We start from the raw sequence: 72089 nt of genomic DNA, 5'->3' as shown, positions 1-72089 counted from the left end.
AATGTCAGTTCTTAAAGGGACCACACCTGCATCAATTTCAAAGATTTTTTAAAAAAACATTTGCTTCACCTTTCCCAGAAATTCTGATTGCACTTGTGTCCAAGCTGGGTTTTTCTTTGAGGCTTTGCTTGTAGATGTTTTGTAGTCATTCTCTTCTGGGTTTGTGTTTGGGGTTACTTAGTCACCATGACAGATCTTTGTGATGGAAATCTCTTTTTTTCTTGTCTCCTCATTCTTTTTGTCTGTTCCTTGCCTTTAGATTTTATGTTAGAACTGGGAAAGGCATGTTTCAGCTGTCCTTTTGAGTGCTGTATTGTTTTAGGATCTTAAGGACAGCTTAGATTGGGGAACTGCAATATTTTAATTCTCCTAAATTTACCCGATATGGAGAAAATGATGACTGTCTTCTTAGATTATGAACTCAGCAAGTTCCACATCTGGGTTTGGGTTTGAACAACACTCTTACAGGCTTGCCTCTTTTGAATTACTTCTAAATTCAGCCACTAGCAGCTTTCTAGAAATCTTTACAATTACTGAACAATAGAACTAAGGATTCCCTTTTAATCTGAGATTTCTTTCCTGATTACATAACTGTAGGTTTTAGAATGGTCTGGACTGCTCCCTACCCTGGAACTGCACCTCTGGGTAGTAACAGAATTGTTAGTTGGCACCTATTTCTCTATGGTCATAGTGCTGTTGTGCCTGAGACCTCATCTTGCCCTTGGGAAGAGTTTCCATGCTTTTTTTTTTTTTTTTTTTTTAGTTTATGGGTTCTAGTTTGCCCTATTTAGTATTCTTTTGGACAGATTGCATCCCTAGTGTACTTAGGCCTCAGTTTCCCTATCATGGTCTGAGCTGGAAAAATGATTTACTATGATTTTTTTCTTGGATTTTCTGATCAGGAATTGGTCTAGTATTTTTTTTCAGAAATGTTTGTGGAGGAAGTGAGTTGGAGGAGTTGGGCTACTCTTTCTGCTACTCCATCATCTTGGCTCTGCTTCTATGTTCTAAATCAAATTGGATTATCCATGGTCCCCTAAAGATGTCCAGTGCTTTTGCTAGCATTGTTCTTGATACCTGGTATGTTTTCCCCTCCTCTCTCCTCCTTCCACATTTTATTCTCAATTGGTCCCATGAAACTTACTGATTCTCTCAGTTTAAAGTTCTCTTTTTTTCAATCACATAGCATTCTCCAATATTTTTAGTTGTTTGTCATCTAAGTTGTCTCATATTGATCTGTGTTCAATATCTTATTACCAACATAAGACTTTGGAGACTTTAAGTTAGTTCAGAAGATATTCACTCCTTTTATCTTTTTATAACCCCTTTTTCAGTGGATGACACAAAATAGACCCTTTATAAAGCTTTTTGAATAAATGAATAAATAAATCACTCAATGCAAATATGTTGACTTTTTTTCCCTTCTGTTTTGAGAAAGCCTCAGATCCATGGTAGGAGAGAGAGGTGAAGCTAGGTGTTTTTTTTTTTTTTTTTGTTTTTTTTTTCAATTAGGATCAAGAAGTATGCACAGATCTTGATGTCATGATAAATGTATCTTTAATGACACCTCTTCTTCCAACTCAGTCATCACCTCTATGACCTGTTTTTGGATTCTTTTAGCAAAAAGTGTTATTGGCTTACTTATATTTGGCTAACATCATATCATACTTTGAGGCATACTAATTTGTGTATATGTCCTATTCCCCCTTGACCAAGTAGAATTTAAATTCCTTCAGGACAGTGATTGTCTTTTTTTTTTTTTTTTTTTTTTGTCTTTTATCTTTGTATCCCCTAGCATGATGTCTCATACCTTTTAAAAAAATATTATCAGAGCAGCTGGGAGAACATCAGCAGGGTAGATTGGGTTCAGTGAAAGATGACCAGGGGAATGAGGCTATGGAGTTCTACTTGCCCTTCCTCTCCCTCCTCCCTACCTACCATTGGATAATCAAGTGGATACCTAAAATGACCAGGAGGTACATTGGTTTGATTGTGAGTCAGCTATAAATTTCTATGATGCACTAAGACCAAACCACAAGGTTCAGCCTTGCAGCTTTCTGTGGGCTGTAGTGGTTTGACAATGACTACATACCAATGTTGTGATGGTGAGAGAGAGAGAGGGGAGGGGAGTGGGAGAGCTGTAGGAACGTATTTAAATACATTTTACTAAAACTGACCTTGGGTGAGAGACATAAAATACAAGTTTTCCCACATGCATTCTAATGAGTCTTGGATTTTCATCCCATAAATAATCATATCAACAAGAACACTTAAGTAGAATGTATGCAAAATAAATCGAGCAGGAACATGGAGGGTGTATTTGTTTGGACATCTTTTTCCCCTGCCTCTGAACTATTCTGGTAGCCATAGGAACCATGAAGTTGTAAGCACAAAAGCAGAAATCTAAATAACATCAGGTGTCCCCTTTAAAATGTGAAATGAAAAGGGGAAAAAAAATCAAAGTCTAAAATTCTGTAACTGATTTTCCACTCATTTTTGGGATTTCATGATTTGGATTAGGGTTCATATATTGGGGGTCTTTTATAGTTGAGATAACTTATTTAATTTGGCTTATATGTCCCTAAACAATTAGAAACAGGAAGGGATTTTTTTTTTTTGTATTTAAAAAATATTTCAATAGTATTTTATTTTTCCAATTATATGTAAAGATAGTTTTCAACGTTCATTTTAGTAAGATTTTGAGTTTCAATTTTTTTTTCTTCCTCTCTCTCTTACCACCCTGTTCCCATACGTGTGCAATCCTTTTAAACATGTTTCCATATTAGTCATGTTGATAAAGAAAACTCAGAACAAAAGGCAAAACCATGAGAGAAAAAAAGCAAGCAAACAAAAAACAAAGATGAAAATAGTATGTTTCAATCAGTATTCAGTCTCCAAAATTCTCTCTCTAGATGCAGACCATCCCAATTATATTGGATTTGTGTTGAATCACTATATTGCCAAGAAGAGCTAAATCTGTCACAGTTGATCATCACACATTCTTGCTATTATTGTGTACAATGTCTCCTGATTCTGCTCACTTCTCTCATCATCAGTTCATAGAAGTCTTTCCAGATTTTTCTGAAATCAGCCTTCTCATCATTTCTTATAGAACAACAATATTCCATTACATTCCTATATCATAACTTATTCAGTCATTTCTTAATTGATGAGCAGCCACTCAATTTCCTTCCCTTGATCACTACTATCACCATCTCAAGCTATGAACCATTGTTTTAACCTTCATTTCATGACTCATGTTTATAGCTATTCCCTATAAAAAGAACAGCAACAAATTACTCAGTTACTTTCGCACTTAAGCAAACTCATTCATTTCCCCAAAGATGTGTGTTCCCTGTGAGCTCTTGCCTGGGTGGGATTGCTGGAGTAATAAATGACAAAACATAGAATAAGGCATGTCATATGTAAAGATATTCTTAGGCTTTGAGAGCTGGACAGTGACAAGTCTTCTGTCATGCTCTTCTGAAAACAATAACAACATCCAAAATAAATTATTCATTCTCTGATTTCTCTAATCATTTCTCACACAGCAACAAATTGTAAGAATAAAAAGCATGTCTCAGAGGAGATGAGTTTGTTCAAAACACTAATCTCACTGATTAGTAAGGAGGAGGGACATTGAAAGCTGAACCAAAGACTGTGTTTTGTAGTTCCCTGCAATTTAGCCATCTATTCCTGATATTGTATCCTTTTTTTCTAATACTTGGTTTCTTATACCAATATTTGTTTATCTTTTAGTATGTAGAAGGATATTCAATTACCAATACATCTCTCTTCTTTTTCTCCCATCTACCGAACAATTCCTTAAAACAAAAATGGATAATTGAGAGAAATGATAATAAATAATCAATAATTTGAGGAGATTCAGATTTTGTCCCTTTTCTTTTATTGTCACTTCAAGACTTCAGTCTCTGAAGATTAAGCTAACCTTCTCTATCCAGATTTTACCAAGGTAGGGCAGCCATTGTGTAATAATCAAATTTAGATAGAGATAATGTCTTTGAAAAGATTGCCCAAGTCTGGGTTGATTTAAAAAGTAAATAACCTAATCCATGTTCAGGGCCTCATTGTAATATTCATTTTCTCATTAATTGTTAAACAATCAGAGTTGATTGCCATCTTTAGGAAAAACTACTCTTCCAAAAGCATACATACTATGAGCCATCCTTTTATTATTATTATTATTATTATTTTGCCAAAAAATAGATTTATTTAAAAGAAGAGATAACAGATAAAATGGAGTAAAATAGGTACCAGGACTGGAAAATGTGAAATAGATTTGGGAGAGCAATAGGGTTACCAAGGAAAGGAATTTGGAAAAATCCATTAAAGGAATATGCCATGAGGTGAGAGTATGCCATTGACTGGCCAGTTAGATCCATAAATCCATTTAGCAGACTAACCAGAGTTAGCTATAATGGTAAGGAGAAAGACACCACTATAGAGAAGACACTATGAAGAGGAAGAAGAGGGACAGAGTGGGGTGGGGGGGAAGAAAAAGAGGAAGGAGAAGGAAGGAGAGGGAAAGTAAGAGGAAGAAAAAGGGAGAAGAAGGAGAAGGAGAGGAAAAACAGAGAAAGAGAGAGAGTGGGGGGAGGAGGAGAGAGATAAGGAGAGAGAGGAGGAGAGAACCTCATAAGTCCTGTAAAGGACTTAGCAAAGATCTTCATCACAAGCAGATCTTTTATAAGGGAAATAAACCTTCCCTTCTCAGGGAAGGAAGGGGAAAGGATCAATAAGGTTTGATATCTCAGAGGGAAGGATCAAGGAGGAGCCAGTTGGAATGCACCTGAAAATGCTGGCATTATTGATAACATGATTAAATTATCCAGAACAGAATGAAAAATAAGAAGAGAAAGAAAAAAACAGTTCAGTAAACCAACGAATGGATTGCCTCTTTTGGATAGTATATACACCTCTATCTTTAATTAAAAAAAAAAAAAAATTCAGAACACCAAATAACAAACACCAGGCAAAAAAGAAGGCATGTCCATATATTTAGTAAAGTAGAATGAAACTGCGTATCTATTATGCTTGTTTCCTTCTAAGTGAAACCTGGGATTCAGATCTATTTGCATAATACTCCTCATTGATGTTGTATGCTTCCTGTGGGGCAGAGTTGGCAAGAGTTTGAGAAAGGAGAGATCCAACGCCTTAGAGGAGACATGCGATACCGTATTTCCTTTAGGGAGTACTTCTTTCAGGAAGAGGAGGAATTATGTAGAGGAATTAATACCTTGATCATATCCCTATCTATAACTTATCATGCTACAACCTTTAGGGAATTTCTTCTTATGTGTGTTCTGGGATTGATTCTCTCTGTCTCTGTCTCTTCTCTCTCTTGTGTTTGAGGAATTATTTCCTCCATTTCCTCCACCATTTCCAGGTGGAGAATTTGTTTATCTTTGTACTGTCTTGTATGTTCTAACCTGTATAAGTTTCCTGAGGAACTTTGGTGATGCAGTGGATAGAATGCTGGCCCTGGAATCAGGAAGACAAGAGTTCAAATCTGACTTCAGATTTTTACAGTGAGACTCTAGGCAAGCCACTTTACCTTGTTTGCCTCAGTTTCCTCATCTGTGAAATAAACTGGAAAAGGAAATGGCAAATCATATTTGTATCTTTGTCAAGAAAACACAAAATGGGCTCATAAAAAATTGGACATGCCTGAACAATACAAATCAGGGCATGATTTATTGTTTTGTTGATTATATACACTAAAGAAAGTGATGGAGAAATTATTAATGAAGTAATTTAACTTAAAAGTTTGCCATGCATTTTTTTTTGAGAGACACATTAAACATTTATTAGCATGCCATTGATTGACAAATCTTTAAGCTTGTCCATCAGTGCACATATCTTGGACATATGCCATTGATGGACAATATCTGGATTCAGAATTGAATCAGAGTAAGAAAGCAGCTTGGATTGCTTCTGGAAAATAGCATATAAGTTTTAACATCCCAGAACTTCTCCCTGAAACAACAGACTACCTTCTTCACACCAATATCTTTTCAGTGATATTGTATTTCTACAAAATATAGAATACCACAATCTCTAAAGAATCAAAATTCTAGATTAGGCCAAGGACAATAGAGAAACACATATGGATATAGCATTTTATCAATGATGAATTGCATTGAAAAAGTGATGTAAAATAGATTAAAAAATGTATTATAGGGCTTAGAGAAAAAAGAAAGTGATTTATTTATTTCCTTAGTTAAGAGCAAGAATTAAGAGACTAATGGTTGCATATGACCACATGAAGTCAAGAGACTAAGAAAAAGTCTTCTATCACACTGGGTAAAGTCCTGTAGGGTATTTCTAGGAGGATACAGACAAAACTCTCATAGGATAAGACAATATGTAGCTTGAAGTTTGCCTTATTGTAGGGAATATTCACATTAATTGGATCATGAATACAGTGGAATATATCCATATATATAATGTAGTAAACAGCTTGGTAAAATATATGATGGCAAATAAACTGTTCTGAATTCAGTCACATTTTAAATTGAATGTTTATCTTATCAATTAATATATATGAACTACTACTATCATATTGGGGAGGATATGGATATATTTTTAAAAATAGCTATCATATTTAGCACATATGTCCATTTTATTTATTTATTTTTATTTTTAATTTTTCATATCTTATTTTTCCCAATTACATGTAAAAACAATTTTTAACATTTTTAAAAATGAATTTTATATTCTCTCCTTTCCTTTTTGCTCTCAAGCTCCTCCTTGACAAGGCAAGTGATGGCATTGTGAGGGATGTAGAAGACTCTTACCCAAAATGACTACTCAGAGATAACTCAAAATAAAAAGCAGAAAGGATGTTTATTAAAATAGAAAGAAAAAGTTTGTGGTAGGAAGGCTAAAGAAGTAGTAAAATTACACAGCTTTTATACAAGAGATTACATCACAAGTAAGAGAGCATTGGAAAGGGGAGGTGGAGGCATCTAATTGGTTGTTGCTATTCGGATAGATTGGAATGGAAGGTTTCTGTTTCCCCAAAATTACCTGATTTCTAGGAAACAGAAAATCAGGCCTTCAGGCTTAATCAAGCAGATAGTGGTCAAGCTAATAGACTAAATAACAGTAAATGTCAAATACTGATGAATGTCATCGGCTCAGGTTAAGTAAATATGTTTCTAGCTGGCCAAGGCTCAAGTAAATATGGGCCTACACATATTATACAAGTCATAGGGGAAACATAAAAATAATGGCAATAAAATACAGAAAAAAATTCATACATTCCTGTAAGTTCTTCACCTTATCTCTATCCTACACAGCATGTAAAACATGTTTTCATGTGTGAAAAACACATGATATGAAAAAAAAAAATTAAATCCCAAGAAAAAAGTTTTAAAAGTATGTTTTGATCTGCAGTCAGCTCCATCAATTATTTTTCTAGAGGTGGATAGTATTTTTCATCATAAATACTTTTGCAATTATCTTGGATCATTGTATTACTGAAAATAACAAAGTCATTTACAAGTGATCATTGTACAGTTTTCCTATTATTATGTACAATGTTCTCTTGTTTCTGTTCACTTTGAATCACTTCATATAAGTTTTTCTAGGTTTTTCTAAAAGCATCCTGCTCATCATTTCTTATAGCACAATGATATTCCATCACAATCATATACTATAATTTGTTCAGCCATTCCCCAATTGATGGCATTAAGGAGTAGAATTTTTGATGTTAAAAACAATCATCATACTTGAAAAACTAGTATCACTTCTCTATTCTAATCTCATGCTTCTTCAAATAACTTCAGAAACTTTTCAATTAAATCAGTATGGACAATCCTTTTTAAACCATTAAATCAAAGTCTCTTCCTCAAGAACCTCATCTTTTACTTGATGGAAACATTTTTTATACAGAAAATTAAAAGCAAGACATATACAAAGTGAACACTCAAATTAATTTCTAGAGGCAGTGGAAGATTTCTAGACATGGTCGTAAATTAAATCAGAAGGGGATTGATGGACTAGAAGAATATATTTGATTAAGATTGAAGAGTAAGTTCAATAGTTATGATGGAAGGATAGGAGATTGTCATTAGAGAAAAAATTCAGAATTTGAGGTATTTAATATGAATTCTCACTGAAGAAAAACTTCAAGTATAAATTTTATTTTGGGGGGGTCAATAAACTATAATTGAAGGACATTGAAACTGAGGGATGTTAAGAGCTGAAGGAATTATGAAGACAGTGTTTAGAAAGGCCATTGGTCTCAAGACCAAACAGAGAATAGGAAATTATACTAATATGGTTTTAAGATAGTATTATACATGAATTGCATAAATGGCAACTTAGGATCATATAGAATTAGAGCAGTAAGAACCTCAAAGATCATCTGGTCCTCCCTCTTCATTTTTTAAATGAGGACACAGGGCAAGAGAGGTTAAATGCCTTGCCTAAGGTCACAAGTTATAGTATTAAAGTGAATATTTGAATACTTATATTTGGACCCCAGAGCGAGGACATTATACTACCTTTTTGGGGCTCCCCAAATCCAGCCTAACCTTATAGTAAGCTGACAAATAAGGTGCTGGTTAGGATCAAGGATCAAGGAGTCTAGTCTGTCAGCAAAGTAAAATGAAGAATGAAGTAGACTCAAATAATTAAGAGATAAATAAATAAATGAAACAAACATAAGGCAATAAAGTCACTAACATTAGCACGGTGTTTCCACCAGTCCCTCAATGGAATAATGAAATTTTTGGCTAATGTGAGAGTTGTAGATAGTCACCAACAAAATGTCAGCCTGGACTGAATCTCCCTTATGACCTATGAGGAGATTATGGGCTCCAGGTGCAACTTCATATGGAAATAAATCTTTTGATCTAAGTTTGTCATTAGGGTATTTCTAGAATGGGGGGTAGAATAGGGTATGCCTTCAAGCAATAGTGAGGCATATCACAGAAATTCATAGAGTGTTGGAACCATTTAGTCCATATATACATGAAAAAGAATACTTTCTATAAAATGATAAGGTCTTAAAGACTTACATTTTTTTTTTTTGGGGGGGGAGGGAGGGTCAGATCTGACTACATTACTCCCTTACTCAATAAACTCCAGTATTTAGAATCAAATACAAAATTCTCTGTATGTCACTCAAAACCCTTCATAACCCCTTACTTCTTCAATCTTCTCACACACTTTCCTCCACTACTTTTCAATCCAGTGACTCTAATCTCCTTGCTTTACCTCCTCATCCCCACCTACTGGCTTTCCCAGCTTCCTTCAAATCCTAACTAAAATCCCATCTTTTATAGGAAGATTTTCCATGTCCCTATTAATTCTAGTACCTTCTTTCTAATTTTTTTTCCTATTGTCTTGTATATAACTTGCTTGTACATATTTGTTTGCTTATTATCTCACATATCCCTGTCTCCCCTTCCCTCACAAATGGATTGTCAGCTCCTTAAGGATAGGGACTGTCTTTTGCCTCTTTTAGTAATCCTGACCCTTATCATAGTGCCTAGTACATAGTAGAGACTAAATGTTTATTAATCAACTGATTGACTTTAATGAAGGGGGACATAATCTTTTTTTCCAGGACAGCTCTTTCACTTTTGGATAGTTCTAATTATTAGGAAGTATTTCCTTATATCAAGCTTAACTTTATTTCTTTGCATCTTTTCCCTATTTCTCTTAATTCTGTTCTAGGAGGCAAAAAAGAACACATATTCCTCTTCTACATTGCCTTTAAATCCTTCAAGATAGATTTTATGTCTTTCCCCCCTCCCCTTTCAAATCTTCAGACTAAACTTCCTCACTTTCATCAATAGAACTTGTGTAGGGTAAACTCAAGGTGCTTTGCCATTCTTTTCATTTTCCTCTGGAGACTCTTGTTTATTAACATCCTTTCTAAATATGGCACTCAGAAATAAATATAATATTTCAGATGAATTCTGAAAAGGCCAGTGTTTGGTAGGACTATAATTCTTATTTCTGACTGTTTTTGAGTTTTCCCAACATATTTTAAAATCATTTAGGAAGTTTTTTCTTGAGTAATTTATGCTTTCCAATATTATTGAACAATGAGTTTTTGTGTTCTATTGTTTTTGATTCTTGTCTAGTTGATCTACTTCTATTTTTAAACTATTGCTGGATGCTGATTTAAGATATAATTTAGCATCTGAAAGTGTCATTCCCTCTTTGTCCCTACATTTTTTTCTTAATTTTTTTTTGGTATTTTAGATCTTTTTTTTTCCAAAGAAATTTTGTTATTTTGTCAAGTTTCATGAAGCATCTCTTTGATTATTTCATTGTTATAGAATCAAAAGTATAAATTAACTTTGGTAGTATTGTTATCTTTATTTTATTGGCACAGTGCAGCCATGAGCATTGAATATTCTTCTAACTATTCAAGTTATTCTTTATTTCGTTAAAGACCACTTTATAATTTATAATCTATACAAATATTTTGTATGCTTTAGTTAATTGATCACCAGATACTTTATGTATTTTACATTTATTTAAAGTGGGACTTTCCTTTATATTATTGCCTCTTGAATTTTGTTATTATATAGAAATATTTTGTCGAGTTTATTTTATAGTTTGCAGTTATATTGAAGCTACAAATTATCTAAGTATCTCTGGTAATTCCCTAAAATTTTCTAAATAAAACATTGTCATCTAGGGATTGTTTTATCTACTCTTTACTTGTCTTTAAGCCTTTAATTTCTTCAGGGTGGGAAGTCTTATTGTTATTGCTAGAATTTCAAAATCATATCAAATAATAATGAGGAGAAGGGGCATCCTTACTTTAGTGTTTTATTGTATTCATTGTATTCCTATTTGCATATGTTGTTTGCTTTTGATTTTAAATAGATACTTTTTCAGATATTAAACATGTTTTATATTAGTAGTTTGTAGGATTTTGAAAAAAAGCAACATAAATGGGTGTTGTATTTGGAAAAACAGTGTTTTCATAGCTATTTAGACAATTGTGCAGTTTTGAATGTGGAAGTTTTTAATATGATTAAGTATGTCAATTGTTTTCCTAGTATCGAACCATCCTTGCATTCCTGTATAAGTGAGATTTGGCCATGAGTTCTTGGATGAATCATTCCTTGACAAGATTTCATTTAAAATTTTTGATTTGATATTCACTCATACATTAGTCTTATAGTTATTCCATCCTTTATCATTCCCTGGTTTATGTTTTAGGACTATTTGTCTCATAAGAGAAATTAGGTCATTTTCCCCCCTCAATTTTTGAGAAAATTATTTGTGTTGTATTGGTATTGATCAGTTTTTAAAAATTTAATGGAGTTCTGTGAATTCATCAGAATCAATAGTTTCTTTTCTTTTACATCTAGTACTATTTCTTTCTCTGGGACTAGCTTATTTGATATCTATATTTGATCTTTTGTTAGTATGAGCATTTTATATATTTGAAGGTATTCCTACATTTCTTGATGTGTTCTAAGTTTTAGTACCATATAACTATGTATATTAAGTTCCTATAATTTTTTTAAAATTTCTTCTAATTTTGTTGGGATGTCACATTATTCATTTGCTAATTTGTTGATTTGATTCCATACACTTTTCTTTTCATTCAGATTGGCTAAATGTTTATCAATTTTGTTAGTCTTTTTAAAAAATAAATTTTTAGTTTTATTTATCATTTATATAGTTTTTTTTTTGCTTCCAGTTTATCCACTTTTCCTCTAATTTTTAATTCAGTGGTTTTTTTTTTTAGTGATTCTGTAATTTAAAAAATTGCATATTCAGTTCATTAATACTTGTTTTTTCTATTATAGTAATGTATGTGTGTAGGGTTATGATTTTCTCCTGAGCATTCTATTAGCTGCATACTAGAAAGTTTGGCATGCTTTTCATCAATCTAACATAATAATTATTATAGTTAGTTCTTGATTAGTACAAATAATAAATTCCATGAAGTAGTCATAAGAATTAGAATTTGCAATATTCAAAGATACAATTATGGAGAAATGGTAATTGGTTTCAGTCCAATGGAAACATGCATTGGGAATTTGAATGATATGACTACTTTGTGGGATTTATTATTTGCACTAATCTGGACGTAACTGTAATTGTTTTTAATGCTTTGTTCTTTGACCCACACATTATTTAGGTTTCATTGTTAAGTCTCTACTTGAGTCTGTATTTTTTGTTTGTGGTCTCTGAATTGCTTACTATTTTTATTGTGCTGTTGTCTACAAAAGATATATTGAATGTTGCTGCTTTTTCTATATTTGTTTTTGATATCTCTTTAGTCTAATATGTCAATTTTTCTTCCATGTCACACTAAGAAATATATATATTCTTTAACTAGCAGTCTCTATTTTATTCTTTGTTCATCCTTGTATTAGATTTGTCCAAAAGCAAGAGAGGGACATTAAAATCTCTTGGCAGGGTATGGTAATCAGTGGAGAAGGAGACACTGGGTAAGGACATTACAGGTAGGGATTAGTCTTCTTTGTTCATTGAGTTCACCAGATTTTTAGTTTGTTAGGCTTCTTTTAAAAAATATTTTTGTTTTATTAAACCTTTTTATTTTTCAAAACATATGCAAGGATCATTCTTCAACATTATACCCCTTGCAAAACCTTGTGTTCCAATTTCCCCTGCCTTCCCCAACTCCCTCCTCTAGATGGCAAGTAGTTCAATATATATTAAACATGGTAGAAATATATGTTAAATCCACCGTATGCATACATATTTATACAATTGTCTTCCTGCACAAGAAATTAAATCAAATGGGAAAAAAAATGAGAAAGAAAATAAAATGCAAGCAAACAACAATAAAAAGAATGAGAATGCTACAATCCTCTCTCTGAGTGTAGATGGCTCTCTTTATCACAAGATCATTGGGACTGGTCTGAATTATTTCATTGTTGAGAAGAGCAACATCCATCAGAACTGATCATTGTATAGTCTTGTTGTTGCCATATACAATGATCTCTTGGTTCTGCTCTTTTCACTGAACAGCAGTTCATGTTAGTCTCTCTAGGCCTCTCTGAAATTATTCTGCTGATCATTTCTTATAGAACAGTAATATTCCATAACATTCTAACTTATTCAGCCATTCTCCAACTGATGGGCATCCATTTAATTTCCAGTTTCTAGCCACTACAAAAAGGGCTGCCACAAACATTTTTGCACATATAGGTCCCTTTCCCTTCTTTAAGATCTTCTTTGGAATATAAGCCCAGGAGAAACATTGCTGGATCAAAGGATATGCACAGTTTGATAACTCTCTAATGTTAGGCTTTTTAATGTCTTTGATGGTGAAAACTGATGAAATTACTATATGTTCTTGAGCATAGTTCTTATTTTGGAGAAACCTGATACCTCAGGGAAATTGGAGAAAGTGGTTTCTACATTTATCATATAATCAAGAAGTCTGTGCTGTAAATACACACACACACACACACACACACATGCACACCCACGAGTCCATTCTCCCTTTTCTTTATCTCTCTGTCTATAAAGTCTATAAAGACAGAAATGGTATTGCTGGGTTATGGGATATACAAAGTTGAGTGATTTTTTTGGGTATGGCTCTACATTGCTTTTAAGAATTGTTAGATAACTTCATACCTTAATCAATATAGTACATGAGTGTACACTATGACAACAATTGTCATTTTCCTTTTTTGTCATCTTTGCCATTGTGTAATACAATATCAGAACAGTTTTAGTCTGTATTTCTCTTATTATTAGTTATTTGGAGCAATAAAAAACACTTTTAATTGATATCTTTTGCTTTTTTTCCCCCATCATCAGAATTTCTCCTAATGTTTCTTCTCTGCTTCTCTCAGAGAGCCACCCACATAATAAAAATTATTTTTTAAAAGAAAAATATAAAAAGAGGAAGAAGAGAAAAAGAATCGAGAAAAATTGATCACCATATTGAAAAAAGTCCTTTCTGATACGAACAGACAATTCTCAGATGAAGAAATTGTAACTATTTCTAGTCATATGAAAAGATGCTCCAAGTCATTATTAATCAGAGAAATGCAAATTAAGACAACTCTAAGATACCACTACACACCTGTCAGATTGGCTAAGATGACAGGAAAAAATAATGATGATTGTTGGAGGGGATGCGGGAAAACTGGGACATTGATGCATTGTTGGTGGAGTTGTGAACGAATCCAACCATTTGGAGAGTAGTTTGGAACTATGCTCAAAAAGTTATCAAACTGTGCATACCCTTTGATCCAGCAGTGTTACTACTGGGATTATATCCCAAAGAGATTATAAAGAAGGGAAAGGGACCTGTATGTGCACAAATGTTTGTGGCAGCCCTTTTTGTAGTGGCTAGAAACTGGAAACTGAATGGATGTCCATCAGTTGGAGAATGGCTGAATAAATTGTGGTATATGAATATTATGGAATATTACTGTTCTGTAAGAAATGACCAACAGGATGATTTCAGAAAGGCCTGGAGAGACTTACACGAACTGATGCTGAGTGAAATGAGCAGGACCAGGAGATCATTATACTTCAACAACAATACTATATGATGACCAGTTCTGATGGACCAGGCCATCCTCAGCAACGAGATCAACCAAATCATTTCCAATGGAGCAGTAATGAACTGAACCAGCTATGCCCAGAGAAAGAACTCTGGGAGATGACTAAAAACCATTACATTGAATTCCCAATCCCTATATTTATGCCCACCTGCATTTTTTATTTCCTTCACAAGCTAATTGTACAATATTTCAGAGTCTGATTCTTTTTGTATAGCAAAATAACGGTTTGGTCATGTATACTTATTGTGTATCTAATTTATATTTTAATGTACTTAACATCTACTGGTCATCCTGCCATCTGGGGGAGGGGGTGGGGGGTAAGAGGTGAAAAATTGGAACAAGAGGTTTGGCAATTGTTAATGCTGTAAAGTTACCCATGCATATATCCTGTAAATAAAAGGCTATTAAATTAAAAAAAAAAAAGTCCTATCACTGCAAAAGAGTAAATTGGGAAAATTCTCTCATTCTAGGAGCTATGCTTGTTCCTTATAATTTGGAGCATTTACTTTTGAAGGTGGGTATGTGTGTTTCTTTCTATTCACTTTGTTGTAATCATTCTTGTTTATAATCACTCCACTCTGCATCAATTCATGTAAAACTTTCCAATGCTTTTCCATATTCATCATATTTATCACCACAATAATATTCCATTAAATTTATGTGGCACAATTTGTCCAGCCATTCCTCAACTGATGAATATCTACTTTGTTTTCAATTCTTTGCTACCACAAAAGTGCTGCTTTAAATATTTTGGTTTCTATGGGGATGTTATTATCAATGACTCTGGAGTATTTATAGCTTGCTTTTCTCATGCATTTATAGCTTGTTTTTCTTATGGCTGTCCTTTTCCTTTCCTCTCTCTTCTGTGTAACATTTTTCACTCTTCAACACCCTGAGAAGGATCAAGCCTCTCCTTCTTCACCTCAGATCATTTTAATTCCCATTGAAGACTTGCTTTTATTTCCTTCCCATCCCCAACAATTCATTCTCTCTAACAACTTGGAGTATGGATACATGTCTTAAGTACTGCTACTTTCTCCTCTTGGAAAAATAAGCTAATACTTGGAACACTGATAAAAACAGTCACTCAGCTGTTATCATCTGATGAGGAGGAAGTACAAGATTTTACATTTATCTGTTCATGAAAATTTATTAAATGGCTACTATGTATTAAAAGAGAAAAGATAATCCCATATCTCAAGAAGCTCACAGTTTAATGGGGAAAGCAACATGCAGGCAACTATGTTAAAAACAACAACAAAAACAAAGAAAGCAAAAAGCTGGATAAATGGGAAATGATACACAGAGGGAAGGCATTAGAATTAAAAGTGACTAGGAAAAAGCTTCTTGTAGAAGATGGGATTTTAGCTGGGACATAAAGAAAGCCAGGGGCTGATGGGGGCATAGTAAATAGAATGCTAGAACTAGACTCAGCAAGATTCATTTTCCTGAGTTCAAATCTGGCCTTAGACACTTACTACCTGTGTGACCCTGGGCAAAATATTTTACTCTCTTTGTCATTGTTTCCTCATCTATAAAATGAGTTGGAGAAGGAAATGACAAACCACTCCAATATCTTTGCCAAGAAAACTCCAAATGGGGTCACAAAAAGTTGATTATGACTGAAATGACTGAACAACAACCATAAAAACATATATGTAAGCATACTTGAGAGGCAGTCTGGCAAAAAGTCAACTTCAAAGTCAGAAAGAAATTGATTTGAGTGACATCTTTGACACATGCTGTTTGTGTCACCCTGGATTAGTCCCTTAGTTTCTTTTTCTTTCCATCTCTCAAAGACTCCAAGGTACATAGCAGTTGCTAGTATGTATTGGTTCTCTCACCTACACTTCCCTCTCCCTACTCACCAGCTGTCTTCTCCATAGTTTCAGTAGCTACTCTATATATTGTTCCTTCTTCTGCACCAGAAAACATGTCCTGGATATTTTAATCTTTTTATTGCTAGAGCTTCTGCCCTGAGGCTCAGTTGTCCTAATGGTGGCTGCCTCATCTGGTCCATTCCTTCAGCCAAACTGTCTTCCCTATCCTCCAACTTGACTGCTTCCTAGAAGCTGCACTTAGCTGCTTCTCCTTCCCTGCAATTCTGAAACCATGATCAAATCAATTATGCCTTTGTTTCTGAAAATACCATAATCAAAAGTGTTGTTTACCTTACTAGAATTGAAAGTAGAAATCTTTACTTTTGTATCTGTTTTCCAGATACTTTGTATAAAAGTTGCTACATAGTAAATACTTAATAAAATGCTTTTTAAAATTCATTTGTTCATATCAAATTATTTTGATGAAAAAATATTATGGCATATAGATACAAAGATAGATTATGTAGATTTATTTAATTGCAGGAGGGTTTAGAAGACCCTTATTCATTGCAATTGATAAAATTGCAAAATATAAAGTGAGGCAACAGAGGTGTTAAGGACTTCAGTGAAGTGTTACTGTTTTACAAGTCATTTTCTCTTCAAACTCAAGAGAATTCTTAATTGAATTAGAGGTAGTTTGCCAAAGGTTTAGCCTTGCCCCCTTGATCCTTTAAAAAATACTATGTAATGAGTTAGCCAAGGCAGGAGGCAATTCTGGAGAATCTTACTTTTATAAATCTAAAACAGGAAAGGAATTATTCCATATTTCTTGGGGAGAAGGGAGGGAATTTCTCTCTCTTTCCACTCCATTAGGTGTGTCAACTGGTAGGAGAACTACTGATTCAGTAAGAGACATTAAGCCCATAAAGGATCAATGTTCCAGAGCCTGGCTAAGTGATATGTCCAACAGAGATGCTGTATCCCTGCGGAGGTGGAGGAAGGGAGAGGTCAGTATGAAGAGGGAAAGAACACCAAGATCCTGTAATGTTGGAGATGTGACTTTGGTTGAGCAACATATGTTCCCTATGTACACGCCTCTTTACTAATGTACTCTATATGAATGTCTGCTCTAAGCTATGTGTATTTGTGAGAGAATATATTCTCATTTTCTCAGGGGAATGTTTCATAATTATTGTTCTTGCAATGCTATTCTCTGCAAATGCCTTTGCTTTGAAGTAATTGTGTCCTCCGACTGTGTACTTATGGGGACATGTAAAATAGTTATAGGAATCTAGACCCAGAGTGCCTTGATCCTAGTATAGTGATCCCCTGTGGAACCCAGCCTATAAGTGAGTTGGAGGAGCCTCAGAGGCTATATATGTATGCATATATTATATATATACTGATACAAACATACATTTGGTGATTGGGACCTTGATCCATGATATGGATTATATGTATTATCTCTGGTGAGGGGGACAGGATTAGCAAGGGAGCAATATTGGTTTGAATCCCTCCTGAAAGATATTACCTGTCTATTTGGAAAATTTTTCCCAATTTATTTTGATAAGTCTAGTTGAATTGATTAGTGCTTACTTGTGCCTTTCACATTGTCTTTCTCCATTGAGATTTTGATATATTGTGGGTTGACATAAGAAATTAAATGGAAATTTGGGGGGAGTTTTTTCAGAAGTCCCAGACATGATGACATAGAAAAAGTTTAGAAACTCAGAAATATGTGAAATGTCTTTAGTAGTACATGATATCAATATGTTTTAATACAACAAATATATGTAATTTCTATTTTAAAGTTAAAATATGACCAAATATGTAACCCAAATTTTATAATACAGTAAAAGAAAAGAAAAAATTCCGACTTCTTTTCTGGTGTAAAGAGAGGGCCAAAAATTTTTACAAGTTTTTTTCCAGATTGGATTTTCAAAATCATGGGGGCACTACACTGCTAACTTCCTCTCTACTTCTTCCCTCAGTGACTTTGACTGAAATCTTGTCTAATGCAATTCACAATGTATCTCCAACCTACCTTTCTAAACTTGTTAAATGTTACTCCTCTTCCTGCATTTTTTGGTCTAAACAGACTGGCCTTCTTGCTGTTCTTCACACTTGACACAGACCTCTTATCTCCATGCTTTTGTCCTAGCTTTCCTCTCTCAGTTGGAATATTCTCTCATCTCCATCTCTGTCTCTTAGAATTCAGTTTTCTCCTAAACTTTATTTCATTTCTGGGCAATAATTATTAATTTATCAATTAAGGTAATAAATAATCAATAATTTGATGGTCAGTAATCTTTCCTGATAACCAAAGACAATGACCATGGAGCTCATTGAATGCTTAAATATCTCTGGAATAATGCATGCCCAGACAGGCAGAAATCAACTCTGATTGATGAATAAATGAAGAGGTGGATTGAAAGCCTTCATCTTTTCCTGTTGAGAAAATAATTTGATCATGAGACTGAGCTATCTTCAGCTATCTGGATAAAAGAATCAATCTCATCTAGATCACTAAAGTTGAACAATTGAAGGAGGGATGGAGATTTCAAAGGACAGAGCCTAGTGCTTTTGGGGCTGGAATTCACCTAGATTAGATTTTGTTTACAATTTAATTAGAAGTAAGCTCTTCTAGTTGGTTATTAATAAAATAGAAAAATAATCATTCCCATATACCTTGGAAAAGACTCATCACATCATGCCTAAACTATTTCAATAACCTGCTGCTTGGTCTGCTTGCTGTAAGCCTCTCCCCATTCTAGTTCATCTTCCATTCAATTGTCAAATTAATCTTCTCAAAACACAGATTTGTCCATATCACTCTTTTATCCAATAAATTCCCATGGCTCTCTATCACCTTCAGGATCAAAGATAAAATTCTGTTTGGCATTCAAGGTCCTTTACAACCTGGTTCTCTCCTATTTTTCCAGTCTTCTTTCACTTTGTTTTTTTTTTGTTTTTGTTTTTTTTACCATATAGTCTGCAATCCAGTGACACTGGCCTTCTTATTATTTATTGCATAGTTTTTCCATTTTCATACTGAGCATTTTCACTGACTGTTCTCCATGCCTGGAATTCTCTTTCTCTCCCACCTCTGTCTTTTGAATTCTCTGATTTCATTCATGTCCCATCAGAAATCCCACTTTTTGTGTCATTTATAAAAAATTTAGAGAACTGAGTCAAATTTATAAGAAATATAAGATATTCCCCAACTGATAAATGGTCAAAGTATATAATAAGACAGTTTTCAGAAAAGAAATTCAAGCTATCTCCAGTCACATGAAAAATGCTCTAAATCACTACTGATTAGAGAAATGCAAATTAAAACCTCATATCCATAAGATTGGCTAATATGACAGGAAAGGAAAATGATAAATGTTAGAGAAGATGTGGGAAAATCAGAACATTAAGGTATTGTTGATGGAACTGTGAATTGATCCAATCATTCTGGAGAGCAATTTGGAAGTATGCCCAAAGAACTACAAATGTGCATACTCCATGATCCAGCAATATCACTTCTAGGTCTATATTCCAAAGAGATAATAAAAAAGGGGCAAGAACTCAGATGTATAAAAATATTTATAGCAGCAAGAAATTGCAAATTGAGGGAATGCATATCAATTGGGGAATGGCCAAACAAATTGTGGTACAAGAATATAATGGATTACTTTGTGCTATAAGAAATGGTGAGCAAGATGCCTTCAGAAAAATCTAGAAAGACTTAGAAGAACCAGCCCTTCCCCCAGATGGCAGGTTGACCAATACAAGTTAAATATGTTAAAGTATAAGCTAAATACAATATATGTAGTATTTTATTTTTTCCAAGATAATTCCAATAGAATTGTGATAGAAAAGGCCATCCACATCCAGAGGAAGAACTATGGAGATTATGCAAATTGAAGCACACCATTTCGCTTTTTTTTTTTTTGTTTGTTTTTTCCGTTTGTTCTGATTTTTCTTTCACGACATGACTGATATAGAAATATGTTTACCATGATTGTACATCTATAATCCATATAAGATTGCTTACTGTTTGGGGGAGGGGGAAGGAAAAAAATTTGGAACTCAAAAATCTTATAAAAATTAATGTTGAAAACTATCTTTATATATTATTGGGGAAAGAATACAATAAAGTGAAAAAACTCCCAAAAACCTTTTTTACAAGAAGCTTTTCCTGATCCATCTTAATGCTAGTGCCTTTACTCAATAGACAATTTTCCATTTATCCCATACTTTCTGTATAGTTTGTTTGTTTGTTTGTTTGTTTGTTTGTTTTTTTGAAACACAGTTGCATGGAGTCTTTCCCATTAGACCATGAAGTCCTTGAGAGCAGGGATTGTCTTTTCTCTTTCTTTATATCCTTAGCATTTAACATATTACTTGCACACAGTGGGCAGTTGATAAATGCTTATTGACTGAATGACTGGCTTTACCTCTCAGTATTTTAGGTACTCTTATAGATTGTAAATTGCCAGAAAGGTACTGTCTGTATCAGTTAGAAAGACTTTCCTCACTTAGTAATTCTCTAGAACACTGGTTCTCAAAGTATGATCTAAGAGATTTGTGAAGATCGCATATTTTAAAATCAGCAGGAGTCCGGAGTTCAGGTTAGGGGAAAATCGTCAGTCTTTATTCTCAGTGAAGAAGGATCGGAGGTGGAAGAGAATCGGCGATAGCAATGTGTGCAGCTGAGTCAAGAAGCTAGCTAGCCACACGACCAGCAGCCAGGAGAATGGACCCAGGCCCAATCTCTCCCAGCTTCTCTTCCTGTTCCTCTCTCTGCCTCCACCCACCAAAATCGTCATTTCCTGTACAACACATCAGGACTTGCACAGAGAGTGGGCAGGGACCATTCTTTTTCCAATCATGTATATTAATAGAGTATAGCCCAATTACTATTTAGCCTCATGTACTGGGACCTAAGTGCATCAACTCAAACTTCAGCCCATTACAGAGATTCTCTAGGGGATCTAAGAATTAAAAATTATTTTCATAATAATCCCATTAAAATTCATTTAAATTTTATTATGGTGAAAATTGGTATATCTAACTCACATAAACAAAAACTTTTTGGGTGGGGTCCTCAGTAATTTTTAAGGGTTTACCTAAGTCCAAAAAGTTTGAGAATTTGTGAATTGCTTTCCTCTACTAAAGAATACACAGATCCAGTTCTTGATCTTTATTTAATATATACAACACAGGGTTGTCTCCCCTGACAGAAAGTGAGCTCCTTGAAGACAGAGACTGTTTCATTTTTGTCTCTGTATCACCAGCATCACATAAATTGCTTAATGAATAATAAGTGCTTAATAAATAATTGTTAATGAATGGACAGCACATTCTAAGTCTACTATTTTGTCTGCTATTTCATCTTCTCCTCTTTGACTTCACCATATGCTGTACTTGATTCACCAGTTATCTTCCTTAAATGCTCTTTCCTTAAGTAAAAATGTAATTATTGAATTATTCAATATTTCCTAAGAGATCTTAGAGGCAGCCCCAGGGCTCTCCATTTGAGGTTGCCGTAATTTTTTTTTCTTTTTTTAAATTATAGCTTTTTATTTACAAGTTATATGCATGGGTAATTTTTCAGCATTGACAATTGCAAAACCTTTTGTTCCAACTTTTCCCCTACTTTTCCCCACCCCTTCCCCCAGATGGCAGGTTGACCAATACATGTTAAATATATTAAAGTCTAAGTTAAATACAATATATGTAGTATTTTCTTTTTTCAATATTTACATTCATTTAAACAGAAATCTACCAAGTGGTTTCAACACATTTCTTTGCTGATGTATATGTATCTCATCATTCCCTTTGAAACAAAACAGGAAGAAGCAAAGTATCATCATTAGGGATTTCATTTCCGCTCCCCCCCCCCTCCAAACTAAGGCATGCGTTACTGACAATAACACAGGCTTGTAAGGGTTGCAAGGGAAGGAAGGGAAGGAACGGTAGTTACTCAGATTCTGACAGTACTATTGTATGTTTTGAAAAATGCTAAGGTTCCTAGGGCATGATGGGGAAGTCAAAAGAATGTGGCTGCCCAGAGTTACATATAGTATGGCTAAGGTTAGCCATCACACTGGCTCCCAAGCATTGATGATACAGAGAGAAAAATAAAAACAATCCCTTCTCTTAGGAATTTACCTTCTACTGGGGATTTTTGAGAACAAAATGCCTTATGGAAAGATTATATCCCACATGATGTAATTTTGGGTATCATCCTAAATAAGCCCCTTTCTTTAGATTGTGCTGTTGTTACATAAGGATTCTGTATCCTCTTGTTATATATGACTGAAATTCCTTTATTTGAAGATAAAACATTTCATTCCACAATTAGGATAAGGTTTAAAAACAAAACCTTGGAGGAGAGGGAATATAGTGACATATTAATGTGGTGGAAATAAGGAATCTGAATCTTTCCTTACAACAGGGTTAGCTGGGAAGGAGGCTGAAGTGCTAATGACCAGGAGACATGATCAGGGTGGGGATTTTGTAGGGAGTGAGGGAATATTGAAAAAAAAGGGAAACTGAAAATATCTTTGCTGGGGACAAACTTGAGAATCTTAATTAAATAAAAAATATCAACTTCTGACTTTTCTTTTAGTGATTTCCTTGTCATTCTTGCTCTAAAAATGAATAAGTAAAGTATTAAGGTACTTATTATGTACAAAACATTCAACTAAGTGTTTTTGTTAAAAGAGAAAAGTAAGAGAGGAATCACGAAGGGGTTCATAGTCTAATGGGGAGATAACATATAAGGAAGGTTTCAGCTACAAGTCAAATGGAAAGATTCCATGGTTTTTAGTATAAAGAAGTAATATTTTTTCTTTAATGTTATTTCCAATGATAAGTCATTTCCATTTCTAATGTTGAACAATTGACACTGTCTAAGACTTTGAGGACAAGAACTCTTTTTTTGTCTGGAATAGGTATGGTAGGAGCAGATGCCAAATTTCATCTCCACAAGAGTTGTTTCCCAGTGTGATGGCAGAGATCCCTAAGCTGAAAGCATTGCAGTTCCAAAAGTTCTTGGCGTATGGGTCCTAAGTTGTACCATCAGGATCTGAGGAGAGAATTGTGGTCAAGGTAATAGTGTTAGTCTCACCTTTGGGGCACAAGATCCTTCTTTTTTCTCCCTTGGTGTTCCTTATTGCTTCAGGTAGAATCACTTGCCTGCTTTGTGGGTGGCAGTTTGTTGGCAATAGATGGAGATGATTGATTCTTTCTCCATAAAAATTGTCTCATGGAGAAAGATTTTGAGGACTATTTTACTTGCAAGACCATTAATTTGAGGGATGCTTCTACAGTCTCCCAGGGAATGCTTATTGCCTATTGATGGCAGTCAGTTTGCAATTGGTGGTGGTAGTGGTGATGAAGAAGATGGGTTTTTTTCTCCATTTAATAAGGGAGAGCATTTAAGGGAGGTGAATTTTTTTTAAATAACTTTTTATTGACAGAACCCATGCCAGGGTAATTTTTTTTTTTTTTTACAACATTATCCCTTGCACTCACTTCTGTTCCAATTTTTCCCCTCCCTCCCTCCACCCCCTCCCCCAGATGGCAAGCAGTCCTATACATGTTAAATAGGTTACAGTATATCCTAGATACATATATGTGTGCAGAATCAAACAATTCTCTTGTTGCACAGGAAGAATTGGATTCAGAAGGTATAAATAACCTGGGAAGGAAAACAAAAATGCAAGCAGTTTACATTCATTTCCTGTTCTTTCTTTGGGTGTAGCTGCTTCTGTCTATTCTTGATCACTTGAAACTGAGTTAGATCTTCTCTTTGTTGAAGAAATCCACTTCCATCAGAATACATCCTCATACAGTATCATTGTTGAGGTATATATAATGATCTCCTGGTTCTGCTCATTTCACTTAGCATCAGTTCATGTAAGTCTCGCCAATCCTCTCTGTATTCATCCTGCTGGTCATTTCTTACAGAACAATAATATTCCATAACATTCATATACCACAATTTACTCAACCATTCTCTAATTGTTGGGCATCCATTCATTTCCCAGCTTCTAGCCACTACAAACAGGGCTGCCACAAACATTTTTGCACTTATGGGTCCCTTTCTCTTCTTTATGATCTCTTTGGGGTATAAGCCCAGTAGTAATACTGCTGGATCAAAGGGTATGCACAGTTTGATAACTTTTTAAGCATAGTTCCAAATTGCTCTCCAGAATGGCTGGATGTGTTCACAATTCCACCAACAATATATCATTGTCCCTGTTTTCCCACATCCCCTCCAACATTCTGCATTATCTTTCCCTGTCATTCTAGCCAATCTGACAGGTGTGTAGTGGTATCTCAGAGTTGTCTTAATTTGCATTTCTCTGATTAATAATGATTTGGATCATATTTTCATATGGCTAGAAATAGTTTTAATTTCTTTGTCTGAGAATTGTCTGTTCATATCCTTTGACCATTTATCAATTGGAGAATGGCTTGATTTCTGATAAATTAGAGTCAATTCTCTATATATTTTGGAAATGAGGCCTTTATCAGAATCTTTGACTGTAAAAATGTTTTCTCAATTTATTGTTTCCCTTCTAATCTTGTCTGCATTAGTTTTGTTTGTACAAAACCTTTTCCATTTGATATAATCAAAATTTTCTATTTTGTGATTAGTAGTGATCTCTAGTTCTTTGGTCATAAATTCCTTCCTCTTCCACAGGTCTAAGAGGTAAACTATCCTATGCTCCCCTGACAGAAAGTGAGCTCCTTGAAGACAGAGACTGTTTCATTTTTGTCTCTGTGAAGGTGAATTCTAATGAGTGACTGGATAGGTGTCTAAGTATCTAGGTGGGTGTTGGTAGAGAGAGCCTGAAGCAGGAAAAGCACTGACAGGATCAGCTCAGCCTTATAGACCCACCCCAATGGAAATCCTTGGAAACTCCACTCTATCTAGTCAGAAAGCCAAGTTATGCTGTCAAATACCAGAAGCTAAATTTCTCCTATTAGTCTGCCCATCTTTGCTGAATCCCTTCCAGTTTAGCCCACCATGGCATTCTTCTTTGGGGTATCTTTCTCTTCCCTACCTCCCCCATGCTTTGTGGTGTCTTTCTCCTTGTTGTAGCTAACTAACTTTTTTAGGATGCTAAACTCCTGCATGGATTTAGCCTGCCAGTCAGTGGCGTACTTTCCACTTGATGGCATATTCCCTTTTTCCTAGTTAATAGTGTCTTCCATTGGGGAAATTATCTTTCCCATTGTTAATTGCTAAAACCCCTTTTCTTCTAACTATAATCTTTCTATTACTCTCCCAAATCTATTTCATATTTATCATTTCTGGTGTCCATTTTACCTCTTTATTTTGTCTGTAAACTCTTCATGTAAACAAAGATATCATTTGGCAATAAGAAAGCCATTGTGAATTTTTCATGTGTGCCTTGTCTTGTATTTTGAAGTAGGAATTGCTACCCTGACCCCATTGGATCACATTTCTCCCATCAGTTTGGTGGGGGATGGATAGTGTTGGGGTATAAGCAGGTCTAATGTTTTGGGGATATTACCATTTATAATACTGATTACTTGAAATACTTGGACCTCATTTATTTGGTTGAGCCTCTAATCCAAACATTTGTAAGAATTCAGTTCTCATTTATATCCCTGTGCATTTGTATAACAAAACATTTATCAAACTACTAGTACATGCCAGTCATTGTGCTAGACAAAAGTGAATCAATTTCTGTCTTTGAGGAGCTTATAGATTATGGTGGGAGAGAAGGCACTCATACACATACAGACACACACAGATATACACACAGACGCACACACAGACACACACACACACAGAGTTTTTTCAAAATATATTCAAAATTCAAAAAAAAGTTAATTTTGAGGGGGAAATGCTAATAGCTATGAGGCTCAAAGAAAGATTTGGGAGGCTCTTCTTCAGGCTGCTTCTCCTCCCAGATTTTACTTACAATGCTCCAGAAATCTCATCTTGGAAGTTCACCAGAACCATGAACTTTATACATTCAGATTGTCCTTTGTCCTTCTCTGAACCTCCAGTTTAAGCCCATTCCTTTCCAGATTATACTCCTAACTCTTCTCCTTTCATGATACCTCATTTCTCAAATCATTATTTGACCTTTTAATTATGTGTTCTCTTCCCTCATTAGAATGCAAATTCGTTTTGGGCAGGAAAAGGCTTTCTTTCTATTCCAGGGCTTACCACAATAGTTATTAATATCTAGCACACAGTAAGTGCTAGATGCATAATTGCATGTTGGCTTGGAGGTGATACTTAATACTTTTCAATTTATTGATACTTTTGATACTGACATTTGGTATTTAATACTCTTAAATTTTATTTCTCATCCATTCTTTCTTTCTTTTTTTTATTAAAGGTTTTTATTTTTCAAAACATATGCATGGATAATTCTTCGACATTAATCCTTGCAAAAAAGGTTCCAATTTTCTCCCTTCCCTCACCCCCTCCCCTAGATGACAAAAAATCCAATATATGTTAAACATAGTAGAAATATATGTTAAATCCAATATATGCATACATATTTATATAATTATCTTGCTGCATAAGAAAAATCAAATCAAATCAGAAAAAAATGAGAAAGAAAATAAAATGCAAGCAAACAATAATAAAAAGAGTGAACCTCCTCCATTATTACATCTGATCTTCTCAACAATCCTGTAGGATCCAAAAAGCAAATATTGTTTTCCTGTTTTTTTTTTAAATTAACTTTTATTAATGCCTTTTGTTTTGACATCACTTACTTTGCCCATTCTCATTCTATCCATCCTTCAGAGTGTCCCAGAGAACTAGCTCTTATAAATGATTTATCTGATTTGATTTGATATGATATGATTTATGATAAATATTTCTGTTTTTGAAATGAGGAAACAAAGGACCAGGTATGAGAATTGAATAAGGGACTGTTTCCACAGTTATAAAAGTTAAATTAGAGAAAAGCAGACAAATAAAACTTAAATCAGAGAAATGAAATGGAAACCTAAGAAATGAAATCTAAAGAGGGAAGGCATAAATTAGAATAAGAAATGAGATGTAATCAGGGGTGGGGATTCAGACTCATGTGGAGGCTTTCCAGATGGGCTGTAATCTTTGTAGTATGCAACCAATGGGGAAACAGGAGAGAGACTTGCGTTTTGGATAGGGAATAAAAGGCTGTGCTTTTGTGCTTCAAGGGTGTGTCTATTATCTTACACACCTTTAATCCAGGAAAAAAAAAAATTTTTTTCCTGGCTTCATCAGTGGGTCTGTAGAATTCTTGGTAAGACATTCCTCTCTCTCTCATAGGGAAATAAAGTGATTTGTCTAGTCTCATTTCAATTAGTTGAAGAATCAACCTGGTGCCTCCTTGAAGTCATCCTTAGTTTAATTTAGTTTAGTTTTAGTGAGAATGGGTCTTGAGGTACAGTGACCACTTACAAGCCCTGACACAACTACTAATCAACAAGAAAGCTATGCTGGTCAATTGTTGATTTTTTTGTGTGTTTGATTTCTTATTGTCATAGCTATTCATGACAATTCAAGTGAGGTAGGGTTGCAATTTTCTTATGAATAATAACCTAGAAGTTACCATAGATCTTTTCAAGTATAGTAGAAGAAACTCTACTTAGAGTCTGAACTAAAACTATATCTCCTGACTCCTAGTTCAGTATCATCTACTCAATATCATGCTTAAAATAGTGCTGGGTGTGTATATGAGTATATATTGATGTGGGGATCTGAGATCAGAGGACGCTTCTTTTTCTTTGTACACACTCATAAAAATAGATTGCACTGAGGTGGACATCTGCTATTTCTCCAGCACCTTCAACAGGAAAGGGTGATTAAATGATGCCTGTGAAATCCTTCCAAGTTCCCAATCTGTCATAAACTATTCAAGTCTGGAAAGAGGAAAAACTCACATTAAAAGTGAAGGCTATAGGCTTCAAAACAAGTTGAGCCTTCATGAATAATTGTCTGGAACAATAGCAATATTTTCCATTTGACAAGTCTACTTGTCTTTTATTATTCAGTTCCTTTACTTGCTGATGAGCTATCAGTGATTCTGCTATTATCTTGTTTGGGGTTTTAAATCTATGGTGAGAAGGCAGTCTAAATTACAGTAATGACTGAAAATAATAGACCAGTTTTCAGAAATAAGAAAAATTAATTCTAATTCAGACAATCTTATTGGAAGAAATAAATTATTTAAGGGATCAAAGTATTTATTTCACTAAAAGCAACATGGGTAGTGGACAGAGAGTTGGATTCAAAGCCAGGAAGGACATTTATTCAAGTCTTATTAGCAATATGATTTTGGGCAGGTCACTTAATCTCTCATTGTACTAGGCAACTCTCTAAAAGAAGAGAAGCTATAGATCTGCTTTGATGGAGTGCTTCCTCAAATGGGAGTTTCATATTCTATTGAAATCAAAGGTCCAAGTCTTCCCTTTCCCTTTTCACCTTTAGCCTTCTCCAGACCATACTTTTGTAACTTTAATAATTTATTTATCTTTGGACCAATTTTTGTCTTATTTAGTATTGAATGATATTTGACATTTTTTTAAATCCAATGTGATCTTGAATCAGGAATTTTTTAAATTGCTATTAGTAGAAAATTATGTCCCTTTGTTCAGTCATTTTTTAATTGTTTCCAATTCTTCATGACTCCATTTGGAATTTTTTTGGCAAAGATACTAGAATGGTTTGCTCTTTCTCCAGGTCATTTTACAAATGAGGAAACTGAGGTAAACAGGATTAAGTCACTTGCCCAGGGTAACACAGCTAGTAAGTCTTTAAAGCCAAATTTCAGCTCAGAAAGGTGAGTCTCCTTGATTCTAAACCCAGTGCTCTATCCACTGATCACTTAGCTGCCCATATTGTTTCTTACTTGTGAGATCATTTCACTAATATAATCCTTTAAAAAAGTTTTATTGACCTTCTTTATTTTTATATGATAGCCGTTTCAGAATATAAATCTTTCGTACCTTACTTGCCTTTTAACAAAGCAAAAGTGAAGTCAAACCAAGAAACAGAGGGATACCATCTGGGAGAGTGATAACTTACCTCCTTTTCACCCTTCCAATGGAAGGAGGGAGATGCATTTCCTTAGCCCTTCTAAGGGCCACAATTGTATAATTACATAGTTTCATAATTACATATGAAACTGCCTCATACATAGAATTTCCTTCATATGATGGAAATTTTAAAGAACACTGACAATACTGTAACATAATGAATTTCCTCCCTTGTCCAGCCCTGTAGTGATGAGAACAGCAGTCTTGTTTTGGGCATTCTTCTCCTTCACTTTATTTTTGCTTCTCCTTCCCCTTCCCTAAATATCTTATGGTGTCTCAAGGAATTTCTTCCTACTGAAATTTACTCTGGCAGCAGTATACATCAGCACCCTTGACTTGACTTTCATCCTCAGAAATGACAAGTCCTTCAGCAGTATCCTAGGACACTTAACCCCCACGGACCACTCCATTCCTCGGGTATAGTTTCCACTTTTCTCATAGCTATTTTCCCAAGGAGCAGGAAAAAAAAAATTAGCTTTGACTCTAACATCTGCTTTGGATGCCTTCAAACCAGGAGCAGTCCTGCTTCTTTGGAAGGTATTGATTGATATTCATTATAAAGCAGGTCCTTTCATATCCAACTCAGCCTATTACTGCCCTTGGGAAGTTTACAGTTTGGTAGAAAGGGAGAAAAAGAAAAAAAGAGAAAACTGGGGTTAGGATAACCATTCTGTTCAAATCAATCCAATAGACACACATACATAAATTAAATGCAAGGAATTGTTCTAGGTTTTAAGAAGTTACCCATCCAAAATATCCTGCTTGGTATAGTTTTCACTTGATTTTATTGTGGCTTTCAGGCCACAATACAGAAAAAGGCTACAACCATATCATCAGCTCTCCTCAAAGAGAGCTTCAGCTTAAACAGGAAATTTCTACTGCTGATTCTGCACCAGCATTGGAATGCTGAGGATGCAGTTGCTCAGAAAATCCTGGAAGCCATGCAATACAAAGAAAATCACTATCAGAAGGGTGAGTTTTTGTTCCCTCCAAAAGCCACACTTCATAGTAGCTATATCTGAGAGTCTCTCTTTAGACTTAATCTCCTTACTTTATAGTAAATTGACTTTATATTACTCAGGGAGAGGAATGAGAGGGCTTTTCCAGCACAGCATGCATAACATTGACAAAAATAGGTTGTTACCTTGTCTAGTAGATAGAATCTTGGACTTGTAGTCATAGCATCATTGATATAAATCTGAAAAGGATCTTGGAGATTATTTGGCCAATCCTTTCCTGTTATAGATGAGGAATCTGAGATCTAGAGAGGTAAAGGTCATGCAGGTGGTGTCAGAAAGACCCAATTCAAATTCCTCTCCAGACATTAAGTGGTCAAAATGACTTTGGACAGTTCTCTGAAATACACATTTTTTATTTTTATTTTTTTTTTTATTTAATAGCCTTTTATTTACAAGTTATATGCATGGGTAACTTTACAGTGTTAACAATTGCCAAACCTCTTGTTCCAATTTTTCACCTCTTACCCCTCACCCCCTCCCCCAGATGGCAGGATGACCAGTAGATGTTAAATACATTAAAATATAAATTAGATACACAATAAGTATACATGGCCAAAACGTTATTTTGCTGTATAAAAAGAATCAGACTGTGAAATATTGTACCATTAGCTTGTGAAGGAAATAAAAAATGCAGGTGGGCATAAATATAGGGATTGGGAATTCAATGTAATGGTTTTTAGTCATCTCCCAGAGTTCTTTCTCTGGGCGTAGCTGGTTCAGTTCATTACTGCTCCATTGGAAATGATTTGGTTGATCTCATTGCTGAGGATGGCCAGGTCCATCAGAACTGGTCATCATATAGTATTGTTGTTGAAGTATATAATGATCTCCTGGTCCTACTCATTTCACTCAGCATCAGTTCGTGTAAGTCTCTCCAGGCCTTTCTGAAAACATCCTGTTGGTCATTTCTTACAGAACAGTAATATTCCATAATATTCATATACCACAATTTATTCAGCCATTCTCCAACTGATGGACATCCATTCAGTTTCCAGTTTCTAGCTACTACAAAAAGGGCTGCCACAAACATTTGTGCACATACAGGTCCCTTTCCCTTTTTTATAATCTCTTTGGGATATAATCCCAGTAGTAACACTGCTGGATCAAAGGGTATGCACAGTTTGATAACTTTTTGAGCATAATTCCAAACTACTCTCCAAAATGGTTGGATTCGTTCACAACTCCACCAGCAATGCAACAATGTCCCAGTTTTCTCATATCCTTTCCAACAATCATCATTATTTTTTCCTGTCATCTTAGCCAATCTGACAGGTAATACACATTTTTTTAAAATTACTTTTTAAATTAAAGTTTTTTTTTTCAGTTGACAATAATTTACCCTCTCTTTTCTCCTGATTCCATCTTCTCTACAGAAGAAAAACACTGTGACAAATATGAATAGTCAAGCAAAACAAATTCCCACATTAACCATGTAGAAAAATATCCATCATTTCTCTGCCAGGAGGTGGGTAGCATTCTAAATCATCATTCCTCTGGAATCATCATTGCATTGATTAGTATACTTAAGTCTTTTAGGATTGTGTGGTTTTATAATATTGTTATAATATAAATTGTTCTGCTCACTTTGCAGTGCAGCAATTCAAAATCAGGTTTAAGTGATACCCACTTGTCTCACCTTTTCTTCATTTGTAAACATTCTTATTGAGTCCCTGATTATGTGAGGTAATAAGTCCTCCCACATTCTTCTGTTTTTATTCCCCATTGAAACTTTTTCCCTTTCTCCATTTCCTTTCTTCTTTTAATATCATCAAAACAAAAATATCAAACATCATTCTCAGATGCTTCCCCCACCCATTTTATTATTGTTATTATTTTTGTTGAAGCAATTGAGGTTATGTGACTTGTCCAGGGTCACACAGCTAGGAAGTATTAAGTGTCTGAAGTCACATTTGAATTCAGGTCCTTCTGACTCCAGAGCTGGTGCTCTATCCACTGCACCATCTAGCTACCCCTCTCTCCTCAATATTATTTGACTCCTTTTATGACTCTTGCTGAAATTAAGCTCCTTTGGGGATGATTATTCCTTTCAATTTTCCTATTACTACTTTATCAGGCATTCTTCTTAGATCACTATTAAAATAGTTGTAACTGAGCTGTTTGTTACTTATACTCTTTCATCTTATATGAGTGAGTACATATTTGACAAAAGTCAAACTTAAAGCAGGATTCAGTACTTTAACTTATAGGGGTATTATGATTTGCTAGGAGTCTGACACAAACTTGATCAGGACATAAAACAGTTTAATTTCTTCAATTAAGCACTTTACATTTCACTGTGGCTCTGTACTGTATAAATAACATATTTGCTGATAGAATGACTAAGCTTGGGCCCAGTATTCTTTCTTCTATTCATTTTTTTTTTTTTGAAGTAGATACTTCCCCTGCTACACATGGTTCTCTTCTTTGAACCCAGGACCTCTGGAATTCAGAAGGTTGCCTCCAAGTCTGGTCACACCCATTTCATTCATCTAAGACCAAGAAAAATCAAACACAAAAGCATAAATGTCATCCAGAGACCCAGGAACACTTAGCTGAACCCCGTTGGCAATAACTTACTTACATAAGGGTGAGATAGCTATAATGTTTGGATGGAAAGGGGCCAGCCTTTCCCTGCCCATCACTGGAAGTCTTGGAGTTAAATGATGTAATCTGGATGGTCATTAAGGAATAAAGAGTTAGATGGAATCTCTCTTTCCATCTAACACACACACACACACACATGCATTCACACACACACAAACACACATCCTTATCCCTCTTCCTAACTCTCTTGAAGCAGAGAGAAAAATGTAAGGAATACTCATGGTTTGACCTTTCATGCCCAAAAATCTAAGTTCTTTCAGTGCTGGGTTCCCACATAGCCAGAAGCAGTCAGGGATCTTTCACTCATCCAAATCTTGAGTCACCTCTTAATTTTCTAAGAAACCTTGGGTGCTCTTTGTAGTGGCCAGAAACTGGAAAATGAGTGGATGCCCATCAGTTGGAGAATGGCTGAATAAATTGTGGTATATGAATATTATGGAATATTATTGTTCTGTAAGAAATGACCAACAGGATGATTTCAGAAAGGCCTGGAGAGACTTACATGAACTGATGCTGAGTGAAATGAGCAGGACCAGGAGATCATTATATACTTCAGCAACAATACTATATGATGACCAATTCTGATGGACCTGGCCATCCTCAGCAACGAGATCAACCAAATCATTTCCAATGGAGCGGTAATGAACTGAACCAGCTACACCCAGGGAAAGCACTCTGGGAGATGACTAAGAACCATTACATTGAATTCCCAATCCCTATATTTATGCCCACCTGCATTTTTGATTTCCTTCACAAGCTAATTGTACAATATTTCAGAGTCTGATTCTTTTTTGTACAGCAAAATAACGGTTTGGTCATGTATACTTATTGTGTATCTAATTTATATTTTAATATATTTAACATCTACTGGTCATCCTGCCATCTGGGGGAGGGGGGTGGGGTAAGAGGTGAAAAATTGGAACAAGAGGTTTGGCAATTGTTAATGCTGTAAAGTTACCCATACATATAACCTATAAATAAAAGGCTATTAAATTAAAAAAAAAAAAAGTAAGAAAGAAAGAAAGAAAGCTTGGGTGCATGCTCTCTGGGATGGCCGCATAGTCCACTTCAACTCTATTAATACTACTTTTAAAATACCAGAAAAAAATTAATAGTTGGAGAAATCTACCAGATTCTTCTAGCTTTCTTTTCTCTCTCTTTTTCTTAATCGTTTTTTTTTTTTTTTTTTTTTTTTTTTTTGCTTGCCTTTTGCTGCCTTTTTCCTCTCTCAATTCTAAGCTCCTTTAGTTGTAAAGATCTAGTGGCAAGACTATTGAAGATGATGAAAGGAATTTATATTGCTTCAACCTTCATCCTCATTTCTCTTTTAAAGGAATTCTTTTATATTTTAAAGAAAAGCCTTTGTGTTTTTACCTCCCCTCCTACCTACCCCAGTCCAACCCTCACCAGGATGAGGAAAAGCATTTTAATATGTCCTTTCCACATCTAGAAGAGACTGAGCACATCATAACCCCTCACGGATTATGGAGGAGTCAGAACCAGGTATGGCTGGAGTATTTTCTTTCTGATTTGGGGCTGTCTCCAGTGGGACTCAGGGAAATGGAAGTCAGAGAGACAGAATACAGATATGATTATTTGGGCTCTTAAACTTAAATCTTTGGCTATGTTTCCCCCTCCTCCCCCCACCTCCCTACTGGAGGAAAACATAGAGGTTGGACTGCTGGACATACTAGTGTGAAGAAAAACAAAAATCAAAATTTGTTAGTTAGAAAACACTCTTATCAACTTCCTATTTTTCTTTTGATATAATGGAAGTGCTGTCTGGTATCACAAGACCTGAATATAAATCCTACCCTACAATATTTTAGATTCAAATTAAATAGCACTTAATCCTTTTGTATTTTTGTTTCTTCTGTAAAAAGAGAAGAATAAATTTCTAGATCATGTGCTTGTTATGAGGAAAGTGAAGCACTATATCAAAATGACCTATTGTGATATGTAGTTATAATATTGATCTGTGTTTCTCTCTAGTCATCTTTTTACCTGTCTACTTAGATCACATGCCTGCAAACATATGCACACAAATATATTGTATGTAAAATCTAGAATAGCTCTAAATTTTGCAACAAATTTTATATTATTTTATCTTCACAACAACCTTAGGTGATAGGTGCTATTCTCATCCCATTTTACAGCTTAGGAAACTGAGACCCAAAAAGATTAAGATACTTGCCTAGGATCTCTGCTCCCTCCCCCCCCCCAACACACACACAGAGAATTATTTATTTAATGGAGTTACCTACATATTTACCACATTGTACACAGAAATCCCACTCTGATGCCTCATTATGTTGCAGAGGAGGACAGAGAATAAATAATATGTTGAAAAATATGGTTTGGATAAGAGTTTATAGATTACTTAAGAAACCTCATTCATGTATATCATAAATACTTATGATGAAACCATCACTTACTTCAAAAAGAGTATTAGAAAGCACTGGGCAAGACATCACTGAATAACATCAAACAAAAATAGAAAATTGCCCATATTTTATATAGCAAGGACAACAAGAAAACAAATATCTTCCTCCTGTAGTTTTCTTTGGGTGGATTAAGCTGCTTCTTACTAGGGGTTCAGAGAAGCAGATGCAGTTATTTGAATAACCCAGTCTAGTTCCCTGAGGGGAAATAGGAGGGTAGAGGGACTAGTTGGAGTGTTTCTTCAAACTCCAGGTTCCAGCCAGACCTGATATAAGAGAAATGTAAACTTTCCAGGCATGAGAGGATAAAAGATGTTTCTGGCAATGATTCCTGTATGGTATTGGAGACAAAAATTTGCTTACATGGCATAAGCGGAAGGAGTTCCCATGATTCCTCAGGAAGAATACTACGTCAAGATGTGGGGACTGTATAAAACAAATCTTAAGAATAGTGGAGGTATGGGGTTTTCTTTGAGTTGTAAAGGTCACTGCCTAAGATGTCTTATATAGGTCAGGCTAGAGAGTTGTTCCCATGGGGAAAAAAAATATATCAATACCATCTACCAGAGAAAGCTAAAGTACAGAAAGTAGTAAGGTCAAAAGTAGAGATGCTAAATTATGTGGAGCAGTGAACCTAAGTAGGCAGAACAGAGATGAGTGTCTCCTTTCCAGTTCTGGGCATTTTCTTTGGCTATTTCTCATGCTTAGAATTCTTTCCTTCCTCATCTCTGTCTCCTGACTTATCTGCCTTCATTAAAGTCCCAACTAAAATACCATCTTTAATAGCAAGCCTTATCTGATTCACCTCAATTCTAATGCCCTGGTTTTTCTTTGTTGCTTATTTCTAGTTTCCTTCCCCTTTAGGCTTTGAATTCCTTGATGGTAGGGGCAATCTCCAGTCATCCTGATCTATATCTTGCCACTGGACCCAGATAGTTCTGGACGAGAGAAAGAGGCTAGTGACTTTGCGGAGGTCTGTCTCACTAAAATCCAATTTACTTGCAAGTCAAGATACCCTCCTCCTGATGTCACTGTTCCTCCCTCCCTCTCTCCCTCGCTCCCCCTCTCCCCTTCCTTCCTTCCTTCCTTCCTTCCTTCCTTCCTTCCTTCCTTCCTTCCTTCCTTCCTCCCTCCCTCCTTCCCTTCCTTCTTTCCTTCCTTCCTTCCTTCCTCCCTCCCTCCCTTCCTCCCTTTCTCCCTTCCTCCCTTCCTTCCTTCTTGCTATTAGACTAAGCCTTAAACCCAAATCACTCAGGCTCTCACCTACTGGCTAATAATAAATTCCAGTCCAAGTCTCAATTGGTCTTTGCGTTTTGATGGTTTAGCATAAGTGTAAATAGCAATTGTTTCTGTTCTGGGCAGAAATCCTGAGGGGGTTCCCCCCCCCCAATTAATTAAAAAACAAAACAGTAAATGAAGCTATTTTTTTTTTTTTTTTGCTTCATTTCTTACCCAACCTTAAATCACTAAATGATTGTTGCCTCAGACAGATTGAAACCTGAGAAAGATCTTGGCTTAAAAAGGCCAAGCTCTCTCACTGCATCCCGGGCCACCTACTGTTGTCCTGATTGATGTCTTGCCACTGGACCTAGATGGCTCCTGAACAGAGTGAGGCTGGTGATTTTGCATAGACCAGCCTCACTTAAATCCAATTCAATTGCAAGTCATCTTGCTGATGTCATTGGTCGTCTTTAAGAACTAATGACAAACTACAACCTTAGAGCAGAGATTGTCATTTGTATCTCCAGTGATTAGCAAGAGTGCTCAACAAATTGTTGACTGACTAAATGAAATAAATTGAGCTGCAGAAATAGTTTGAGATAACACAGTAATGGAACAACCGCCACCTGCTGGAAGCTCAGGAAAACTGCAGTAAAATAAGGAGGCTCACAGGTGAGAACGGTGACTAGGTATATCACCTGGTCAACTGAGTGAGGCAAGAGACTGATAGAAGTAATAGAAAGGGAGTATTGAGGTCAGAAACAATCCTGGTGTACCAACTAAAGTCAAACATCCAATTACATCGACTGTTTTTTGGGGGAGGGATTCCTCACAACTAGAATGTGAAGAAGGTACACTAACATAGACGTATAAAGAGAAACAGGTGAAGAGGAACCCAAAAAGAAGTGTCCAGAAAGCTTATGGGGAAAGAATGGAAGAGAAACTCAGGAGGTGAAGTTAAAGCTTTGACACTGTCTCATGATTCCTTTTGATCTGAAAATTCCAAGATTCCTGTGAATTTATATGTATTGAAACAAGTTTTATTTGAGCCTCTTTAGTAATCCTCTATATCAAATACAGAGAATGAGAGTACCTCACCTTTCTTGTCATGTGAGAAGGTTATATATGTGAATAACCCCTTCCTGTCTTCCCAACCTTTTAACATATTGCTCCTCTCTACACATTTACTGTTTAGATATATTGCTCTAATTGCCATTCCTCATATATGATACTCCACATCACATCTCCAATACTTTGTACTATCTGTCCCCCATGTCTGGAATGCTTTTCCTCCTAACCTATTATTTTTAGAATTTTTTGCTTCCTTTAAGTCTCAGCTTAAGCACCAGTTCCTCAGCTCCTCCTCCCCTAAATTAGTAGTACTTTCATCTCTAAGATTATTAAGTATTCATCTTGTATATTCCAATTTATATATATATATATATATATATATATATATATATATATCATCTTCCCCATTAGAATGTAAGATCCTTGAGAGCAGGAACCATTTTTGCTTTTTCTTTCTATCATCAGTTTTTAGAGTGATTCTTGGCACATAAGTACTTAATAAATGCTTGGTAATGAATGGATTAATCATATTTCTTCCAGTAAATTAAATGTCTGTAGCCTGATATTTTGAAACAAGATACAAGATGACCAAAGGACTCCTTACCCTTCTTCCTGTCTCTTCCATCTTAGTCTTCCTATTTTCTTCTAGAATAATGCTTATTCTATAAAGAATTTTATGACAGAAATCCCGTTTCTAGTTCTAAGTTGTTTAGTTGTCTTTCATTCTCAAAGAGGACCAAAATAGCATCACTATGTTAAAGTCGAGTTATAGTATGTTCACTGTAGGTAATCAGATAACACAAGCTCCAAAGGTTGCCACAGGTCAGATACAAATAGTCCAGATGAATATTTGGAGTAGATTCTCTAATTTTGCATATTTCATTTTTTTGGGCTAATTCAATTCTACTTTACTCATAGAACATAACACCTTCTCTGATGAGAGCATGCTATGCTGTATTATCCTGTGCCAGTGTCTCAGAGCTCATGAAACCATTTTTACTTGGAACTGTCTTATTTCAATGGCTTTCTTGCTTAACTTTCATGTTCTTTCCTAGTAAGGATGCCATCCTCCCACCTTTCCTTTTCTTACCAGTGACTTCTATCTTTTTTCTCTTTGCAAGGTCAGGGAAAAGTAGGAAATTTCTAACTTTGTTTTCCTTTTAGTCATTACTTTGGGGATGGGCTTTCCTTCTTGTCCAAAGATTCCATTAAACCTAAGTGTAGAGAACTAAAGGTAGCGAGAACACCATAAAGGAAGTAGAGATGCCAGTTCACAACAGATCTCAGTGAATGGACAAAGATATTAGTTCTAGAGCCTAAAGATGAGGGATACTTTAATAAAAAAAAAAGAGGGAGAAACAGAGTGGTGGTGATTTAAAAGGAAGTAGGCTTAAAAGAACAATGATAAGATATTGAAGTCAAAGAAAAGGGACCAGAGAATTTTTAGAAGGCGAAAGTGAACTTGAGTAAGTAAGTCTTTTGGCCTAGGTCAGAAAAATAACAAGTTGCATTTGAGCACAAAATGGAATGAAGATGATGGCAAGATGAAAACAAATTGTCCAAGGTTAGAGAAAGTAAAATTTAAAGCCTCTGTAAAAATTTTTATTCCCTTAAAATTTTCTATCCCTTTATCTTGATTGCTAGGAAAGGATGATGGAACCATAGATTTAGAGATGGAAAGGACCTCCAGAGGTCATATAATCCAACTCTCCTCATTTTCCAGATGAGGAAGTGAGGCCCAGAGAGTTAATGTACCTCATTCTAGGTCACACAGGAAGTAAGAGGAAGAGTCAGGTTTTGAATTTGGCTTTGACAGAAAATTATTAATATAATGACAGAAATTGTTAATACCAAATACTACTCCATTAAAGTATCCTTGTAATGTCAGAATTTCACTATTGTCCTTACATTTCTACTCTTAAACTACTTACTCTCAATAGATTGAGCTGAATTATACTATAGGTCTCCCCCCCTTTCCCCCCCCCCCCCCCATCCAGGGAAGCTTGCCTTGTCTGGAGCCTAGCTTAAGATGGATCTCAGCTTTTAGTGTCATTGAGTCCTTCCACTGGGATTCAAGGTATGAAGGGCAAAATAGCCAGAATGAAGTGGTTTTACTTGTCCACTTTGCCAAGGGCAAAGGTTTTGACCAAACCTTGCTACCTCACCTATTTCCCTCCCCTCTCTTCCTAAAACTATAAAATTTTTTTCATTGTTTTCTTTGGTTGGGAAATCTACTGGCCATCCCCTAAGGTAGAGGTTTGTTACTCTGTTATTTCAACTAAAGATGTTTTATTCTTCACCTCATGACTGATTTATTTCAAGACTTGACACTTTTATTGATTCCCAATTCTGTAAGCTTTAAAAAAAATTTATTTATTAGTTTTTGACAACTATTTTTTTCTTTTTTTATTATTATATAGCTTTTAATTTACAAGATATATGCATGGGTAATTTTTCAGCATTGACATTTGCAAAGCCTTTTGTTCCAACTTTTCCCCTCCTCCCTACCACCTCCCCCAGATGGCAGGTTGACCAATACATGTTAAATATGTTAAAGTATAAGTTTGACAACTATTTTTATAAGATTTTGATTTCCATTTTTTACTCTCTCCCTCTCCTTGCCCTTCTGTAAGATGGCAATCTGATAAAGATTATGCAGATATAATCATATATACATGTTGTACATCATGTACATATGTACAATCACTCTAAACATATTTATACAATAATCATGTGAAAAAAAAAGAATCAGAACAAAAGAAAAAAAAACCAAAAGAAAGAAAAAAACAACCTAAAAAGTGAAAATAAAATGCTTCAATCATCATTCAGACTTCATAGTTCTTTCTCTGGATGTGGATAGCATTTTCCAACATGAGTGTTTTAGAATTATATTTTTGAGAAGAATAAAAGTTGATCAAAGTTGATCATCTATACAATGTTGATATCACTGTGTATAGAGTTCTCCTGGTTATGGTCACTTAACTCAGCATCAGTTCAAGTAAGTCTTTCCAGGTTTTTCTGAAACCATCCTGCCTATCATTTCTTTTAGAATAATAGCATTTACATTCATGAAGCACAACAAATTCAGCCAATTTGATGGGTATCCCCTCAGTTTCTAATTCTTTGCCACTACAAAGAGACCTGCATATATATATATATATATATATATATATATATATAATCTCTTTGGGATATAGACATAGTAGAGGTATTGCTATGTCAAAGAGTATGCCCAGTTTTAGAACTCTTTGTATCAAGGGTAAAAAAAAAGTAGATTATCCTCTTCAATGAGAGGAAATTGCTTTCTACCTGCCCAACCAGAGAGAGGGAAATGAGGTAATTGCAGACCTTTACCTGCCTGATAAGGAACTGCTATCCTAGGGGTCAGACAAATGAGTTCCCTAAGGGCCATTTTTATCATATGAAATGCAGGAGTTCTCAGAATAAACACAACTTTAATAGACAGCTAAAGAATTTGGAATCAATTCCCAATAGCTTATTTGTTTTGGGACTGGAGTTCTTATTTTAATCAGCTTTTCAGGGAATAAGAGAATTTTTAAGAAGTATCTTCCAGTCCTGAGGAGGAGTAAAGTGGGGGTGTCTATTGCAGCCTCTAAGTTCCCTATGAGGAACTGAGAGTGTTTTACAGTTTTTTTCTTTTTAGTCATTTCATTCCTTTGCATCATTTTGATAGAGAGTGGAATTAGAAGAACAAATAGCTGTAGCATATATTGCAGTTAAACTTTGTTTATAGACCATTTCCCTTCCAACAAGAATGACCCTAGGCAAAATTGTGAAAGGGTACTATAAAAGGATAGTCCTGAGTCCCTTTTCTGAATTTCTTCCTTCTCCTTCCACAAATACATAAAACTTTGGACATCCTGGGAGCTAACGTTCCTTTTTTTCCATCTCCTACCCAAACCTTTAGAAATGGTGTAAATGCTGGATAATACTTAAACTGCCAATCTTTCCTTGAGATATTTGTATTTTAAGGGGATCTTCAACTTCTTTTCAGAGATAGAGGAACTCATTTAGTGTCTTAGAATAGCTAGCTAACATTATAAGGAGCTTTAAGGTTTTACAAAGTGGTTTATATGTAACACTGACTTTCTTGGCTCTAGTGTCTGAAGGCCAGGTAGGTTACATTTCACTCCTCCCCTAAAGTTCTCCAGTACTATTTAGGAGGTTTGGGAAATATAGAGCTCTTTGCTAATGGTTCCAATACTCACCAAAAATATTCCCTCAATTGTAGGAGATTCCCTGCAACTTAGCTCCAGCTACCTACTAAGGAATTATATTTTACAAAGAAATATTTACTTCAAAGGTGTATCAACAAATGTGTAAACTGATAACCCCAACACAAGAGGCTTAATCATCTTTTCTATCTGTGTGCCCTCAATCTCTAAAGAGGGAAAGGGGATTAGGTTCAGAGTTAGGTTGGTTCATATAAAGCACAGTCAATTCTGAGTCCAAAGCCTCTTTTGGATTTGAATCCCTAGTATCCTGTCTTCTCTGGGTTTCCCTGCTGGGCTGGGTGACTGCAACGTCTCATCTGAAATTCTGGCTCTAAGGGTGCCATGGCTTGAACTCCTGGGTGTGGTGGGTCCAGTGGAGACAAACTGAGACATACAAATCATACAAACAGAAACAAACAACCTCCTGGTCCATTTCTTAGAGCTGGGATAAGAGGGTAAGAACTGAGAAAGTAAGTCAGATGTTTTTCTTTCCCTTCTTACTGGTTCAGTTCATAGTGCTAGGTTAAACTGTAATTTTTTGTTGTTGTTTCTTTAAAAAAATATTTTAAGTATGTTATTTTTCCAATTACATGCAAAAGATAGTTTTCAATTTTCATTTTTGTAAGATTTTGAGTTCATTTTTTTTCTTCCCTCCTTCCTTTATAGCTTCCCTCCTCATAATAGCAAGTAATTTAGTATAGGTTATACATGTACATTCATTTTTAGTATATTTCCATATGAGTTATGTTAGGAAAGAAAAGGAAAAAAAACACATAAAAGCAAAAAAGCAAAAACGAAAAGGGTGAAAATAGTATGCTTTGATTTGCATTCAGTCTCCATAGTTCTTTCTCTAAATGATGATGGCATTTTCCACCCAAAGTTTATTAAAATTGCCTTGCATCATTGAATTGTTGAGAATATTTAAGTCTATCATAGTTAATCATTACACAATCTTGCTGTTACTGTGTGCAATGTTTTTTCCAGTTCTGCTCACTTCACCCAACATCAGTTCATGTAAGTCCAGGCTTTTCTGAAAACAACCTGCTCATCATTTCTTATAGAAAAATGGTATTCCATTACATTCATATACCGTAAGTTATTCAGCCATTCCCCAGTTGATGGGCAACCACTCATTTTCCAGTTATTTGCCACCACAAAAAGTACTGCTATAAACATTTTTGCACATGTGGGTCCTTTCCCCTTCTTTATGATTCCCTTGGGATATAGATAAAGTAGTAACACTGATGGATCAAGAGGTATTCACATTTTTATAGCCTTTGGGTTACCTTCACATTAGTGTATCAGCACATCTCCATGACAAATGGTTGTTCCCTTTCAAAAACATTCTTATTTAATACCTGATATCAATATTGGACTTGGAGAACTTTTCTAAAATGGATGCTGGAGATGCCCCAAACATTAGCCATATCTAGGCTTTGAGATTTTCACAGAATTACTCCTGGGATAAACTTCTAAATTCAGGGGTCCTCAAACTACAGCCCGCGGGCCAGATGAGACAGCTGAGGACAATTTTCCCCTCACCCAGGGCTATGAAGTTTCTTTATTTAAAGGCCCACAAAACAAACTTTTTGTTTTTACTATAGTCCAGCCCTCCAACAGTCTGAGGGACAGTGAACTGGCCCCCTATTTAAAAAGTTTGAGGACCCCTGTGTCATTTAAAGAAAGAAACCTCACTACTCTTTCTCTTTAAGATTTAGCACCCTGATGAACCTGTCTCAAGTGAGTACAGAGTTGGAGTCCCTTAGAACATGGCCATGTATTTAAGAAGAGTCAACTGGAACCTATTCAGAAAAGCCAATTGTTGATTTGCAGTTGAGTATTTATACCTCAGAAATTGGCAAATGCCAGAAATCAGGTCTTGAATTATTGATTTATTAATTGTCTAGATTTAAGAAAGTGATGGAGAAGATATTAATAATAAAGATAAAAATTAAAAGTGTCTTGTATACATTTATTTATTCATTCCTTTAGTTAGTAATTCATTGGAAAATCTCAGAGTTCATTTAATACCAGGATTTTAGAATCTCAGAGTTTGAAGGCAATCTTTAAGCTCCTTAGTTTATTGCTATTCTTTCTGGTTTTATTCTCTGAGGCCAAATAGTTCTTTTTCCTCAGGATAGATGCTACTTAAAAAACAAACAAACAAAAAAACTCATCATATTTCCCTAAATTTTTTTGCTATGATCATCATCTCTAGTTTTTTTTTTTACCTTATAGTTTAACCTTCTCATTTTATAGATGAAGAAACTGAGGCCCAGAGAGATAAAAGGACTTATTCAGGGTTATACAGAAGCAGAAACCTTTAAGGCAAGAGGATGATTTATTAATAGTGGAAATGCAAAAGTAATAACAGATATTTACATGCCACTTTAAAGAGTGTGAAGCATTGAACATTTTTTAATTTAAAAAATTTTAAATAGTATTTTATTCCTCCCCTCCCCCCAGTTACATAGCAAGACAATTTTTAACATTTATTTTTACAAGATTTTGAGTTCCAAAATTTCCCTCCCTCTGTCCCCTCCCCTCTTCCATAGATGGCAGGCATTTTGATATAGTTTATACATTTGTTATCAGGTAAAACATTTACATATTAATCACAGTTGTGAAAGACCAACCAAACAAACCAAAAAAACCAAACCATGAGGAAGAATAAAATGAGTGAAAAAAAGCATGTTTCAATATGCTTTGAGCATCTTTCAGTTCTTTATTTGGTTATGGATAGCATTTTCCTCCATGAGTCTTTTGTACTTGTTTTGAATCATTGTTTTGCTAAGAAGAGTTGTGTCATTCATAGTTGATCATCACACAGTGTTTCTAACACTGCGTATAATGTTTTCATGGTTTGCTTATTTCACTTTGCATTAAATTTCGTCTTTTCAGGTTTTTCTGAAATCTGCCTGTTCATTATTTCTTATTGCACAATAGTATTCCATTACATTGATATACTACAGCCTATCCAGTCATCTCTTGATTGATGCATCCTCTCAATTTCTAATATTTACCATCATGAAAAAAGCTTCTATAGTGCCTTTTCTCTTTTTTGTCATCTGTTTGGGAAACATCCCTCATAATGGTATTGGGAGTCAAAGGGTATGTCCAGTTTGATTGCTTTTGGGCATGGTACCAAATTGTTCTCCAGAATAGTAATATCAATTTACAATTCCACCAACAGCACATTAGTGCACTGGACATATATTCTTATTTTATCTTTACAACTCTGTGAAATAACAACTACAGAGATTTTTATTTAACTATTTTTTTTTTATTTTATTGCTGTAAAATACTCCTAAATGAAGAAACTTCTTTGATCAATGTAGATCAACATTATTCTACTATGAACAGTCTCAGAGAATTCCCTGGGAACTTTGAAAAGCTAAAGAATCCAGATTATCTTTGTAGTATGTATCAGAAGCAGCTAGATGGCACAGTAGATAGAATAATAGATTAAGAATCAGGAAAACTACCTTAATGAGTTCAAATTTGAACATAGATACTAGCTGTGTGTGTGACTTGGGCAAGTTATTTAATCCTGTTTGCCTCAGTTCCTCATCTAGAAAATGAGGTAGATAAGATAAAAACCACTCCAGTGTTTTTGCTAAAAAAATGACTTAACGGAGCCACTGTTAGAAAAGACTCAACAGTGTTTTAGAGGTAGTACACTGAACTCACACACAATATTATTCCTATTTTACAGATGATGAAGCTGAAATTTTGAGAGCTCAAATGTGCCATCTAATGTTTGAGGCAAACTGTGATTTCTAACTCTTAGTCCGGCATTCTTAGACAATACCCATTCTCATCCAGCTTGTAGGAATGTATTATTTTTAAGCAGGAAGAATGCTCATGTAACTTTTATACCAGAGGTATCAAATTCCCAGTTTGTTTCAGTCCCCAAGTATATCTCCAAACATTAAAATGTAATTGGGGAAAACTTAACAAAATAAATAAAAATACAATACAACATAGGTAATGTTAATCTGTGGTTTTCTAGATAAACAGAAACCTGCAAAGTTCTGTTTTTAATGACATCACTGCACTTCATCACACCTTCCAGATCTTTGGAAACAATTATTAAATTCTTATTCAACTTTACAAGTAATTCTTTTAGGATAATATTCTAAATTGTAAGCAGTGTCAAAAGTTTTTAGTTTTCTGAGTGATAGTGAATAATTGAAAAACTAAAAGTTTTCCCCGATACATTCAGAGACTAAGTTCATCATCATCAAACACAGCAAACTCTGCTAGAATTTCTATTTAAAACTCAAAACTGCAGTTATCTTTTGTTCTCTGTTTCTCCTGATGTGTAGCTTTGTTAAGAACGGCTAATCTTGGCTCTTCAGATTCACAAAAAAGGTTGAAATTGTCACTGTTTTCCTCAAGTTAGGATTCCTTATAAAATCATTCTTCATATTCTCAATAATTTTATGCTTATGGAATTATAAAGTGTGCCCTCTGGTGTTCAAGGAAAAGCGTTGCCCTGGGAAGACTGGAAGGAGGAGGGTCTTTTTTAGATGAGAGCTGGTTTTCACAGATAGTTCTAAGAATGATACTTAGGGTGCTTGCTTCGGCAGCACATATACTAAAATTGGAACGATACAGAGAAGATTAGCATGGCCCCTGCGCAAGAATGATACTTAGGCCCCTTTTCTTTATACTGACTGACTAGTTCTTGATGGCAAAGTCAGTCCCAGGATGGGAGAATGCAAAAGAAAGAAAGAAAGGAAAGAAAAAAAGAAAGAAGGGAAGAAAGAAAGAAGGGAAAAAAGAAAGAAGGGAAGAAAGAAAGACAGAAGGGATGAAAAAAGAAAGAAAGAAAAAAAAAGAAAGAAAGGAAGGAAGGAAGGAAGAAAGGGAAAAAGAAAGAAAGAAAGAAAGGGAAGAAAGAAAAAAGAATGGAAGAAAGAAAGAAGGAAAGAAAGAAAGAAGGGAAGAAAGAGAGAGAGATAGGGAAGGTGGGAAGAAGGGAGGAAGGAAGAAAGAAAAAAGAGAAAGAAAGAGAGAAAAGAAAGAAACTATTTCTGACAAGCTAGTTACAAGAAGGTCAGAGATCTAGAGTTAGAAGGTACCTCAGAGGGGTAATTAAATAGCAGGAGTGAATAGAGTGTTGGACTTGGAATTAAAAAGACTGATTTTAAATCCTTCTTAAGATGCTTACCAGTGGTGTGACCTTGGGCAAGTCATTTAACCTCTAAATTTCAGTTTTCTCATTTATAAAATGAGCCATCTATTTCACTGATTAATTGTGAGGATCAAAAAAGAAAGAATATTTATATTGCTTCCATCAACCTTTATCCTTTAACCCCAGTTATGTTACTGTTGGACCTATACCCTAAAATGATCAAAGAAAAAAGAAAAGAACTCATACATACAAAAATATTTATAGAAACTCTTTGGTAATAACAAATTGGAAATGAGGGGGAGCCCATCAATTAATTAATGGCTAAATAAATTATCACATGACAATATGATACAATATTATTGTACCATAAGAAATGATAAAGGAAAGACTTCAGAGAAAATTGGGAACAGATGTATGAACTGATGCAGAATGAACAGAATTAAGAGAACAATATATACAACAGTATTGTAAAGAACAATTTTGAAAAATAGAACTCTGATCAATGAAATGACTATACATGACTCCAGATGACCAATGAAAAAGTAAGCTATCCACTTCCTGATAGGAATGTGATGGACTCAATAGGCAAAATAAGACATACATTTATTGATATGGACAAGGAGGGGGGGTTTGCTTGATTTGATTTGACTAAATAAAATAAATTTTAAAAAACACTTTGATATAAGGATTTCTCCCCTAGACATTTTCCCCGCCAAGGAACGGGAGGAGATTAGGGATAGAATTTCCTTTCTTACACCTTCCCACAAAAGGACAAGAGAACAGAAAGTCAGAAGAAATCACAATCAGGACAGCTTTGAAAGTTAGAGGTTGCCTGAAAAGACTTATATGAACTGATGCAAAGTGAAATGAGCAGAATCAGGAGAACATTGTACACAATAACAACAACAACAGTGTGTGGTGATCAACTATGAATGATTTCTTCTCAGGAACAAAATGATCCAAGACAATTCCAAAGGGCTCATGATAAAAAATGATATCCCCATTCAGAGGAAGAAATGATGGAGTCTGAATGCAGATTGAAGCATACTAATTTTACTGTATTTTTAAATGTTTTTTTTTCCTTTTCTGTTTTTTTCTTTCATAAGATAATGAATATGGAAATGTTTTAGATGATTGCCATGTATAACCTATATGAAATTGCTTATCCTTTTAGCAAGGGGAAAAGTAAGGAAGGGAATGAGGGAGAAAATTGAAACTGAAATTTTTACAAAAATTAAATGTTAAAAATTATCTAAAAAAATTGTTAAAAAACAAGATCCCAAGTAATTGGGAAAAATAAAATACCATTAACCCCCCTACCCCGAGCTCTGTTTGTTGTGTACCAAAAAAACCCTCTTTTTAAAAAGAAAGGAAAAAAGTTACAGGTTGACTTTTAATATATAATTTAAAAGAAAACAAGGTCTACATTTATAGTTTCATCTTTTTATTCAACAATGCATATGGAAACATATATTTTCTTTGGTGTTAAGTCCAGAATAAAAAAAAAAATGAAACAAACATTTTAAAACAAGAAAAAAACTAAATGACAATTCATATAAGTATCCTATTATTATTGCTAATGTCTGGTCATAGGTTCTTCACAAAGGACTCAGACAAAGATGCTTGAGCTAGTGTCTTTCCTTTAAATTTTTTTTTTTTGTGTTTCAAAGGTATAAATGGAACACTCATGTTCTCTGCTTATTTTCCTTCATTTATGCTATTCTACTAAGCCATTTCTTGTGCTGATCATGAATTTCCTAACTAATATATTCACTATGACACTACATGAGTAAAGATCATCACTGGAAAGAGGAAGGAGTTTGGTTTATCTTATGAAGAGAGACAGTACTTCACAGAGCAAGGAGTACTGTTTTGTAGTCAGTGCACCCTTCTTTAAATTTTACCTTTAATGTTCATAACTTGTGTGTGGGCCAGTCACTTAATTTCTTAGAACTGATCTTCCTATCAATTCAACAGGTGTTCTCTCTCTCTCTCTCTCTCTCTCTCTCTCTCTCTCTCTCTCTCTCTCTCTCTCTCTTTCTTTTTCTCTCTCTTTCTCTCTCTCTCTCTCTCTCTCTGTTTCTGTCTCTGTCTCTGGTGTCTGTCTTTCTCCCTTTTCTCTCCTTCCCATCTCCCTTCTTTCTCCTTCTCCTCTTTCAATGACAGGTCCATTCTGGTGATCTGATCTGAGCACTTATCTTCGTTCATTTGAAATAGATTATTATAGATACATATAATTGAACTCTACATTTGTAGCACTTCTAGGATCATTCAAAGCAAGAACTTTCCCTACAGTATGTTCATCAGTCAATGTATTTCTCAGAACCTTTCCCATTTGTTTCTGGATCAAGTTTTATGGAGTAGCATTCTCTGGCTTCTGAATCTCTCCAAATTCCAAGGGTTTGTGTTTCAGCCTCCAGCCACAACAAAGGTAGACAATGGAATGAATCTGTCTTAGCCTCTGAGAGCTTCTAGTGAGCTTGTCTCTCCCGGCCCTGAGAGCTTCTAGCTTATATGTTCCACACTGAGTATTCATCAATCATTATATCACTAGGAAACCATTATTTGTTGTAGGATTAAATCAATGCTAAACTAGATTTAACCAATGTCTCCCCAATTCCACTTAGTACCTTGTTTCACGTTCTGCCCCATAAGATCTCCTTGTAGGATCAGATCAATCGTACTGAACCATGCTAAATTAGATAACCATTGTCTCTATCAATTCCACTGACTTAGTACTTTGTAAGAATCCTTTGTTTCAAGTTCAGAGTTCTGGCCCATAACAGTTCTCTGTATTAGTCTTATTATTAGTCAAGACTCCAAATTCTTGCTGTTGTATTCTTGATTTATTGGACTTTTGATTTATTCACATTGGCTAGTCAGGAGAAACCAGGTAATAAATGAAAAGAAGGATCAAATTGGGGAGATTATCAAATTAGCCATTTCAACATATAGTGAACATGAATTAACTGTAGGTAGGATGGATACCGGAGGGCTAGGAGATGAGGCTTGGCACTGATAATTCACTAGTTTGCTGATTATAAAACTAGCTGCTCCCAAAGAGGAGAATCTAACTTAAAACTTTTTGGTCCGAGTATTATTCTTACTAGGATTAAATGCCTGGTTAAATTGCTTAGAGCTGGCCTTAATGAACTCAGTCAATTAATGATTCTTGGTCTTCTACTTGGGAAGTCTCAAAGAAGTAAAAATTAGATTTATACATTTCTAGAAGTCCTGAAATTCTTGATAACTGTACTTTTATATAATTTGTCATCCATTTCAGATACCAAATTTTCTGCTAACAGGAAGATAGTTTGATATAATGGGTTGTCACTAAGTGGTCAATAAAATCAGAGATTTGGAGCTAGAAAGGATAGCAAAGGCAATATAACCCAATGTCCTCATTTTACAAATGAGGAAACCAAGGTTTGGGAAGGTTAAGTGATCTGTCCAATATCATAGGTAAGATTAGAATCTGGTTTTTCTGATTCCAGAACCAGTGCTCTTTTCTACAGTGCTGATTTGAGAATAGAGGAACAAGCCTGCCTTTTAATAGGTATCATATAAGCCTGGTCTCTTAGGCAAATTATGACATTAGTGAGGTTTGTCTTGGTCTGTCTTTACCTGGGATTCCTCCTCTAAATCCAAATATCCAGCTTGAATTCACATTAAGTTTTGGTGTAGCCACTAGGGGATGCTGCAGTCAATGCCTGACCTTATTTAGTAGTAAGGATTAGGAGTGGGCAATCAAGCCCTCATCTCTACTTATCATGCTTACTGCCCCAAACTAGGGGGCACTCTGGGTAATTGCCAAGCTTTTCTCTCGATCTCAGACAGCAAGCTTCCTTTCTCTCCTTAGTTTCACCCTTGTAGATGGGATCAACTTTTCAAATCTTTGTTCCCATCTTCCCATTTTTGCTCTTATCTTCCTGACTCTTTCCTCCTTCCCTTTCATATTTATAAATCTTTGTATTAGTGGCCTCCAAGTGTCAGCTTCCCCCTCCAAATTGGACCTTCAGAGACTACTCTTAGAAGGATTTAGGGCTCAGCTAGTTTTCTGCACCGCTGCTGTCCCATAGCTCTGCCATCCACTGGTCTCTCTGAAAATGGCTCCAAAATCAGCACTAACATTGCCTCTGGAAAAGAGGAGGTATTCATTGCTTATTGTTCCACCTTCTGGGCCATAATTCCCTTTAAGTTAGCCACCACTTTTCTATTGCCTCTCAAATTAAAATAAAAGCTCCCTGGGAGAAGAGACTGCCTCAGTTTAGTGTTTGTAGCCCTATCACTAAGTACCTAGGAAGCACTGAGCTAGAGAATTTGGCTGGAATGGTTGAGACCTTGAACTGGGAGGTGCCTTTATCATCATCATCATCATTTAGAATTGATATAGTACTTTGAGTTCTGATGTGCACTTTCCATATGTTATCTCACTTGATCTTTATAACAAGGCAGTGAAGTAGGTTATTATTATCCCCTTTTTGTAGATGAAATTGAGGCTGAGAGAGGTTAAGTGTCGTGTCCAGGATCACATAGCTAGTTAGTATATGAAGAGGATTCTTTTTGACTTCACATATTCTTTTCCATTGGGGATTTCCATTTTAGAAGAAGATCCTTGGGAAAGAATAATTTAAAAAAATTCCATTAGTATTTTATTTTTTCCAAAAGATAGTTTTCAACATTCATTTTTGGGTAAGATTTTGTGTTCCAAATTTTCCTTTCTCCCTTCTTCTCCTCCCTCCCTCCCTAAACCAGCAAGCAATCTGATATAGATTAAAGAATAGTTCTTAACCTCAAGAAATGAATTTCTAATGATGAATTTAGGGCAGTTATGTGGTGCAGTGGATATAACTCCAGATCTGGAGTCAGGAACACTCATCCTCCTGTGTTCAAATCGGATCTCAGAAACTTTCTAAGTATATGACCCTGGGCAAATTACTTAACCCTATTTGTCTCAATTTCCTCACCTTTAAAATGATCCAGTATTTTTGTGGAGAAAACCTCAAATGGGATCATAGAGAGTTGGATATGACTAAAACTCAAACAATGATGATGAATTTAATCCAATCATTGCATTACCAATGTTAGAGATATTTTCAGGTAAGTGGGCCTTCTTATGACCTTGCCTATCTGCCAAAGAACTACAGATTCTTCCCTGATTTTAAATCTCTAATGTATTCAAAAACGGTAAGGGAGGATAGAGGAGATATTTCTGTAGTATTAATTTCTGCTTGCAAGGAGGCTTTGAGATTTTTGCTATGCTTTCTTTTGCTATAAAGTCTGTCTAGACTCTGAACTATAATACCATGGGCTTTTGTGGGCACACTGATTCCTGTGACAGGCATCTCTGAGGAGTTGTTTGGCATGATCATAAAAGATGAAAAGACACAATTTCATTCTCTCTTCCCTTATTTTCATCTTGTTCTCTTTCTCTCTGAGCTTAACTTCTGAACTTGCTTTTTGGGTCTCTGAAGTGGATTATCCTTCTGTCTGAGAAAAGCCTCTCTTCCCAATTGGTTTAAGCCACCAGTCTCCATGATCTCAAACATCATGTAAATTGTCTTCAAATTGATGGAATTTGAGAAACTCTAGTGAAATACTTGAATAAAAAGAAAAAGTTCCTATTGTTAGAATATACCAATATTCTATTAATAATTTATTGGAGTAAAAAGTATTAACAATTTTTTTTTCTAGTTAGTTACTTTAATAGCTTGGTAATGACGTGGTTAAAAAATGTAGAAATGAGCCTTTTCTGAGTAATGCTTTAATTTTAGTACAGGATATTCCACAAGTCTTAATACAGTTTTAAACCTTAAAATAGTCCTAAGACTTTTGGAATGCTCTATTTTACAATATATTTGTTCCATTGTAATGATAGCAATAACTCACATACATGACTTCGTTTGATCATTGTTGGAATCTTTACAAACTGTTAAGTCATTAAAGTTGATAGAGATAATAATTATCTAATTTAGTATGGTTCAATATGATTGATTTGATCTTAGAAGGAGATATTTTGGGCCAGAACTTGAAACAAGGTACTAAGTACAACTGATAGAAAACGATGCTTGTGTTCACACCTTTAGAGAGCTCACAGAAGCAAGAAATATTTAAGTACTCATTGGAGTTCACGAGTTTAGGAGATTTCAGGGTTTAGAAAGAGATATCTGAATTCACACCTCCCTTAATCCCTGCCTCCAGAAGGCGGAGTCAGCCTTTTACACTCAGCATAAATACAGCTCCAGTGAGCCACTCCAGAGTCTTACTTCGGAACATTGACTGGGGTCGGAGAGGAGCACTCTGGGAGAAAGCCCACAAGCCCTCTCTCCAAGGCAAGAGAGACTCATTTTCATTTTCCACCTTGGTGCTGGCTGGAAGCTGAAGAAAGCAGAGGCAGAAGCAAAGGACAAAGCTGCAAGAGCTCTTGGAACCAAGCAGAGAGATAGGCCCCTAAGAAAAACTAACTGGGCTATATAGGACACAATAAAAGATCTGAACTTTTATCAGCTGGCTGCGATTTGGGGTGATTATTTACTTGTAACTGAAACTAAAGCTGCCTCCAGAAACCTCTCCGAGAAAACCCTTTCTCCCAGAGAGAACTCTTATATTTTAAAGAACAAGAACACCCAACAGATCATCACCAACACACATAGGAATAATGCTATTCTTTTATAATTGGGGAAATGGAGAAGTGAAGCAGCTTGTCTAAGATCTTTACAAGTCATTAACAGAGCTAGGACTAAAATCTGGATCGAAGGATGAAGTAGAAGAATATGTATTATTGATGTACTCTATTTTGAGGTCAAGAGTAACTAGACAGGATTATGTAGTACACTGGGCCTGAAGTCAAATCTTGAATCTAGGTTCCGTCACTTAATACTTATCTGTGTTACCTCAGGGAACTCATTTCACTGCTCTGAGCCTCAGATTTTTTATCTATAAAATAAAGAATTTGGACAAAACTGTGTTTGAGGCTTTCTCCCATTCTGCATCTTTGGTTATTCATCCTCCAAAGACATTTTCAGTTGCTCACAGAAGAAAACTTTTACTTTCAAATCCTTTTGTACCTTTTCTTCTGTCCCTCATCCCTACCTCCATATGTCTTTACCCTCAGCATTAGTTCTTTGGAAGTTGAACCTCGGTTCCTTTTGCATTTGTGTGTGTGTGTGTGTGTATGTGTGTGTGTGTGTGTGTGTGTGTGTGTGTGTGTGTGTGTTGGATCTTCACATTGATGCCTGTGTTTTTCCTCAGGGCTATTTTCTAAGACGTTTGTTTAGAGATTGGAATTACAAAGAGACACATTTCACATTCAAAGAAAGAAATTTTTGCCTTTTTTTGAGGGTGGAGTGAGGGTGAGGAAGGGAAGACAGAGAATAGAAAAAGGGATGTTGGCTTTACCAAGACCCCAGCAGCTTTTGATCTCTTTTTGGAGAACTGATTCAGTACTGATAACAAGAGAGTGTGTTTTTATACATTCTAGGAAATGACTGGCACATTGTGACTACATGATAATAATTATGATGATAATAATAAAAATGATGAAGTAAACAGCAGCTGACTCCCATCAGGACATGCAAAGAATAAAATGATTTAAAATAGAAAGTGACTTCTCCCCACTCCCTACCTCCAAAAGAAAGTTAATTTTTCAGATATTTTTTAGTATCCTATAAGAGGTAATTTACTAAATGTTCTTGGGTCTCTAGGAAGTGTTTATCCTGAGTGATGAACAAGTTGTTTTCTTGCAGAGTACTTTTCTTCCTTAAGTTAATTCTAGGATCTGGTGTGATGATCATCATAACTAACTCAGGAAAAAAAGATGATTAGAGTAGATACCTTTCCATTAAGACATTTTCCTTCCTGCTTATAAAATTTACCTTGAAGTTCACTTTGTCCAAAAAACCATGACAGGATTGCATGTGCCAAGTTGACTATTTTCTTAGTTCTTATATAATTCATTCAGCAAATATTTATTAAACACTTATTGTATGTCAGCTTTGTACTAAGTACTGAGGATAAATAAGATAAAAAATGAAATGCTTCATGTCCTCAAGTTGTTTACATTCTTTTGGAGAGAAACAGTATGTATAAAATGTAAATTATAATGAGGGGCCCACCAATAAATGCTTATGTATCTATAATATATATATATATATATATATATATATGAATGTGTATATGTGTATGTATATACTCATATATAAAATAAGCTGGTGCAACAGAATGTGTACAGGATATGGAATCAGAAAACCTGCGTTTGTATCTCAGCTCTCTCAATCGTTATGATCTTGGGCAAGTCAGTTAACTTGAGAAGGGTAGGGGTAGTCAGTCCTTTGTGTATAAAATGAGGGAGCTATATTTGGTGGCCTCCACATTGCCTTCCAGCTCTAGAGTTATAATCGTTTGAACAAAGCATTTGTCAAAGGAAGAGCTTTAGTAACTTTCATCCTGGGCATGAAAGACAAGTTGCACAAAAATGTAGAGATAAATTGTAAAATGTGGTAGTTAGGGAAGAAAAATCAAATCATTTGTTTGGAAAGTAGAGCATAAGAAGGAGATTTTTGTGAAATAAACCTGGAAAAAATAGCCTGGAATCAGAATGTTATGGGCTTTAAAAGTCAAACAGAAGTATTTCAGTCTTATCCTAGAAACAAGTGGCAACCATCAAGGCTTCATGAAAAATGAATTGACATGGTAGGATATCTACTTTGAAAAAACCAATTTGGCACCTCTGTGAATGAGGAATTGAAAAAAGAGACTGGAAACTAGGAAATAAAAAAGGAGATTATTGCATTGTCCAGGCAGAGGTGCTAAAGGCTTGCACAAGGCTGGTGGCGGTATAAATGGAGAGAAAAGAATAGACATAAGATATGTGCTAGAATTGATAAAATTTGACAAAGGGTTATGAGGGCTGAGGGGATAGAGAGTTGATTTATACATGCCTGTGTGATTGGAATGTTTGTGGTCCTGAATAAAAAGAGAAAATTAGGAAAGAGGAATGGTTTGGAGAAGGCAAACATAATGAACTCTGTTTTGGATTGTTGAGTTCAAGAATTTAGGAAATATGCAGCTGGAGATGTTCAGTTGGTAGTGCCAGGACCAGACTTCTGGAGAAATACTGAAAATAGATACAGTGATTTGGAAGTCTTGTTGAGATGAGAATTGGACTACTAGGAGCCAATGAGATTACCGATCAAGTGATAAATATTAATTAAGTACCTACTTTGTACTAGATATTGTGCAAGAGATGCAAATATAAAAGCAAAATGGTCCCTGATCTCAATGAACTTCAATATAAAAAAAAGAAGTAAAGAAGAGGACTAAAATCAAAACTGGTGGATGAGATGAGAATGATGACATAGTCAAGGAAACTCAAACAGAGATTGTTAGATAGGTGGGAGAAGAACAAGAACATAGTGGTACCAAAAAAATCCAGGAATATAGAAGTGAAAATCCTGGATGAGAAAGTAATTAATAGTGTCATATGCTGCAGAAAGGTCAAGAAGGATAAAGCCTAGAGAAGAAGTTAAGAAGCTAGGAAGTTGCCTGAGTTCTTCCCAGTTTCCCTTATCAACATTAAATCAAACCTCTAAATAAATTCTGAAGCAACAGAACTCACAAAAAGGTAGAGTGAAACAATTTTCTAGGATTCTAGGAAAGGTTTGTCTCACTTGGATAAAATGGGAGTGCAATTTAATGCAGAATGAATCTGGGAAAAGCAGCCAGAGCCTCTTAGCCAAAGCACAGACTAGCAGTTGATGCTACTCAGTTCTCCCCAGCAAGCCATAGATACAGCATGCCAGCTGTAAAACCTTCAGCCTCAATGCAGAAGGCAAATTACTGCCCTAAACTCCTAGCACAATAGGTATGACTAAGTAGGGCCAGCCCAATATAGTGGGCAAGCTGCAAGTACCTCAGGTCCTGGAGCAGAAAACCAATGACCAAACTCCTGATGTTCAGCATAAAAAGCTTGCCCCCTGGGAGCAGAGCTCAACTTTTAAAAAATGAGCAAAAAATCAAAAAGAGCCCTGACCATAGAAAGCTACTGTGGCAACAGGTAAGATCAAAACATAAATTCAGAAAACAATGTCAAAATGCCTGCATGTGAAGCCTTAAAGGGAAATAGGAATTGGTCTCAACTCCAAAAAGTCCTCTTGTAAGAGCTCAAAAAAGATGTTAAAAATCAAGTAAGAGAGGTAGAAGAAAAATAGGGGAAAGAAATGAGAGTTACAAAGGAGAATTAATGAAAAAGAGTCAAAAGCTTGGAAAAGAAAGCACAAAAATTGAATAAAGAAAATGACTCCTTAAAAATAGAATTGCCCAAATGCAAAAGGAGGTAGAAACGCTAACTGATGACAAAAACTCCTTAAAAATTAGAATTGGGCAAATAGAGGCTAATGACTGTGAGACATCAAGAATCAGAGAAACAAAATCAAAAGAAGAAAGAAGAAAATGTAATAGAAATGAAAAACAACTGACTTAGAAAAAAGAATTTTTGGATTACCTGAAACCCATGATGAAAAAAAGGAGCCTGGAAAGCATCTTTTAAGAAGGTATCAAGAAAAACTGCCTTGATATCCTAGAACCAGAGGATAAAATAGTCATTGAAAGACTCTGCCAATTATTTTGTCATTGTTTTTTGAAGTGCTCATAAAAGTTTATTTTTTCTTTTTTTAATTAAATTTTTTTATTTTTCAAAACATATGCATAGATAATTCTGCAACATTAGCCCTTGCAAAACCTTGTGTTCCAATTTTTCTCCCCTTCTCTCACCCCCCTTTCCTACATGACAAGTCATCCAAAATATGTTAAATATGGTAGAAATATATATTAAATCCAATATATACATACATATTTATACAATTATCTTGCTGTACAAGAAAAATCAAATCAAACCTGAAAATAAAATATGAAGAAAATAAAATACAAGCAAACAACAACAAAAAGAATGAGAATGCTATGTTGTGAACCACATTCAGTTCCCACAATTCTCTTTCTGGGTGTAAATGGCTCTCTTCATCGCAGGATCATTGGAACTGGTCTGAATCATCTCATTGTTGAAAAGAGCCACGTCTATCAGAATTGATCATCATATAATCTTTTTTTTAATTATAGTTTTTTATTTACAAGTTATATGCATGGGAAATTTTACAGCATTGACAATTGCCAAACCTTTTGTTCCAATTTTTCCTCTCCTTCCCCCCATCTTCTCCCCCAGATAGCAGGTTGACCAATACATGTTAAATATGTTAAAGTATAAATTAAATGCAATATAAGTATACATGTCCTAACAGTTATTTTGCTGCACAAGAAGAATCAGACTTTGAAATAGTGTACAATTAGCCTGTGAAGGAAATAAAAAATGTAGGTGGACAAAAATAGAGGGATTGAGAATTCTATGTAGTGGTTCATAGTCATCTCCCAGAGTTCTTTCACTGGGTGTAGCTGGTTCAATTCATTACTGCTCCCTTGGAACTGATTTGGTTCATCTCATTGTTGAAGAGGACCATGTCCATCAGAATTGATCATCATATAGTATTGTTGTTGAAGTATATAATGATCTCTTGGTTCTGCTCATTTCACTCAGCATCAGTTCATGTAATTCTCTCCAGGCCTTTCTGAAATCATCCTGCTGGTCATTTCTTACTGAACAATAATATTTCATAATATTCATATACCACAATTTATTCTCCAATTGATGGGCATCCACTCAGTTTCCAGTTTCTGGCCACTACAAAAAGACCTGCCACAAAGATCATCATATAATCTTGTTGTCATGTACAATGATCTCCTGGTTCTGCTCATTTCACTTAACATTAGTTCATGGAAGTCTCTTCAAGCCTCTCTGTAATTCATCCTGCTTATCATTTTTTTATAGAAATATTCCATATATACATATATATTCCATAGCATTCATAAACCATAACTTATTCAACCATTCTCTAACTGATGATTATCTATTCAGTTTCCATTTTTTTGCCACTACAAAAAAAGCTGCCACAAACATTTTTGCACATGTGGGTCCCTTTCCCTTCTCTAAAGTCTCTTTGGAATATAAACCCAGTAGAAACACTGCTGGGTCAAAGGGAATGCACATTTGATTACTCTTTGTCTGCCAATTACCTTGTAAAAGAAATCACAAAATAAAAACTCCGAGGAATATTGTAGCCAAATTCCAGAATTATTAGTAAATTCAAAGCAAGTAAAAGCAAGAAGCCAAAAAGAAATAATTTCTGCAAGCAGCCAAAAAGAAACAATTCAAATTTGAAGGAGCCACAGACAGGATTCAACAGGACTTAACAACTTCTATGCTAAAGGAGCAAAGAGACTGGAATATGATATTTCAGAAGGCAAAAAAGCTTAGGTTACTACCAAAAACCAATTTCCCAGCAAAATTGAGCATAATCTTTCAGCTGCATATTCAATAAAATAGGGGACTTTCAAACTTTCCTAATGAAAAGACTGGAGCTGAGCAGATTATTTCATCTTCAAATACAAGATTCAAGAGAAGTATAAAAAAGTAAACAAGAAAAAAAATCCAATAATCTTTTTCAACAAGAGAGATTTGTAAGTCATCTCTCTATATTGTAAGTTCCTTGCCACATGGATAATCATGGAAATAAGTATGTTAATTTAGGATAAGCAATTCCATTTTATTTTAAGCTTCCATTTTGGGACTAAGTAGTTATTATATAAATTATGTAAATTTTATATAGATTTTTCTATTATAAAATAATGACTAGTTAGACAGTGACAATGTATGTTTGCCTCCCTTTGGTAATCAACCAATTCTGTGTCCTCCCAATTTGGCAAGCAACCACTACACATAGTGTGTGTCCTTCAAATGTGTTGAACAACTCTTAAATGATGTGCATATTCCTCAGATTTGGTAAACAATTACTAGTGCTATATATATATGTCCTGCAGATTTAGTAAATGTGGGTTTGTTGTGAACGGGGTAAACAACTGATAAACGCTTTCTAATAGCAATTCTCTAATGACATTGAGTGATAGTTTACTTTCTTTTTCTTCTAGTTATATTTTTAAAAAATTTATGTCTTCTGTTTATTACATCATTATTGTTCCAAATATCCTTTCCTCTTTCTCTCTCAGAGAGCCATCTGACATAACAAATAGTATTTTTTTGGAGAGGGAAAAATTAGCACAATTTATCAATATGTTGAAAAGTTGAAAAACATGCAATTTGTAGACTTCTATTCCTACCTTTTCAATCTAGGCCTGCTTTATTTTTATAATTTTGTTTCATTTATTTTTGAATTTTTGGTGTATAGTTCGTTCTTTCTATTTTACATTGATATAGTCACTGTTCTGTTTACTTGATTCTGCATCAGTTCATATAGATCTTTCCATGCTCCAAATTGTTTAACTTCCAGATCTAATTCTTAGATATCACAAAAAGTGCTACTATGAATATTTTGGTTTTTATAGGGATTTTCTTATTATCATGTATAAGCCCAATCATAAGGTGTCTAGTTCAAAGGGTATGGATATTTTAGTCACTTACTCTGAATTGTTATACTATTTCACTACAGCTTCACTAACAATGTATTAGCATGCTTATCATTCCAAGCCCATTCAACATTGTCACCATTTTTTTCATTTATGCCAAATTACTAGGTTTGAAATATCTAGGAATTCTAGATGATTTTGATGACTATTGCTTTATAATATAGTTTGAAGTACTATTTCTTTTTTTTTCTACTTTTTTTCATTATTTCCCTTCATATTCTAGAACTTTTGGGTTTCCAAATGAATGTTATTATTTTATTAGATTCTGATAAATATTCCCTTGATAATTTGGTTGCATATAATTAAAAACAAAGTGATTAGGGGCAGCTAGGTGGCACAGTAGATAGAGCATCAGCCCTGAAGTCAGGAGGAGCTGAGTTCAAATGTAGACTCAGACACTTAACACTTCCTAGCTGTGTGATCCTAGGCAGATCACTTAATCCCAATTGCCTCAGCAAAAATAAATAAATAAGTCGATTTTGAAAATATCATTTTTATTATATTTAGGTGACTTTATATTATTTTTACTATATTTGCATGATTTAGCTTTATTATATTTGTATGATTTCCCACAGCTATTTAAATTGTTCTTTTATTTTTTTTTTTTAAGGAGATTTTTGTTATTGAGTCTATACATGTCTTTTATGTGCTTTATTAGATTGATCCCCACATATTTTCAATGGGATTTCTCTTTCTATTGTTTCTTCTTGTGTTTTGTTATTAATATATGGAAATGTCAGTTTTGATTGTTACATCATATTTATTATGCTATTGTAATTTATTTATTATTAAAATAAAATACTGTTGATTTATTTCTTAGCCTGCAAATTTGCTGAAGCTATTGTATTATCTTATTATCTTTGCTGATTCTCTAGGATTTTTCTAATAAACTAATATTTTCAGCAAAAAGGAATAGTTTGAAATCCTCTTTACTTCTTCTCTTTATATCTTTAATTACTTTTTCTGGGCTCATTGCTGTTGCTAACATTTCTAGCACTATGTGAAATAATAATGAGGAGAGGGAGCATTCTTGTTTCACTCTCATTTTTTTTTATTGGAAAAGGTTCTAGTGTATTTCCATTGGACATGATGCTTGCTTTTGGTTTTATATAGATATTTTATATATTTAAAAAAAAGTCCCTTTTGACTATACTTTGTAGTTTCTTTAGCATAAAGAGTTTTTTTTTTTGTTTTGTTTTTTTTAGCATAAAGAGGTTGTATTTTGTTAAAAGCCTTTTATAAATCTATTGAGATAATCATGTGGTTTTGGATGTTGTGGTTTTTTAATATCATTAGTTATAATGTTTGTTATTATGTTATACATCCTTATATTCCTAATACAAATCTCACTTGACCATAACGAATGCTTTCTTTTATAAATTGCTGTTTTCTGACTGACAAAATTTTCTTTAAAATTTTGAGTCAATTATTCACTAATTATATAGTCTATAGTTTTTTTCTGTATTTTAGTTTTTCTTGGTTTAGGTATAGCTTTTATATTTTCTACGTAAGAGGATCCTGGCAGGATGCTTTCTTTGTCAACTTTTGATAATTATTTGTAAAATGTATAGAACTAATTGTTCTCTAAAAGTATGATATACGTCTCCTGTGAATCCATCAAGACCAGGAATTGTTTACCTTGGTGGTTAGATCTTTTTTCCTTTTCTGAAATTGGATTACATAAGATTTCTATTTGATCTTCTGATTTTTTTGAGTATTTTATATTTTTAAGGTATCCCTGAATTTCTTTTGTGATCCAAGGTCTGTTAGCACATAACTGTACATAATATACCTGATTATTTTTTTTTAATATCTTTTGGCTTTAACATGTTTTTATCTTCTTCATTTACCCTTCTACTGATTTGATTTTTTTTTGCCCTGTTTTTTTTACTTTAGACTTTTTATTGGGGTTTGATTCCATGTACTTCTGGGGGAATGCCTGAACTGACGTTTTGTTCTCAGATTCTGCTGCTGCTTTATTAGGGTGTTATTGAATATTTTTTTTTTTCTAGGAGCTCAGGATCAGCTTACATTGGTAATTTGAAAGCCTTTCTGTGCTTGGTTATATCTTCTAGGGCAAGGGCTGCTCACTACCTCCTGGTCTAAATTCTAAATTTTTGAACTAGGTTTGAGAAACATGTCTGTGGGATGGTCTTTGGTTAAAGATTCCAATACATAGTGCTGAAGTCAGTCATTGTCAACCATCTATTAAATGCTGGAGTTAATCCTATCCTGCTTTCCCCCCTAATCTGGTTGTGAGGGCCCTACATACTTTGAAAATTTATTTGAAACTAGACTTTCTAAGAGGGGAAACATTTTTTCTCATTTCCTTTTCATTTTCTCATTTTTGTTGGTTTGTTTGATTGCTACTTTTATTTTGCTTTTATAATTGCTCTGGATTGGCTTATAAGTCTTTATAAGAACTAAGCATGTGGTAACCAATTCAAAATTTTGAATTAAATGTCCATTTTTCCCTTGTAGGATTATATTCAGTTTTACTAGATAAATTATTCTCGGCTGTAATCTTTGTTCCTTTGCGTTCTGGAATATCGTATTATAAATGTTCTATTCCTTTTAGCCGTTAAATTTTATGTGATCCTTATTGTGGCTCAATGGTATTTGAACTAATTCTTTTTCTGAATTTTTGGTGACATTTTCTCCTTGACCTTGGAGTTCTGAATTTTGGGTACAATATTCCAGGAGTTTTCATTTTAGGATTTGTTTCAGGTGATTGGAAGATCCTTTCAATGTTTATTTTGCCCTGTAGTTCTAAGATATCTGTATGGTTTTTCTTTATAATTTATTGAAATATGATATTTGTTCATGGCCTTTAGGCAGTCCAATATTCTTAAACTCTCCTCAATCTATTTTCCAAGTCAGTAATTTTTTCCTATGGAATATTTCACATTTTGTTTTATTTTTTTTCAGCTATTTGATGTTATTTTATTGTTTCTTGGTTACTCATTTCCATTTGGCCAATTCTATTTGTCAGGGAAATATTTTCTTCAATATTCTTAATATTCTTTTGTACCTTTTTTTTTTTTTTTTGCTGAATTGGGGTTAAGTCACTTGCTCAGGTCACACAGCTCTTGTAGCTTTTTTTTTTTTTTTTACAAGCTGTTAATTTTCTTTTTATAATTTCTCATTCCTTTTTCAATTTTTTCCTCTTTTGCTCTTGTTTGATTTAATTTCTTTTTTGTGCTTTAAAAATTTTTTTGGTTCTTTTTATAATGATGCAAAAAATTCTTATGCTTATTTTCAATCTATATTTCTTCTTTGAGATTTTGCTTATAATTGTTTTCAAGTCCTTGTCTTCTGTATTTGTGTCTTGATCTTATTTTTCCAGTTTTCTTCTTGACTCTAGACTTTATATTAGTGTTGGGCTCTGATCACTTCTAAACAGAGGATATTTGTTCTCATTGCCTGCCTTTTTATGTCATTCTGCTGCTTTCTAGCTCAGTTTGGCGGGCTTCAAGTTTTCAGTTCTTCAAATATGGTGTGATTTGAGGAGAGGTCTGTCCACTGGCCTCCTATTTTCTGTGCTCTACAAATTTCTGAATCAGATTTGGATCTGTTGGTTTGTATATACTTGAGTTTCCATAGATTGTTGGAGTTAGTTACTGTTAGCCAGTAAGATGGTTTTGCAGGTTCAAAGTGGCTGAATCGCTGACTCTTCTTTGTTTTTGTTCTCCTACCGTGATTTATCCCACTGCAGGTTTATGTTCAAGGCTACAGGTTAGAAGCGAGTCCTTACTCTGCTTTGGGACTGGAAGCCACATAGCTGTTGCTGTTCCTTGTTCCCTCCACAGACAAGACCTCTATTTCCTTGAGACCACTCTTCTCTGTGATCAAGACTGGGAAAATGAATGACAAACTGTCACACAGCATCTGTTATTGCTCCCAGGGCTAGTGCAGGAGATCTTTTCCTGCCCAGGTGTCTCCTATTCTGATGTTTAGTCCCCTTACCATCTGTGGGCACTGATACGTTCCCTTCTCTCTACAGCTGTTGTCACTACACCATCAGCAGCAATCTGAGGCAGATAACAATTAAGCTGGTTGACCAGAGTCACACAGATAGTATGTGTCTGAGACTGGATTTAAATTTAGGTTTTTCTGACTCCAGACCCAATGCATTCGGCTGCCTAGAGGAGAGAGAGAGTGTGTGGAGCCCTCCCCATTAAATTGGTTGAATGCACTGATTACTTGCTAAGACATATGTAACTGAGTTTTGTGTATCTGATGATGGTTATTTATAAGTCTTTTGTTTTGTAAGCTTTTCCCCTATGACAACTCAATCTCTCAGATACTTAACAGTCTTGACCCTAGAGTTAGGAAAAATTGAATTCAAATTCAGCCCTAAGTCCTTACTAGTTTTGTCACTTGGAGCAAGTCACTTCTGATTGATTCTATTTCATCTCCAAAATGGGGATAATAGCATTTACCTCTCAGAAATTGTAAAGGTTGTAAGGATTAAACGGTCAGCTAGGTGGCGCAGTGGACAAAGCATGGGGAAGACTTTTCTTTTTGAGTTCGAATTAGACCTCAGGCACTAAATTGGCTATATGATGCTGGGAGAGTCATTTACCTCAGTTTCCACATCTGTAAAATGAGCTGGAGAAGGAAATAGCAAACCACTCCAATATCTTTGCCAAGAAAATCCCAAGTGGGGTCATAAAGAGATTCAAGTGAAACAAGTGAATAACAAAATATATGACAATATATAATATTAAATATGCAATCAATTACTTTATATGTGCTACATAAATGTTAGATATCAATAATAATACATAGCTGATCTATTTCTGATAGCTATTTTGTACATTGAGGATCTTTCTCAAATATCCATTTATCTTTATTTTTTTTAACGGAAGACCTTAGACAGAAATAATATGTCAGCTTTGTTACAGATCCCTTCTACTCCCCACTGACAACCCTAAGCAATAGTGTTATAATGTAAGAGTAGCCTGACTGTCCTTCTTTTAACCGTCAGACCTATGTCAGCAATGAATCAGATCCATGGAACCACAGATCCTCTTTTCTGGGAGATTTGCCCTCCCCCACCCCAAGTGTGGGTAACAATCAAAAAGCAGAAAACCTCCTACATCTGGTTCATTTTCATGTGGTTTAATTGTTTAGAATTACTCTACTCTGAAAACCCAGTTTCACACAGTAGAAAATGCCGAGTAACTTTAAATATTGCTGTTGTTCAGTCATTTCAGTTGTGACTGATTTTTCCTGACCCCATTTGGGGTTTTCTTGGCAAAGATACTAGTATGCTCTTTCCTTCCCTAGCTCATTTTCTAAGTGATTTACTCAGGGTCATAGAGTTAGTACTTGTCTGAGGACAGATTTAAATTCAGGCTTTTCTCTCTTCAAGCCCAGCCCTCTATCTACTATGCAATCTAGCTATAATAAAAAAAAATTTTTAATCTAGCTATAATTTTAAAAACTCCACATTTTGATTTTTAAAATAATTTTAAAAGGGCCTCATTTAAAAAAATAGAAACCAAATAAAGACAATAAGTAGAAATAGCAATGATAATAAATATGATAGATTATATTTATATAGCACTTTATATACATGACATTATTTGATTCTCATAATTCTATGAGTTAGATAATATTTGTAATATTATTCCCATTTTATAGATGAAGAAACTGAGGGTCAGAGAAGTTTAATGATTTTACCTTAGCTTACTTAGCCAATAAGTGCCAGAGGTTTGGTTCCAAATTGAGCCTAACTCCATTTTTTTCTATCATACTCTACTTTTTTGAAGTACATAGAGCATGGTATTAGGCACTGCAGAGGGATAAAGTGAAAACTGATCCTTGACTTCCATGTCTCTTTTTTGATTTTTTTTCTCCTGTGTATTGTTTTGCCAAACTTTTTATTTTAGAATGGTCAGAGAAAGCTTTTTGAAAAAGGTGGTACTTGAGTCATATTTTAAAGGGAGCAAACAAGATGTAGAAAAACCAGAAGGAAAGTGGGAAAGCATTCAGCATATATGGAGAGGTGATGAAAAAACAAACAAAATATGAAAAATAACGTGAGATCTGGAGTATAGAATGGGGTATGAAAAGAGAAGGTAAGGTGTTATCATGTGTGTGTGTGTGTGTGGGGGGGACAATTTGGGAGAACATCCCAAGAGTATTAGGAGCCTAGAGAAGAGAACAAGTAAGAAGACCTAAATATAAGATTTCAAATATTTTCCTAGAGTCTGTTGTCTTATTATTCTACCTGAAAATTTAGCAGACACTATAAAATATGTAACGTATTATATCTGTAACAGGATTTTAGCCAACTGTGTGTGGGTGTATTTTTTCTTTGCCAAGAAGAGATAAGGAGGACCATACCCATAAACACGCTGTTACATCTTTCTGATGCTATGTGGAAATTGTCAACAAAAATCATATCTCAGAATGTCTCCCCAGTGTTGAAAGGATGATCCTCTAAGTTTTATCAAGAACTGAGATTATGTCCAAATAGCATTATATCACTGTGTTCTTATGTATTGTCTACCAAAATCCATTCATTCATTTATTTACTTAGATTTATGGTAAAAATCTTAATTGACTTTCTTTTATTTTTACATTATCTTCATTTCCAAATGTGTCTCTCTGTGTGTATATGAGAGAGAGAGAGAGAGAGAGATAGAGATATAGAGAGAGGCAGAGAGAGGCAGGTACTATTATTATCTTCATGTTATTATGAAAACAATTTTGATCTTGAGAAATCCTTGGAAGGTGTCAGGGACCCTGAGGGTTCTCTGGACCACACTTTGAGAATGGTTATGCTATATTTTATTTTACTTAATGTGAAGCAACTCATAATGAAGCAATTTCTGTTGAAAGAATTTTTAACCTAAATAATTAGGTAGCATAGAGACAGTATGTTGGAGCCAGGAAAACTTGAGCTAGTAATCCTGGCACTGGCAAGTCATTTAACCTCTTTTTCCCTCAGTTTTCTCATTTGTAAAATGAGGATAATAATAGCACCTGCCTCTCAGGGTTGTGAGGATAAGAATGAGATAATGTTTGTAATAGTAAATAGTAAAGGCACTTAGGGGATGTTTAGATAGATTACTAAACCCAGAGTCAGCAAGACCTGTTCAAATCCAGTTCAAATCCAGCCTCAGACACTATCGAACTAAGTCATTTCACTTGTCTCCTCATCTATAAAAAGGGGATAAAAATAGCACTTTTGCTCCCTAAATTGTTGCGAGGATACTTATAAAGTATTTTGTAAACCTTAAACTGCTTCATAAATGCTAGCTATTTAACTTATTTGATGAAAATGTCTTATAACTAGTGGGTGTCAAGGTTCATTCCTGCAAGTGCAAGTAAAATTAGTTGTGATGTACAAACAGCCAAGACAAAAAATTATGAATGAAATTTTTAGCCCAGATATAAAAAGCCATTTCCAATATTCATCTGTTGCTTTTGTAGACTTCCTCATGAATGTTAGATGATAAAAATTTCTATTTTTTAAAGAAACTGTGACATTTTAGCAAGAAACATTAACCAAGAATTGCATTACCTTCCAACTAGCTGTAAAAAGTAGGTAGGTCAAATCTTAGGCTATTGACCTGACCTACACCTTTTTTATAATTTTCTCTCCTACTGTGTTCTTTCCCCCAGATGGTTATTCTACCTCTTTTCCAATGGGGCTGTAAACAGGCCAGAATAGAAATGCCCTACAAATCACATTACAGAGCTCTGAAAAGATCAAAGATGAACACTGTACTGGAAAGATCAAAGTGGTGTTGTCTTCCATATGTATATGAGGCATTAAAATTCTCACACTCTGGAGAAAAAGATTGTAAATGGAGATCTAAAATGGCACAACATGAATCCATTCTTTTGACAAAAATTTCAATGAGAATAGGAAACAGGGCCTACTTAACCCATTCTTATGACAATTTCAAATATATAATCTTCTTCCCAGCTGCTCAAGCCAAGAAAATGAGTAACAGAGGAACATTAAACATGGCCTTAGTCTTCTTTCCAGCAGTATATTTCTCAGAAGTTTGTTCGATTCACAACACCACACATCATTTGAATATATTTCTTGTTTCACTTATTCTGTGCATAATCTCTCTCTGTGTTTTTCCTGCTATATTACTGGGCTTTTGAAAACAAAAATGACAAAAGATTATAGACCTCAATGGGATAACTATAACTACTATACCTTCCCTCTAATGTTTAAATGGATTCCTCTTATTGGAATTCATTAGTCTATTCTTAATTACTTCTATAGGCTAAGGCTATTTTTGATTAGCATTTTTATTCAAGAACTATATGTCAGGCCTCTTATTTATTTAAGACCTCATTCCCTGTCCCCACTCAGGAGATTCAGATGCTAAATTCATAATGACATCTTGCAACCTTTTTTTCCCCCCTTGGAAAGCTAGCTAGGAATCTTTGTAAATAGGAATCAATTCAACCATATTACCTATTTTCCTTTTTTTTTTTTTTTTTTTTAACGAAATTCAGGAATAACATGGAAATTGATTTCTACAATCCCCTCCCCTACACAAATAGCAAGGCCAGAATCCAGGCCTGATTCCTAGATCTCAATTATTCTCATTTGAACACAGTCCACCTCAGTAGAGAACTCTATACTCTAGAAATTGGAATTCACCACCAATACAATAAAATTCAACATTTTCTTTCTTTGCTGCTTCTTTACTTTTAGCTTCCTGGACATTTATCAGTAAAGCACAGTTTCATAGTTTAAGGCTTTTCTTTATCCTGCTTCATTCCCTTTTAAAAATGTGCATAGTTGCCACATGTTTTTCCTTCCTTCCTTCCTTCCTTCCTTCCTTCCTTCCTTCCTTCCTTCCTTCCTTCCTTCCTTCCTTCCTTCCTTCCTTTCTTTCTTTCTTTCTTTCTTTCTTTCTTTCTTTCTTTCTTTCTTTCTTTCTTTCTTTCTTTCTTTCTTTCTTTCTTTCTTTCTTTCTTTCTTTCTTTCTTTCTTTCTGCTGAAGCAATTAGGGTTAAGTGACTTGCCCAGGGTCACACAGCCAGGAAGGAAGTAGTAATTTGAACTCAGATCTTCCTAACTTCAGGGCTGGTGCTCTATCCACTGCACCATCTAGCTGCCCCAGCCACATGTTTTTCAAAGCAAACAGAAGCAGGTTTTTTTTGTTTTTGTTTTTTAGGGGGGGTGTGATAAGTGATCAGAGAAATTTATTTTTTTAAAATCAAGTTTATCAATAAGTTTTTTTTTTTTTTTGACACAATAGATATTTCTAAAACAATTCACTCTACTGTCTCCTACGTGATGCAGCTACTGGCTTAAGAATTGTGGCCATAACAGAATATTTATAGTACTACAAGAAATGAGAAAAGAGTGATTACAGGAAATCTTAAATTGTGTGAATTGATACAAAGTGAAATGAGTTGAATTGGGAGAACAATTTATAGAATAGAAACATTGCAGTGAAAAACAACTTTGAGAGATTTAAGAATGTTAATTAATTCAATGATCAGCCATGTTTGCAGAAGATCTATAATAGCATATATTACTGATCTATTGAAAAAGAAGTGATGGACCTAAGGTGTAGAAAGAGAATTACATTTTTAAATAAGGCCACTATAATAATTGGTTTTGCTTGAGCATACTTATTTGTTACAAGGTTTTTTTTTTTCTCTTGGTTTTTATTTGGGGAAGAGGTATCATGAGGAAAAGAATTAGAAATAGTGATATTCTCCCAAAAAAGGATGTGTTTCAAATCTTTTAAATGCATAGAAAAGAACAGAAGAAAGCAAAGTAATACAATTTTGAAAGGAGCCTGTAGAATTTATTCCATACTTTTAAAAGAGTAATAATATGAAATGGAGATCCATGGCTTCATAGAGAATCCTCTTTTGTATTCTGCTATATGTATGGAAATGATCTTTATTTTGGTGTTTAAATTCAAACTTTTCAAAAGAAAAATTTCCATTCCTGAAAATAGCTTATCAATTGTGAAAAGAATGGAAGGATAAAAAAGACTCTTTTAAGAGTTATATTCAAGCTTTGCTCTAAGTATTTAACTCCCATCAGCATAAATGGGACTCTGGCAGAAAGATCAAAACTATCATCGTTTAAATCATAGACTAGGTTATTTCCATTTTTATTCATTGGGGTTTTAAATGTGACCATCAGCAATGTCACCACATTATATGAAAAAGTGTACCCTATTATTCAGTTCAAGTTATCAAAATGTTTTAAAATTCCACAGCTTAATTATTGATGTCTTTTGTTTCTATATCACAGTCATTTCCTGGTATAACATCCCCTGCCTCTGACCCTTAGCCTTGAACCCTCCCTTGTAACAGTTAAACACAACCAGCTTATACAATAATGAGGGAGTCTGACAGTATTTGCAACATCCTGATGGGGAAAGGGGGGGAGGTATGTTCCATTATCTGTCCTTCCAGAACAAGACTAGTTATTATAGTAACTCAGACTTTGCGGTTCTTCTTGTTAATATTACTATAGCCTTAGCTATTGTTCTCTTGGTTCTGCTTACTTTGCTCTATATTACTTTATAGAAATCTTCCTATATTTCTCCAAATTTGTCTCTACTTCATTTTGAATTATGGAATAATGTCCTTTTACATTTACATATATTTTGTACAGCCATTCCCCAAATGTTGGGAATGCAGTTTGTTTCTAATTTTTATAGGCTACATAAGAAGTAACTTTTCATAGTCAATTAACAACCAGTTTGGACCAATTAGGAAACATCAGGTTCAGGTTTGCTCCTGACACATACAGCCTGCTTGACTTTGGGTTTCATTGACACTTGATCTCTTAGTGTCCCCAAGGCAACCATCCAAGACTAAGTCTCAGTCAGTCAACAAGAATTTATTAAGCATTTGCTATGTGCCAAGTATTGTACTGGGAATACAAATAAAGCAAAGGGAAAGACAATCTTTTCCCTTAACAGAGCTTATATTCTAGTGGAAGGGGATGAGGAAAGGGTAGTAGACAAGTGAGCATAAGAGGTGATTTTTGATTGCAGCCTGATAAGAAATGAAGAGATAGCTATCTCTGGGTGCTCTCTTAAATATGCATTCTGGGAAAAGTCATCCAATAAGAGAGAAAGGCCATGGGACTGAGGGTACTTGTTTCAGAGTAGGTACTGAACAACATTGAATTAGATGGAATTTCTTTTTTTTTAAATTATAACTTTTTATTGACAGCACATTTGCATGGGTAATTTTTTACAACATTATCCCTTGCACTCACTTCTGTTCCGATTTTTCCCTTCCCTCCCTCTACCCCCTCCCCTAAATGGCAGGCAGTCTTATACATGTTAAATATGTTATAGTATATCCTAGATACAATATCTGTGTGCAGAACCGAACAGTTCTCTTATTGCACAGGAA

General features: G+C 34.9%; 1 pseudogene; it reads left to right on the top strand.

Annotated features, from left to right (window-relative positions):
- Positions 1-46619: 46619 nt before the first annotated feature.
- On the top strand, positions 46620-46715 carry LOC111719356 (annotated as a pseudogene).
- Positions 46716-72089: the final 25374 nt, after the last annotated feature.

The sequence above is a fragment of the Sarcophilus harrisii genome, chromosome 1 (assembly GCF_902635505.1).
Source record: "Sarcophilus harrisii chromosome 1, mSarHar1.11, whole genome shotgun sequence".
NCBI classification, from domain to species: Eukaryota; Metazoa; Chordata; class Mammalia; order Dasyuromorphia; family Dasyuridae; genus Sarcophilus; species Sarcophilus harrisii.
This window is presented reverse-complemented; position numbering and strand designations above follow the sequence as displayed.